At 45.7% G+C, this 61,864-nt stretch overlaps 1 protein-coding gene across 2 annotated transcripts; it reads left to right on the forward strand.

Annotated features, from left to right (window-relative positions):
• Window positions 1–6,029: 6,029 nt before the first annotated feature.
• Window positions 6,030–52,149, forward strand: SMAP2 (small ArfGAP2). 2 transcript variants are annotated; one of them, XM_084816029.1, is made up of 10 exons: window positions 6,030–7,400; window positions 34,505–34,638; window positions 36,273–36,358; window positions 38,137–38,215; window positions 39,838–39,918; window positions 41,431–41,509; window positions 45,077–45,171; window positions 47,384–47,549; window positions 48,616–48,935; window positions 50,963–52,149. In XM_084816029.1, exons 1-10 carry the CDS (start codon window positions 7,298–7,300, stop codon window positions 51,086–51,088), a joined length of 1,269 nt encoding a protein of 422 aa, XP_084672155.1. In that variant the 5' UTR covers window positions 6,030–7,297; the 3' UTR covers window positions 51,089–52,149. The 2 variants fall into 2 exon arrangements, with proteins under 2 accessions (XP_084672155.1, XP_084672156.1); XM_084816030.1 differs by lacking the exon at window positions 6,030–7,400 and adding an exon at window positions 19,376–19,485.
• The last annotated feature ends 9,715 nt before the right edge of the window (window positions 52,150–61,864 follow it).

Genomic DNA, 61,864 nt, shown 5'->3' on the forward strand with positions numbered 1-61,864 from the left:
CCCTAACCAACCTCCCTTTATTCCCTCCCTTTCTTGTACACACACGTGCACTTGAAAGAGATATCTGCTCCCCCACTCCCCCAGCCTTCAGATTAGCAACTCACAGGATTCTCTCCAGAAAGCAAATTGCTATCGAGTCTGTGATATGGATATACGCAGAGCCACAAAAAAAATTCAGAGATAGGCATGGAACAGGGGTGAGCAACAAGCAGGCTGCACCCATATGAGAAATAAAGCTGCACCTTCCCTTTACGACAAGGCACGGGGAGGAGGGGAGTGTGCATCTTGTTTTAATGCAGAATTGCGCTCCCCAGGGCTGCAATTCGACAGTAGTGATGGGTGGGGGTACAGCGCCTGGTGGGTTCTGGGATGGAAATTGGCCCCTGGACTCTCTGAAGTTGCCTACCCCTGCCCTAGAGTGAGGCAATCACTTCAAGCAAGAGATTTTGGATGCTGTGGAGAGTTGTGATTACACAGAAAAAAGGGCTCCTGGAGCAGTTAGAAATAATCAATAAAATAAGACAGCCCCAGCCCGCATGCTTACAGTAGTAGTCTAACCACTACACTGCACTACCTCTGAACAGCCACTGCAACAGAAATGCTCTACAGTGCAATATGCAGCGCAATCCAGCTGGGCTATGTGTAGCCCAGAAAAACTGGGCTACACATAGAGCTGTGCCTGTGGGTGGCTTCTTTTAAAGTGGCAGTTGCATACCCTCCAATGCTTGAGAGATGAAAATAGGGTCCATCTTGTTCAAATCCCTTTTCTCATAGTATTGCCAAAGTGCCCCCACCCTCCCCAATCACTACACAGAGCTCGAAGCTCTACTTTGCTTGTTGCGTGCTGGATTCATCAGTCTGCAACATCCTGTTTTGCACTATTTAAAAACTAAGAGGGAGTTTGACCCTTTCGTTATTGACAGACTTTGGGTTAAAGAAAACAAACAAAGACTGAATTGTCCTATAATATGTTTTTGGCAATTCAGAATATACCTCAGCTGCTGCAGCATGTGAAACAGCCCACTGGGTACTGCTTGATATCTCGGTGTCCCTTCAAGTATCAACCTCTGCAACTTCCACGTGCACTCAGATCAAGATGTGTTCTCCTGCCCAACCCTGAGAGATTTTACTCCCTGAGATCTGGAGGAGGGAAATAAAAGCAAATGCATGGACAAAATATGGACACTGCATTGCCAGGAACAGTTACTAGAAAGCAGAGACTGTCCGCAGCAACATCTGGAGCATTTTCCCCTCTGTTTGGGTGCCCTTGCAAGATTGCAGAAATGGGAGGCCCCTTTTTGAGGGACATTAGATGTTTTGTGAAAAGGAACTCCATGTTTCCACTTCGCTCTGGTAGGGCAGGATATACGCTTAAATAAAAGAAGGCCTCATACATACGCCAGCCATCTTCCATCCCATCAGCCCAGAGGGTAGTGTTCAGACCTACCCTTCACCCACCTGCACTGCCCGCTCTTCCAGCTCTCTAGCCCGGATCACAGTTCACTGATAGGCTTTGGAGTCCAAGCAAGCAAGTCCTCTTTGAATCCTCTTAAGACATATCTTGAAAGAATAATCCAGTTAAAGCCATGCCTTTCCTTTGGTGAAAACCAGGCAACAGCAATCACCGGGAGAAAGTGGCATAGATCCAGCTTCTTTTAAAGGCTGAGCTATTTAAAGAAAGATTAGAATCCAGGGATGGAAAGAGATCTAAGAGACTCCAGGGATAGAAAGAGATCTAAGAGACTCCAGGGATAGAAAGAGATCTAGCCACAGAACAATCAAGGTATTTTGTCAGTGCTTTTGATTTATGTCAGAAAGCCTTCCAAAGGTTTAAGAAAGACAGTAACAACCGGCAGATCCAGATGTGACAAAGTCAATGGGGCTGCCACTACAAACAACAACCCTGCATTGAGGGCCTCCCAGTCCATTTCTTTGTTGCAACGTCTAGCAACGGAAACATGCAACGTGACGTCATCATGTGTTTTCCCACCTTTGATCCACATCGTGAACTGCCATGGATTAGGGGGTGGGGGTGGAAAAGAAAACATACAGCATGATTTCATGTCATTCATTTCTGTACTACACAGGATGGGAGGGGGGATTTCATCACAGGGCAGCAGCTCACATTCTTTGTCATATTTAGTTCCAATCCATGGGCAAACAACTTGTCCTGGATCTGGTCAATATGCATAGTGGGTAGTCAAAACACACCTGCCCCCACCTGTGATGTCCATGCAGGGAGTATAGCATGTTAATATGTCTGCAGACAAAATCAAAAAGAAATGGTGGTTCAGCTATTAAATAAGGATGGCAAAATGCTAACAGATGACAAAGAAAAGGCAGAAGTGTTCAATTCCTACTTTGGCTCAGTCTTCTCCCAAAAGAGGGTCTATGAACCCCCTGGCAAAGGCAAAGTACAGGCTGAAGGGGCAAGATTGCAGCTTGAGATCGATAGGCATATGGTCAAGGAACACCTAATTACTTTGAATGAGTTCAAATCTCCAGGGCCAGATGAACTGCATCCCAGAGGAATAAAGGAATTGGCAGAAGAACTCTCAGAACCACTGTCTATTCTCTTTGAGAAATCCTGGAGGGCAGGTGAAGTGCCAGATGACTGGAGGAGGGCTAATGTTGTCCCTATCTTTAAAAAGGGTAAAAAGGAGGAACCTGGGAACTACAGACCAGTCAGTCTGACATCAATCCCTGGGAAAATTCTGGAGCAGATGATAAAGCAATCCACCTGGAAGCACCTTGAAAACAATGCAGTGATTACTCGAAGCCAACGTGGATTTGTCAAGAACAAATCCTGCCAGACGAATATGATCTCATCTTTTGATCAAGGGAGGTTACCCTGGTGGACTGTGGGCTTACTGTGGACATCATATACCTCAACGTCAGCAAAGCTTTTGACAAAGTGCCGCATGATATCCCGATGAGCAAACTGGCTCAAAGTGGACTAGATGAAACAACTCTCAGGTGGATCCACAGTTGGCTACAGAATTGGACTCAAAGCGTGCTGATCAATGGGATCTTCTCAAACTGGGGAGAGGTAACGAGCAGGGTACTGCAGGGCTCAGTCCTGGGCCCAGTGCTCTTCAACATTTTTATTAATGATTTGGAGGAGGAGGTACAGGGAATGATGATCAGATTTGCAGATGACACAAAATTGGGCAGGATAGCTAATACCTTGGAAGACAGAAACAAAATTCAAAGTGATCTGGACAGACTGGAGCGCTGGGCAGAAAATAACCGAATGAAATTTAATAGGGATACATGCCAAGTTCTGCATCTCGGAAAAAGAAACCAAATGCACAGTTACAAGATGGGGGATACTTGACTCAACAACACTACAAGCGAGAAGGATCTCGGAGTTGTTGTAGATCACAAGCTGAATATGAGCCAACAATGTGATGTGGCTGCAAAAAAGGCAAATGCTCTCTTGGGCTGCATTCATAGAAGCATAGCTTCCAAATCCCAGGACGTACTAGTTCCCCTCTACTCAGCACTGGTTAGGCCTCATCTGGAGAACCGTGTCCAGTTCTGGGCACCACACTTTACGAAGGATGCAGACAAGCTGGAGAGGGTTCAGAGGAGGGCAACAAAGATGATCAGGGGACTGGAAACAAAGCCCTATGAAGAAAGACTGAAAGAACTGGGCATGCTTAGCTTTGAGAAGAGAAGACTGAGGGGAGTAGGATAGCACTCTTCAAGTACTTGAAAGGTTGTCACAGAGAGGGAGGCCAGGATCTCTTCTCAATCATCCCAGAATGCAGGACACGGAATAATGGCTCAAGTGACAGGAAGCCAGATTCCGGCTGAACATCAGGAGAAACTTCCTGACTGTTAGTACAATACGACAATGGAACCAATTCCCTAGGGAGGCGGTGGGCTCTCCCACACTGGAGGCATTCAAGATGAGGCTGGACAGCCATCTGTCAGGGATGCTGTGACTTGGATTCCTGCATTGAGCAGGGGGTTGGACTCGATGGCCTTGTAGGCCCCTTCCAACCTTACTATTCTATGATTGTATGATTCTATGATGTGTGTAGAATGTGTAGTTTTAATGCTTTTTAACTAATATTGATGTTCTTTTCATTGTTTCAAGGTTTTATTGATTACATTGTTGTATACTAACTCAATGGCTTTTTAGCATATAAGGCATTATATAAATGTTAATAATAATGATTAAAAAATAAGCCCAGACTGCACAGATAAAATCAAAGAATCAACAATGTGATCCAGGGGCGGTTTCTTACTACAAGCAAGGGGCAGTTTTCTTAATAAGTGGTTCTCCACAATGTGATCCAGAATGTGATCCACAATGTGATTGTTTTCCACAAGGTAATCCAGGGGCGGTTTTCTTACTACAAGCAGGGGGTGGTTTTCTTCCACACACCCCAACTCTCTCCTGTGCCCAGACCCCCACAATCATATACAAATTTCTTGCACAGTACTCACTGTATCTCATCTATTCCAGTGTGCATTTCTTGTCCTATGTGTTTCTTTCTGTTGCTTGCCTAGTTCCCTCCACAACATGTGCACCACAAAATAAAACAAAACAAATAGACTCAGAGGCAGGAAGGGGTTCATGAAGTTCACTTTGCCTTTGCCCCCCTTTTCACAGGGCTTGGTTGCATTCAGACAAGCACAACACAGCGTTTTGTTTAATAGAGGGGCATTTCTTACTGATGCCCTCAACCAATAGTATTCCTTGCTTTTTCCAAAACTATTGTCAGCAGCTTAGTGGGCTCCATCCCTCTCAGTTGCTCTCCTATTGAGACCAGAACACAACCATTTAAGACTGGAAGGGAGCAAGCAGCAGCAGGTACTTTATTTATTTATTGCATTTCTATACTGCCCAATAGCCACAGTTCTCTGGGCAGTTTACAAAAGATTACACCCTTAAAAATACGATATTGTTCAACTGTTTTCTAGCCCTCAGGTGAGAGGTAGAGATCGTGTCGAAGGTGTGAGTTAGCATGTTGTGTGAACCCAGTCACATTGCCCTGGTTCACACAATCGTGGCAGCTGAAACGAGCCACTTGTGGCTTGTTGCAGCTGCCATGTGTGTGCTGGCCGGATTTGCCTAATTGCCCACATTGGGACAGTGTGAGATTTGGGACAGATAAAAATAAATCTTCACACAGCACGTAAGTCAAACTGTGGAATTCGCTATCACAAGACCAAGTGATGGCCACCAGTTTGGATGGCTTTAATAGGGGGTTAAACAAATTCCTGGAGAAGGCAATCAATGGCTACTAGTCCTGACCTGATGGCTATATGCTACATCCAGTATCCGGCTGGATGCCTGTGGACACTTATGCCTATATATATATATATATACACAGGACACCTATGCCTGTGGATGCTGGGGAGCAAGGGTGGGAGGGTGCTGTTATGCTTGTGTCCTGCTTGTGGGTTCCTGGTCAACAGCTGGTTGGCCACTGCCCGAACAGAATGCTGGTCTAGATGGACCCTTGGTCCGAACCAGCATGGCTCTTCTTATGTTCTTATTTTTCTTTCTCCAAGATCGTGCAAACCCACCCACTGTGACTTCACCATCGAGTCATTTAAAAAAAAACAAACCTCATCCCCCATCCCCCCACCCCACGTTTTTTTTTTTTGTAACGTCTTGTTTGACGAAGAGACCTGGAGTTTTCGAAAGCTTGCGTACTTCTGGTGATCTTTAGGTTGGCCCAATAAAGCTGTTATACTAATATGGATTTTGGATTTCCCCCCTTCTTCTGGTTGACGCCTTCTCCCGCAGCGCACACGCACGCACACCCCATTCATCATCCCCTTCGGCTCTCCCCCTCATTCATCCGTTCGCTCGCTCATTCATCCGCCCGCCCATCCATCCATCCATCCATTCAGCCCCCGCCCCGCCCCTGCTCCTCCTCCTCCCCCTCCTCCTCCCCGCCTTTGATTGGCTCCCCTCGCGGCGAAAGCCTTTACAGCCGCAGCCTCCTCCACCTCCTCGAATCAACGGAGGCGGAGCGGTTAAAAAAAAACAACGCCGCACGCAGCAAGCCCAAGAAGCGGGTGGGGGCGTGGCTTTCCTGACAGCCCCGCCTCCCTCCCTCCAGGAGCCGGAAATAGCCCGCGGTTGCGCGCGCGCCCCCAGGCAGCCGCAGGAGACGCAGTCAGTCGCTGCCTGGAGACGCGGGCGGGCACGCGCACGCAGGCTCGCACGCTCTTCCCTCCCTCCCGCCCTCCTTCGCCCCCTGCCCGCCGCCTCAGGGAGCTGGAGCCCTCCTGCCTCCCCGCTTTCTCCCCCACTCTCCCTTAGAGGGGCAGGAGGGCTTTCTGTGTGTGTCTGTGTCGTGGGGTGGGGGGGGGAGGCAGCTTTTGAGGAGGGGGCGGCCACTGCCTTAGAAGTAGTAGTTAGGGGTGGGGGGCTGCTGTAGTGCTGGCGCTTTAGGGGAAGCATTTCAGCGGCAGGGACCTTTTTTCCTTCCTCCCAAGGGGAGGCTCTGGCTTCCAGGAAGGAAGCCCCTCTCCCCAGTCGCGGTGGGGGTGTGGGTGGGGTCACCCAGAGTGAGGGGATCCTGGAGGGGTAGGGTCCCTCTTCCTGAGCCTGTGTGTTAGGGAAGGCGATTCCTTTTAAGAGGAGGGGGTGCTGGGCCTTGTTGAGTGTGCTCGACTAGTTTGGGGTGACTGAGGACCACCACCCTGGTTGGGCTTGCTTTGTCTCCGGGCGTTCTCTGCCTGGAGGTGCTTGGTTTCCTCTAGAGACCTGGGTTTTGGAGCGCCTGGTTCTGGGGTACCCACAGGGTGGGGGAGCCCGGGCGCTCACGAATTGTAGGCTGAGGTGGCGGTGGAGTTGGCAGCTTGGAGAAGCTCATGGTTTTGTTTTGGTGGGGAAGGGGTAGTCTGAGCTAGCCGGAGCCTTCGGAGGGGGTGCTGTAACTGGAAAGGCGCTGCAGAGAGGCTTGGGGAGCAACCCTTCCGTAGTGTTTTGTATGTGAGTGTGTTTCCGGGGTATGACTTCAAGGGGAGGGTCTGTGGAGGTGTTAAAAACTGTGTGACCGTTGGGGTGGGGGTTGCCTCGCCCGATGTTGCAAAAGGCCGCTTTGGCAAGGAGGAAGAGAGGAAGCATTGTTGGGAGCTAAGAGGCGGTTATCTCTCTCTAGGGCAGGGTCTTGGTTATGTCGAGGACTGTAAACTAAACTTTGGGGTGGGGTGCACTTTTTATCAGAAGGGAAAGCCCCTGCTATAGAGAACTAGGGAAGGAAAGGGCATCTCTCCCTTAAACAAAACCTTCTTTACACTCCTACGAAGCCATCTCTTACCCGCAATGACAGGCAAATCGGTCCGGGATGTGGACAGGTATCAGGCTGTCCTTGCCAATCTGCTGCTAGAAGAGGAGAACAAATACTGTGCAGACTGTCAGGCTAAAGGTAATATGCGGTACCTGTGAATGTATTGTGGGTTTGGAAGGGAAACGATGCTCTGAATTTAGTCGTCCTACAGAAGGAGGTGGAGTGGTGAAAGGGTAGAAAGACGTGATACGATTCTGCTACTGCTGGCTGGATGATGCTTATGTCCTAGTGGCTGATTCTTGCTTGTGGTAATAAATAATACAGATATACACACACATGTAAGCTTTTTTAAATTACTAAAACATGTTGCCTCAGGCAGCAATTGCTGTGAATTTCAGATTGTCTTCATTAACTGTGTGTGGTACAGGATGCAGCTGCATGTACTGCAGGTTTCTTTGTCAGAATATATATATGTGTGGTTGTGCCTCTTGAGTTGGGGAAGGGATGAAAAGCAAACAGGTGTCAAAATGCTCCCTCATACTGGATAAATAAATTGGGGTGGGGGAAGGAATGTTGCTGACTCGTTGGTATTTTTGTAGGGAGGGAGGAAACCCACACATAATTAAGGGGGTGCAATATGCAGTTTGTTACGTAATGGCATCAACTGGGCAAATTGACAACACAGACTGTATTATAAGTGCTGTAGCTAGAGAAGGCGGGTTAGGAATTAATTCTGTTCTCATGCTGATAAGGACAGTTCTTATGGCAAGGCAGCTTCAGAAGAGAGAAGCGAAAGGTGAACTTCTGTGTGTGTGTGTGTGTGTGTGTGTGTGTGTAATTCACAAAAATGTGAGACATGGGGAATGTATGCCATCTGGAGCCTAGCTCTGTGTTGTCCAAGGCTCTTGCTAAACATCTTCCAGCTTTCTGGAAGTGTTCCAGCTTTCTGTTCTTAAATTCCACACGTTTCTAGCTCTCATGGTTGCAGAGAAGTTTGAGAACTTCATATCTAGAAGAATAACAAACAAGGATATTGGTAAAGCAGCCCCAGCTTTTTCCCCTTCTAGATGCCTGTGGTTTCCAAGGTCTATATGCAGAGTTCTGAAGAAGGCTGACTCAAAATATCCCCCAAACTGTTTTTGAAAGACTCATTGGAAGGATTTCGTTCATGAGCTGGCTGATTGCCATATTGGGTTGAGAAGATGTTTCCCTATCGCAGTCAAACTAGCTTGAAAAATTGAGCTTTTTTGGCCTTCTCTGGCATATCTTGGCCTGTTTGCTTGAACTATCTGGCCGTGTTCACCCTGCTGGCACCAGCTCCCTGCTTGTGGGTCAGCAGGTTTGGTCAGAAGGGAGATGAGCTGCCCATAAGGCAGGACTTGGTGGCCTCCTGGTTGCTTTCTTGAATTGAAGGCTCTCAAGCTCAAGGGTAGATAGAAGAATATAGAATTACAGTGGAGGAGCCTATAAATTTAGAAGTATATCCAACAAACTACTTAGGAGACTGCAGGCATCTTGAAAATGCAATGCAAAATTTGTAAAAGGCTAGCTGTATTCCAGATTACTGTGTATGATTTTAAACAGGCGATGTTTTGACTTAAGCCAGTCCCATCCATGCTTCCAGCAGGAAGATCCATGCATTTTGGAAGTCTGGGGTAGTTTTCCTGGAAAGCAAGAACTCCTGGTGGATCTTTGCTGTGTGAGGCGATGATGTGTGTTTGGCCCTTTTCTATGTATGTGCATCACCTTGGACTTCAAAACCTCTAGGCCAGAATCCAAACAACCCAGCAGAGAGGTGTAGGGGGGGGGGGGGGTGTTGGCATGTGTTTCTCAAACAGTGGCCTTCCATACCACCGTTTCTGAAACTCAGCCCAAGGCTGGCTGGGTGCGGGGTCAATGGAGAGAGACATTTCCCTATGCTACGCGCAGTACTGTAGGTGAGCAGAGATGGTCTTGCAGTCTTACCTTGATGCCGCCTTAAGATAAGCTTGCAGAACATACAAACTCTAGTACATCCCCTCCATTCCCGCTGTAGTAGTATTTCATGCCTGAAAGGGAACAGAAGAACCAAGTTCCCACTTCATTCTTTCCTGGCCCCTTGGATGCAATTCTTGTTTGATGTAACTATTGAGCCTGCCTGTCATGTCACCACATTTATTTATTTATTTTTTATTAGCAATATTTATATACTGGTTCTCATTTGAAACAAATCCCAAGGTGGTTTGCAAAATAATAGAAAACAAAATAAACAGATATAACACACAGTGAATGGCAGGATCCCATGTTCTTATGTTTGCTTTAAGCCCTGCCTGGGCCTTCATAATCATTTAATGTAGGATACATCTTTTAACAACCTGGCCAGACACTCATTTGTGGAGGCTCAAGCAGTTTTGCAAGTAAGCTCAGAAAAGCTTCTAGCCCACAAAAATATTTAGCGGCCTATCTGCACACACATAGCTATGATGGTCATTCGTTAGCCTTGAGCAAAAAATAACCACCCACTGGTTTCCCTGATCACCTGGAGATTTATTTGTACTGGACAGGTAGTTCTTTACAAGCCTGAATTAAAAGCACAAGGGGGTACAAGGCAGCTTACAACATAGGTTAATATCATAATTAAATATAACTATACATTAAATATAACAATTAAATAAAAATATTAGCCAGCATAGAACAGAACCTCTGCAGATGACCAGAGTGAGAGATGGTGTTCCTTGAGGTATCCTGGTCCCAGAGAATTTAGAGCTTTAAAAATCAAAAACATAATGTTAAAAAATGGTATTTTTTGTTACATTGCACCCTGCTTTTCAACCAAAATTAGCTCCCCAAATGGCTTACAATTAAACTAAAGAGGGACCTTGCAACAGGGATATGCGTGGAGTGTCTTGGTCTCCGGCAGTTCATGAATAAGTTCAGGTTCTGTGTTCTCCGCTCCAGAGGGAGGGACAGAAGTTGTTGCAGATGGACTTAAGGGCTTGGCAAGGGTAAATGTGCCAGCCCACAGAAGCAGCCCTTCAGATGATCTGCAGTTGTGCCTGGAAGCTAGTGGAGCTGTTTCAAAATCTGAGTCGTATGCTCTGAGTGGTCTGCTGCATTAAACATCCTTACGGCTGTGTTCTGGTTTCTGATTGCTCTTCAAAGGCAGCCCTGAGCAGTCTACTCTAATGAGGGACAGCTTCCAACATTTCAGTACATATATCTGGGCAAAGTATAGATATTGGCCTACGTTCTTGATTGAGTAGGACGGGAGTGGTGCAGTTACTCTGGATTAATGTGGAACACCAGGTTGCATAACCCTGCATAGAGATGTGAGTTCTAGGATGACTAAAACAGTGGGACTCCAGAGCAGTTGTTGGTACATGGTACAACTATTGGTGGGGGATGTAATAGAGGTCTATGCAGTCATGTAGACAGAATAAATGAGGAGAACACACACACATCTCTCTCTCTCTTTATCTCATGCATGGGCACGCCCACGCACGCACACACAGGTAATTTGGTCAGTGAAATAGACAGTAGGCTCAAGAAGGCTGACAAAGGAGCACATAATTAAAATATGGAATTCATTGCCACGAGACGTGGAGATGGCCCTTGGCTTCAATGGCTTAAAAAAAAAAACAGCTTCAGAGGCAGTGTATCTCTGAATATCAGGTATGCTTGAGGTGAGCAACTGGCTGTGATTTCCATCTTGCTCTGCTTGTGATCTTCACACAGGGATCTTTGCTGTTCATTGTTGGAGGTAGTGCTGGCCTGGACTAGACATGACCTGGGTTCTGATCCAGCATGCACTCTGTGTGTGTTTCTGTTGTGGCAGATCTGTCCTCATCTTTACAGGTTCTGTAGTAACTGGACAATTGCTTGTTTTTTTTTCCAGTCCCATCTGGAGTGCCATCTGTGACAAATCTGTCCTCGCCCAGGGATTCTGTGAGATAGAATTCTCTGGCTCAGGACAGATTGGTCGCAGTGTTTAGCTTTTATTTTATGTGTGATGTGCATAGGAGTTCTTATGTCACCCCATTACAGTAAGGCAGTCTCGGCCAACCTGGCACCATCCAGATGTGTTGGACTGCAACTCCCATCATTCCATGGCTATGCTGGCTGGGGATGATGGGTGTTGAAGTCCAACGCATCTGGACGGTGCTAGGTTGTGGGAGGTCACCTTTTCCTTTTGGAGAAAGGCAATGCTGCCAAAGAGAAACTACAGAAACTAGAATTATTGAAGACTTTCTTATGGTTTTTTGATGGCCTGTCTGCAGTACAGCCCCACCTTCCCCTTTCTGAGTGTCTTTACTTCATCTGCATGTCTTCCTGTGTGCTTGTAGCCCGTGACTCCAGCAGCCTACACTAGCCTCTCTACGGCATTGAGCATTGGATGATATTTCTGTGGCAGTTCCCTGAGAAAACAAGGCTGTTCCTTTTGACACTTGGCTAGAATCTCTTTCTAAAAGTCCCAAAAGTCTCTTTTTAATACCCACTCCCTGCCCTGCCAATGTGAATTTTTGAGTAGCCTATAAAGCAGCAAGCTGTCTTTGATGTTGTGATTAATGTAAAATTGAAGGATGCCATTAAAATGAAGCATGTGTCATGCAATCAACAGTTAAAATCCAAACCACCAAAGTATCCAGAAGAATGCACAACTGAGAGTAATATAATAATATTTAAAAGGCAGGAGTAAAAAAAGAAATATGGGCAAGAAGACTAAAGGGTGAAGAGTGGAGGTAGGGAGAGAGCAGGTTTGGTGTGAGGGGAAAGTATTGTGGTTGATACCCTGATAGAGCAGTGTGATTTGGGACCCCTGGTGTTCCTGATTTCATAGGTTGGCTTAGCAGCAGCTGCAAATCCTTCATGTTCAAGGCAGTAATAGTGGACACTTGTTCCTTATTATGAGTTGTGTCCATTATGACAGTGGAGGCTAATGGCTCTGATGTCAGTGGGACTGTGAATCCACTCTGGGTTTCAGTCAGAACTCTAAAGGAGCTATCCAAGGTGCTTTTGTCACCTTGGATAGCTCCTTTAGAGTTCTGACTGAAACCCAGAGTGGATTCACCGTCCCACCGACATCAGAGCCACCAGTGTCCACTATATTATGGAATCCATTCGCAAGTTTATTTGCTTTTTTGCAGAGTAATGATGAGGTCAAAGAGGCTTACCCAATACCTCATGTGGACTGAGTGTGTGACCTCAAATGCTCTCCAGAATCCTCTGCAATGTTCAGGGATGTCTTTGCAGACACACTTGTGCAGAAAAATAGGAAACCTTTGGGTTGAAAAAGTAATAGACATATTAGAGGAGTTTAAAATTTGCATGTGTGGGAAAGACATCTGCATTTTAACCATCCAACTCCAAGTGGTGGGGTTGCAAACTTTACAAGCAGATTTATTGCCCAAAGTGCAGAACCTCAAACTGGGAAATATAAGTGCAGGTCTCCTGTAACAGTAGGGTGGGTAGAGCCTTAGGGAGGAGAGATACATAGGAAAGGAGGCAGCTTGCACTAATCTGAGACAGACTGAGCTATCCTTGGAGTTGTGTGTGTTTGCTTCAGTGCAACAGTCTCCTGAACCTTGTTATGGTGTTGAAATGACTCCAGGCCAGATCATTGAGTGTGGAGACTGCAGATGTGCATGGCAATGTACTTGCTTGAATTAAATTTCCCTTGGGATGATTTTGGGGATGGGGTTTTCCTAATGCTCAGTGCTGGTTTGTGTGCCATATTTGGTTCCAAGAAGGATTTCTCCCTCAGACCAGATTAGCTATCGAGCCTCATTTGGGAATTGGGGCGGGGGGGAATAGGGGTGGCAACGTGCCTTTCCTTGCCATGTTCTTTTAGCTTTCTTGCTTGAGTAATCTGAGTGTATCTTTTTTTTTCCCCCTCTCTGCAGGATAGTACTGTATTATTACTAAAGGAGGAGTATAGAATGAGGCCTGTTCATCCTGATCAGGGTGGAGTAAATGTTTGTGATCTAGTTAGCTGTTAGCCCTAGAACCTATCCTAGCAGGCTATTAGCTAGGGTAGCTGAATGGAGCTTCCACATTTAGACGCCATGTACTTCTGAGCACCAGATGCTGTTGGCAGGCAAGAGAAAGTACCTCTTCTCATCATGCCCTCCTTGTAAGCCGTTTATTTTTAGTAGTATTTATATTCAGCTTCTCATTGGAAACAAATCCCAAACCAGTTCACGAAAACACACACGCACACACACGTATCATGAGGATGTTACAAAGACAGCTCATGGCTGGGGGAAAGCCAAAGTAAACAGATACATTTCCAATAAATGCCTAAAACACATCAGGGTTGAGGCCTGACACATCTCAGAGGGGAGATCATTCCACAGGATCGGCCCCACTATGGAGAAGGCCCGTCTCCGTGTCACCACCAAATGGAAATCTGTAAGAACATAAGAAGAGCCATGCTGGATCAGACCAAGGGTCCATCTAGTCCAGCATTCTGTTCACACAGTGGCCAACCAGCTGCCCATGGGAAACCCACAAGCAGGACATGAGTGCAACAGCACCCTCCTGCCCATGTTCCCCAACAACTGGTGTACATAGGCATACTGCCACTGATACTAGAGGTAGCAGATAGCCATCAAAACTAGTAGCTATTGATAGCCTTCTCCAGGAATTTCCCTAGCCCCCTTTTAAAGCCATCCAAATTGGTGGCCATCACTACATCTTGTGGTAGTGAATTCCATAGTTTAACTATGTGCTGTGTGAAGACTTGGATTCCTGCACTGAGCAGAGGGTTGGACTCAGTGGCCTTGTAGGCCCCTTCCAACCCTACTATTCTATGATTCTATAAGAAATACTTCCTTTTATCTGTCCTGAATTTCCTACCAACCACCTTCATGGGAGGACCCCATTAGATTCTTGTATTATGAGAGGGAGAAAAATGTCTCCCTATCCACATTCTTTACACCATGCATGATTTTGTCCACCTCTATTGTGTCTCCCCTCAGTCGCCTTTTCTTCAAGCTGAACAATCCCAGCTGTTGTAACCTTACCTCATAGGGGAGGTGCCCCAGCCCCTTGATCATTTTAGTTGCCCTAAAGCCTTAGCACAAGCAATAGGGGCCCCCTGAAGAGTTTAGCACTCTGGGAGATAGTTATAGGGGGAGATGTTCCTTGAGGTAACCTGGTCCTGAGTTGTATAGGGCTTTGTATATTAATACCAACACCTTAAACCTTGCTCAGTATCAAGCTGGCAGGCAATGTAAATGCATAAGCACAGACATAATACATGCTTGGTAAGGGACCGCAGTCAGTAACCTGGCCATTACATTCTGCACTAGCTGCAGCTTCCGAACCATCCTTAAGGGCAGCCCCACACAGAGCACATTACAATAACCCAGTCTCAAGGTTGCTAGTGCGTGGATCACAGCAGCCAGGCTATCCCTGCCCCTGTCCAGATGTAGTTGGTATACCAGCCTAAGCTTGCAGTAGGTGCTCCTACCACAGAGATCACTTGGGCCTCCAATGACAGTGATGGATCCAGGAGCACCTCCAAACTGCGAACCTGTTCTTTCAGGGTGAGCATCCCCTGTCCAGAGCTGGCAATTCCTGGACCTGGGAACCTCAGTACAGTGCCTACGTCTCATTGGGATTCCAGGTCAGTTTAATTTTTCCAGAGGCATCTAGCTGTTGGACTAGATGATTCTTTGGCTGATCTACCAAGGAAGGTTTTTTTTTATATTCTCATTGCTTGAGGTTCTTTATGTTCTCATTGCTGGAGGAACATACATAGTAGCAATGCGTTGCCTGTGAAATTCAGGATCCTTCTCCTTGTCTTTAATATAACACATCTTTCCTGCTGCTTAGACTTGGGTTTTTGAGTGACAGTTTAGAACCTCTTGGCAAGGATTGAGGTGGCAGATTGGAGCAAAGGCATAGTGTTGCCAGCTCCTGGCTGGAGACTGTGGTTGTGAAGAACATAAGAACCATGCTGGGTCAAACCAAAGGCCTATCCAGTCCAGCAAACTAGCTGCTTCTTGGGAGCTCACAAGCAGGACTGAGCACAATAGCACTTCCTTGGTCGTACTGCCCAGCAACTGGCATAAAGAGGCACATGGCCTCTGATCCTGGAGGTAATATATAGCCCTCTTGACATGTAGCCATTGAAGCCCCACTGTCCTGACCACCTGAATTCTTATCCATCTGCTCATAAGAAGAGCCATGCTGGGTCAGACCAAAGCCTATCTTAGCTTTCCTCAAGCTGGTGCTCTCTAGATGCTTCAGCTCCCTTCTTCCCCAATCAGCATGGTCAGTGGTCAGGAATGCTGGGAGTTGTAGTCCAAAACATCTGGAGGACACTCCCATCTCTTTCCACTGTGAGATCTGGGGTAGCTACAGTATCTTGTGCCTTCTCCCCTTTTGCATACAAATTGTCGCTGTGCCCCCTTAATTTCATAACCATGGCTAAGGGTTAAGTCTGCAGCAGCCTTAATCATGGCTAAATGTTGTGAAGAGCTGCTCCTTTTCAGCATGCACCTCATGGCTGAGGGAACTGCACTGGCTGCCTATTTGCTACCGGGCCGGGTTTAAGGTTTTGGTACTAGTGTATAAAGCCTTAAACAACTTGGGACCAGGATGCCCGAAAGAGCGCCTTCGCCCTTACCAACCTGCCCAGTTACTGAGGTCCTCAGAGAGCATGCTCCTGGTAGTTCTGCATGGACCTATGGCCCAATTGGAGTCCACCTGAAGAAGAGCTTTCAGTGTGGTGGGCCCCTTTCTGTGGAACTCCCTGCCACTGGAGGTCAGGCTGGCACCAACGGTGTGTTGTTTCTGACACCTCCTGAAAACATCTTTATTTCAGGAAGCCTTCCTTGACTGACTAGCCACAGTTTTATTGGTATTCTGTTTTTTAAAATAATATTTTTAAAAATATTTTGTTTATCTTACCGTTTTAAGTTCTGTTCGCTATTCCAGAATCTGTCTAGATGTGGAGTGGTATTTAAGTGTTGTAAATAAATAATAATAAATAAATGCTAACTAGATTTTCCTATCTACAATTTGCAAATCTGCTTTGACCCTGGTTAAGGTGGGAATCCCAGCTAGTGCTAACCATGCTCAAGTTTGGTTACCCTCAACTAGGGGTGTACGAACCCCACCTTCCTGGCTCTGCTGGGGGTCCACGGGGGGGGGAGGTGATCCAATCCTCCCCCCCGGAATCCTCCCGAGCCGCCTCCGCTCCGCGGCAAGTCCACAGAGCTGCTGGCCATGGCCGGTCTTCAGATGCAAGTGGCGTCCGGTGTAGCGGACACCATTTGCATCCCTTTGCCTTACCGTGATAGGCTATGTAAAGATTTACATAGCCTATCACGGTAAGGCAAAGGGACGCAAATGGCATAGAAGGCACCATTTGCGTCCCTGCTCTTTACCGTGGTAGACTACGTAAAGATTTACGTAGCCTATAACGGTAAGGCAAAGGGACGCAAATGGCGTCTGCTATGCCGGACGCCATTTGCATCCGAAGACCACCGTGGATGGACCCACCCGGACGCGGCAGTGCCAGGTAGGATCTGGCCAGGTCGGACTTCGCGGGGTGGGGTGGTCCGTTCCGCCACGGACTGGGGGGCAGATTCTAAGAATCCAGCCCCCCCCCCCCCCCCGGAGTCCATGGTGGAATTCTCCATCATCTCTACCCTCAACCCTGGTAAAAGCCAGGGGAAATTAATTCTGGAGAGGGGAAGAGACTCTTAAGCATGATTAAGAGATTTGGTAGTTATATCTACACTGGGCCTAGGTTTCTGAGAGGCATATTTCCAGTTCCTGGTTCATGTTTTGGCAACTGTAGTGAAGGTTATGGAACTTGGGGTATCGTCTGCTGTGCTCTTGTAGAAAGGCAGACATAGTTCTTGTGTTGTGTATGCCATTTCCAAGCAGATCTGACTTGAAAAAGGGGACCTAGTGCAGACTGGGGAAGCAGCTTCGGGGGGGGGGGGTGTATTTTGCTTCACCCTGAGATTCCTTCTAGCTGGTGCATTGGGCTCCAGAAATGCTGCCGCAGCAGCCTTAAGATAGGGAAAGGTATGTTGTCGAATTGGGATGTCGGTGAAGGAGGCACGTAAGCTGCAGTGCTGAGAAATGCATGAAGGTTCACATACAGTAACAAAGATTAATCAGGGCATAACATGACTGAATCCTGATTGCAGGGAGTGCATTTGTGTGAACACACAAGCTAGTTCTTTCGGCCTTCTCTAATTACATGCCTTTGAGCAACAACACGCACACCCTGCCCCGCCTTTGTGCAATAACTCAAGTCTGCGTGGACAGTCTTTCTGTGGAGCTGCTACGACTGCTGTGCTCTGACATTTAATGCCAAGTGTGCTAGATGCTGTGTATCTGTGTAACTGTGTATCAGTTATGACACAGCCCTTGCCTGTGAGGAATATTGTCTATGTGGAAGGAGGAAGGCAGAGATGAGAAATGATCAGATTGTAGACAGGCTTATTTAGAAGCAAGTCCTGTTCTAAAATTGATGCACGTAGTTCCTAAAATTGAGGCATGTAGTTCTGAGTTGCAGCCCAATCCACTTATTTCTAAGTCAGTTGTCTAAATAGATGACTTAAACAGGACTGCATACTGTGTCTTCTGGAATGTAACAGTTTTCAGAATGCAGTAAGGAAGTGATGATCCTTTTGCGACCAACAATGGTGTGTTTAATCTGACTGAAACTTGAAACAGTGCTACTAGAAACAAAGAAAGAGATCCATGGGCAGCTTGTTCCATTCAAGGTGGGAGAGGGTTGGGGGGACAAGGGGCAGATAGAGGATGTAAGGGCAGAGGCTGTTCAGCTTTTTCAGACTACAAGCATAGCTCCCACCTCCAACCAAGCCTGCTTCCCGTGTGTAGCTTGGAGGCTTGTCTTCCCCAAAATATCCTGTTGCGCTAACATCCTGTGACTACATAGCAAAGTGTTGAAATTGTTTGTCCTTTGTTCCAAGTGCCTGATGGTACAGCTGAGTCAGGCTACCTCAGTGCAGTTTGCGAAGGAGCATGTGTCTGTTGAAATTATTTCTTTTTATTGGGGCTGGAAAAAATATTTCATATGGTCCCTACCCACAAAGGTTAAGTGTTATAATAACACAAAATGAAATTGCTTAAACGCAGAGCTGGCTGCATATGCAGTTTTGCAACTGTTTAGAATAAAGTGCAGAATGTGGTATTGGGTGCACAGTTCAATTTTCTGTGAATCTCCAGAGTTTTTTAGTTTTTTAAGCAAGATTCTAGCCCTTATGGCTGAGTATGTGAGAAAGTATACAAGCATTGCTGGTGAAATCTCCGAAGACAGAGTAGCAGCTGAATATAACCTTCCAGTGATTGGTACCTAGCCTTCAGTGACCTCCCTCCCAATCAGCAGGAGCAAGGCAAATCATGCAAATTAGCTTAATTTACATAATTTATACAGGTTGCAGAATTTGTGTTAGAGTTCTGGTTCTTTTTAAGCAGGATGGTATACGCTTTGCACGAACTATTAAAACACCCCCCACAACTGACTATTAAGAGAAACCTCATTTTGCCACTCGTGGTTAGGTCTGCTCTTCCTCCAATGTGTGTCCATTTAGGTGGCCATCTTAACCCAGCTAGGATGCCTTACCAAATGTTTGGTCTCCAGAGCCCCTGTCTATCTCTACGCATTCATAATTGACTTTGTCCCAGCATTCTTCTCTGTTGCTCATGGGGATGATCAGCACTCCGCTCTCCTGACTGCCAACTTTCCTTGTGATATTTCACATGAATGTGAAGCGGATTTGGGTGTCCTCTGAAGCAGCTGCATTTCTCAGAATGGCTAGTTTGTTTACATTGTTCACATGCAAATATAGAAAAATGGAGGCTGGGACTTGGGTACCAGTGGCCACCACAAGTAGTATATATGCAGACAAGGAGATTGCCTTTAGACAGGTTGTTGAAGGGCCAACCTGCCTTATTATTTTTATTTATTAACTCCGCTTCAGATTATGGATGCCAAGAATGGTTTGTGAAACTGACATGGGTGTTCATAAGCATGTCTCTCTCTCTAGTCTCTGAATCTTTGTGCAGATGTACTGTATCTGATTCTTCCCCTTTCCCAAACTCTTCCTCTCTACTTCCAGATCCACACCCTATCTTTCCCACAGGTTCCTGTGGATCCAGAACCACTGGTGACGAGAGCTGCAGGTTCTTCCCAAAGTGAAGCCCTCGCCAGCTGATTATTGCAACTTCTGCTGTATCTGCTCAACAGTTTAAGGTTGCCCCCATAACTCCTTCGGTTTGTCTTTTCCACCCTCCCCTGCCTCCTCCTTGCCCCAGTGTGTTGTGGTAACTTCTCCTCAAGTCCCTCTCTGAAAACCAACCCTCTGGTAGCACATTGACACGTAGATGTAAAGACCTTACCCTTGTGATGACGCAGAGTTCTTGGCATTTAACCATAGCGTTTACTCATCTCTTTGATACTGAATACTTCCCATGAGCGAAGCTAGAAGAATATTTTAAATTCCAGGGCACAAACACTTCCCGCCCTCCCCCCATGAGTTGGCACCAAGTGTCTAGGTTCTGGCCCTGCACAGACCTAAATAAATATTTCAGAACTATTGGGTGCCAGCTTCAGATTTCGAGGTACCTGATAGGTTTCCAGCCCCACCTTCGATGCCTCTGATGCAATCACTTAACGTATGTGGCTACCTAACCAAGGCCATTGTACAAAGGCAGAAAGGATGTTTGTTTGCATAAGCTCTTGCCTAAGACTTTCTCCTAAAAGCATGGTTGGAGGGCAGATGTTCCATGCTTCTGACTTGGAATTGCCTTCTGAAGTTTCAGCTAGCTGCTTAGCTCATTAAGGCTTCATTATATACATAACTGCTCTTGGAATGTTCAGGCTAGAATCTTACAGTTTCTATTTTCTATTTTCGTTTTGTTTTTGTTTTAGTTATGCTGTGCAGCTTCACTACTTTGCAGTGTCAGAGGTGGAAGGCAATGCTGATGATTTAAGAGGCAGACTGTGTAAAGTTTCTTTCAAAGGGGGCTTGGCATGCAGTTGAGCCCAGTACTATAGCCATTGACTCTTCTTTTTTTGAAGGGTTGACATTTTAAGGGAGATGTACAGCTTTGTACAGAAGCCCACAAAATGTACTAGCCCTCTTGCCCACATGTTACAAGAGAAGAAAATTCACTAAACTTCCTTACCATGTTGGCTGGAAGGGATTCTTACTCTCCCGAAGCAAGTGGCTATCACAGGCATTAATTTGGCACAGAGGGATAACATCAACCTTATTTCTCCAAACTGCCAGAAACTAGGGAATGGCTCGTGTTTTTAGGTTGCAGTAAGCTTTCCTTTAAAATGGGTACAAAGCTGCGCACAGCCAGGGAAAGGGGTGATGGATTGGGTGCTCTTCATCAGACTACTATGCCCTAATCTAGAGCAGTGATTCTTCAGATGAGCAAATGGTTTTCTTTTGTGGTAAAGAACAAGTTACTTCCAGATGATGGGTTGAGACCTGTCAGTCAGTGCCAGCTGCAGGATTTGGTGGGCAAGGCACCCTCAGTGGCTTCTGTTAACCTGCTCTTCATCCGCCCGCAATCCTGTGGGTGGGTATGAGGAACAGGGCCTTTTTTGTTGTGAGCATGAGGTCCTAGAATGACCTTTGTGGGGAAACTTGCGTGGTCCCTTTATTGTTTGCTGTTTGGTGGGCAGCCGAGACATGCCTTTTCTTTGGGAACTTTTGGGTATTCCTTTATTACATTTATATCCCACCTTTTTTCCTCCAAGGAACCCAAGTTGGCTTACATAATCCTTCTCCATTTTATCTTCACAACATCCTTGTGAGGTAGATTAGGTTGAAAGTTAGTAACCAGCCCAAAGTCATACGGTGAGCTTCATGACCGAATAGTGACTAGAACCCAAGTTTTCCCAGTCCAACACTCTAACCACTATACCACATTGGCTCTCAAAGTCCGGACTTTTTAAGATGGCATCTGTTGTCTGCTGTTTCAAATGATGATGTATTTATCTTTGCTATTGGATATAAACATTTTATTTTTTTCTTTTATTGTATATATAATGTAATAACCTGGTTCTCGCATAATGCTAACCCATGGTTAACCCATGGTTTGTTGCCCTACCTAGGATTTGCCTGGCAGACAATTGAACAGACCATGGTTTATTTTCTCAGTCCCTGGCTTGTTTCCCTCTTCCTTCACCCTGTTTCACCCTATATTCACCCCCCTATTTCCCAAGTACCATTGCAGCACTGTAGTATTGACATGTAAAGTGGCTGGGTTTCTTTTTACCGCTCTTGCCTGCCGCCTGCATAACCTAGCGAAACAACCCATGAACAATCCACCATTCTGAGTTCATACGTAACAACAACCCATGGTTTAAACAACCCAACAACAAACCATGGGTACTCTTCCTGGGTTGTTCAGTTATCAAACCATGGTTTGCTAGCACAGCTGGGTTCGCACATCAGAACAACTCAGAATTCAACAACCCTATGGATTAAATAAACCATGGGTTAAGTTTATTTATTCATTTATTATTACATTTATATCCCACCTTTTTTTTCTCTTGCAAGGAACTGAAGGAGGCTTACTTGGTCCTCCTCCTCTCCATATTATCCCCACAACAACCCTGTGAGGTAGGTTAGGCTGAGAGTCAGTGACTGGCTCAAAGCCTTCCAGCGAGCTTTATGGCCGAATGAGGACTAAAACCTGGATCTCCCAAATCCCAGCCCAGCACTCTAACCACTACACCACACTGGCTCTTGAACCAGTTTATGTGTGAATGAAGTCAATATCTGCAAGAAATTTCTGTCCAGCGGGATAAAATTACAATAGCTATTCCAATTAATATGTAGTTATCTATTGATGAAGCAAAACTGGAATGTCACTGTCAGTTTATCCATTTCTGTGATCTCAAGAGCTTGGATCAGCCACCTATTTACGGATAGTATTATAGCAATCTTCTAATATCTGGTCAAGACAATGTTAACAACCAGCAGTTAAAGACTTCACTGAGGATCTTCACGCAGCAATCTGCTGGGGATGTTCTAGCTCTGGATTTGTTCCACTGAGCAGAGGGTTGAACTAGATGACTTGCAAAGCCCCCTCCAGCTCTGATTCTAGATTCATAATGAGAATTCCTATGGCAGCTTGGAAAGTGGAGAATATGGATTTCCTGAGCTGCTTTAAAATTAATGTTTAATCTTATAATTGTTTTAGCCAATTATATGTTTTTTCTTGTCGATAATTGCCACTTTGATAGAAAGGCAGACTATGGATGCACGGAATGAAATAAGCAAACCTGGAAGAAATGGGGTGTGCTAACTCAGTATAAGGCAGGGGTGGACAACTTGAGGCCTTTAAGATAGTTTAGCCTACAAGGCAGGAATGGGCATGTTGTGGCCCTCCAGAAGTTTTGGCCTATATCTCCCATCAAACCTCACCATTGGCTATGCTGAGTAGAGTTGATGGTTGTTCTAGGCCAAAACATCTGGAGAGGGCCACAAGTTGACCACCCCTGCTATAAGGTCTTCCCTCTACCTTTGTGGGTACTTCATGCAAAGTGACTAAGGCTGCAATCCGGTGCATGTTTAGACAGAAAGAAGGCCTACAACTCCCCAAAAAGTTGTAGGCCTTGTTTCTGTCTAAACATGCACAGGATTGAACCTTAAAGCAGTTTTTAAGATTGGGCAGCATGTCTACTATGCACAGAATGGCTTAGCAACAATGATAGAAGTCAGCTGAATCCAAACACTGATTCCCCATGTTTTCTTACGTTGGTCGCAAGCCATTTGATGTCTCAGTCTTTGCATCTACAAAATGGAGGCTGGCCCTTAAGCTACCTTGTTATGAACAATGAAATTGCACATACATTTTTCTGAGTTCCTGGCATAGGCACCTGCGCTCTATTGTGAAACTGGAGCCTCTTCATTCATGATTTGTGTGTGTGACAGACAGCTTCTTTCTGTAGGAAATTGAACTTTTCAATTTAAATTTTAAAAGAATGCATTGGCTGGTTGCTATAGTGACTGCTTTATGAAATGCTTTTGAGAGATGTCAGAACGCCTTCATAAAACCCACATGCTGGTCTAAAGTGTGAATACCACTTGCACTTGAAACAGAACCTGCTTGGAGTTTCGCAGAGACTTACTGTGGCTGGGTATCGATGAAAGCAAAGATGGATTTCCATAAATGTGGCTTTGGGCAACATACAACCTGAGAGCAAACTCTTCTTTGACCAATGAAATAAAGTAAAATAAATTTAAGTAGCTGTGATAGCAGCTTACAGCTAGAGCACAAGCTCAGATGTAGGTATTGCATTTTCATGCTTCCTTTCATCAGTAGACTCAGGGTGATGGGCATGGTTCTCCCAGTACCAATTTTATCCTCAGAGCAAGCCTGTGAAGTAGGTTAGCTTGAGAGAAAGTTGTTCTGGCCTCAATAAACATAGGGCTCTGTGCTTATCCAGGCAGATAAACTCACATCCAATCCACTTCCATATAGCTCAGATCCTCATCTTTATTGCAACACAACTAAACTGTAAATGACCAATAAATGCAGGATCAATACTTAGTAAAAGGAGGATGTATAGCAGTTCAAATGAAAGAAAAGGTATGGATGAGATGGGTGGATGAGGTGAAAAAACAATACAAGCCTTTAGGCTGTAACCCAGAACAGTAACAGAGAACCAAGCCAGAGGGAAGTTTCTTCCCATAGCTAGGAAGAGCTGGCGCCAACTGGATTAGAAGTTCTTCCTGGGGACAGCTAATCAATGCACATGACAACAAGGCCTGATCAGTCAGTCGCCAATAGATCTATATAGGGAAAACAAGGGCGTTACAAATGCAGAACCTGGGGCAACATCACAAATAGCATAACGCCCAAGTTCACCCATTCAGTGTCACAACCAAGTGGAAATCTGAACCTGGATCTTCCTGGTCCTATAGAATACTTGATGAGTGACATTTTTGTACTACATATAAAAGTATAAGATGGTGTTCTTTAAATGTGTGTTCTTTGGGAGCTTGTCCAGAGTTCTTCAACAAGATTAGAAATAATCAAACCCTCAACCAAGTGTAGCTACTGGAGAGAGTTAGGAGTATTCTAGAGGTTATTCAGTAAAGGGCAATAGTGAGGCCTGGTTTGTGCCCTACATTAATTGTGCGCATGCTCTTGAAAATGTTCCAAAGTCCTTTGCAATACTCATGGGGGTGGCTGATATCACAGGGGTTCCTTGTTTGGGTGGATTGATGGGGAAAGGGATCCCTGGGGGAGAGAGAATTTGAAAACCTCTAAGAGAGCAATCCTTTTGTCCCAGGGTGAGCGTCCCAGGACCGCAAGATGGCTCAGAAAACCCCTTCCTAGGTTGGAGACAGTGCTCCAACCTTGGAAGGCGGAGATCCAACCCCTGCCCCCTCTCATTTGGCGTGGAGAGAACCATGCCAGCTGCCTCTCCGAGGTCGGAAAATCAACTTTGGAGAGGGAGAAAGGGGGGTGTTCCAGTGGTTGGGGAAGGGAGGAGTCCAGGATATCACTTATCGTTAGCCTCCGCCAGCCTCCTCCCCCTCCAAAGTGCCCTCACTAGTTCAGCTGAAAAGCCCATCTAGTGAAAATACAGGGGATCGAAGTACGGGGAGGCAAATATCGCCTCTGTTGCTCTTCCTGTCCTGATGGTTTCAGACCGGCAGGGCATGGGAATCTCAGAAGCCTCCAAGTTCTGGAGCTTCTGAGCAGTGAGAGCGCAGCCCATAGGATTGCGCTCTAATACATACAGTATTAGTTTTCAGACTTGCTATCTAAAGTGATCATAGAATCATAGAATAGTAGAGTTGGAAGGGGCCTACAAGGCCATCAAGTCCGACCCCCTGCTCAATGCCGGAATCCAAGTCAGAGCATCCCTGACAGATGGCTGTCCAGCCTCGTCTTGAACGCCTCCAGTGTGGGAGAGCCCACTACCTCCCTAGGGAATTGGTTCCATTGTCGTATTGCTCTAACAGCCAGGAAGTTTCTCCTGATGTTCAGCCGGAATCTGGCTTCCTGTCACTTGAGCCCATTATTCCGTGTCCTGCATTCTGGGATGATAGAGAAGAGATCCTGGCCTCCCTCTCTGTGACAACCTTTCAAGTACATGAAGAGTGCTATCATATCTCCCCTCAGTCTTCTCTTCTCAAGGCTAAACATGCCCAGTTCTTTCAATCTCTCTTCATAGGGCTTTGTTTCCAGTCCCCTGATCATCTTTGTTGCCCTCCTCTGAACCCTCTCCAGCTTGTCTGCATCCTTCTTAAAGTGTGGTGCCCAGAACTGGACACGGTACTCCAGATGAGGCCTAACCAGTTCTGACTAGAGGGGAACTAGTACTTCCTGGGATTTGGAAGTTATGCTTCTATTAATGCAGCCCAAAAGAGCATTTGCCTTTTTTGCAGCCACATCACATTGTTGGCTCATACTCATCTTGTGATCTACAACAATTCCAAGATCCTTCTCACTTTTAGTGTTGTTGAGCCACATATCCCCCATCTTGTAACTGTGCATTTGGTTTCTTTTTCCTAACAGAATTTCATTCTGTTCATTCATTCAGAATTTCCTAACAATTTCATTCTGTTTTCTGCCCAGCCTATCAAGATCACTTTGAATTTTGTTTCTGTCTTCCAAAGTATTAGCTATCCTGCCCAATTTTGTGTAATCTGCAAATTTTATCAGCATTCCCTGCACCACCTTCTCCAAGTCATTAATAAAAATGTTGAAGAGCACTGGGCCCAGGACTGAGCCCTGTGGTACCCCGCTCGTTACCTCTCCCCAGTTTGAGAAGATCCCATTGATAAGCACTCTTTGAGTCCGATTCTGTAGCCAACCGTGGATCCACCCTCTTTGAGCTAGTTTGCTCATCAGGATATCATGGGGCACTTTGTCATAAGCTTTGCTGAAGTCGAGGTATATGATGTCTACAGCATTCCCACAGTCCACTAGGGTAACCTCCCTTGATCAAAAGATGAGATCAGATTTGTCTGGCAGGATTTGTTCTTGACAAATCCACGTTGGCTTCGAGTAATCACTGCATGGTTTTCAAGGTGCTTCCAGGTGGATTGCTTTATCATCTGCTCCAGAATTTTCCCAGGGATTGATGTCAGACTGACTGGTCTGTAGTTCCCAGGTTCCTCCTTTTTACCCTTTTTGAAGATAGGAACAACATTAGCCCTCCTCCAGTCATCTGGCACTTCACCCGCCCTGCAGGATTTCTCAAAGAGAATAGACAGTGGTTCTGGGAGTTCTTCTGCCAGTTCCTTTATTCCTCTGGGATGCAGTTCACCTGGCCCTGGAGATTTGAACTCATTCAAAGTAATTAGGTGTTCCTTGACCATATGCCTATCGATCTCAAGCTGCAATCCTGCCCCTTCAGCCTGTACTTCACCTTTGCCAGGGGGGTCAGAGATCCTCTTTTGGAAAAAGACTGAGCCAAAGTAGGAATTGAGCACCTCTTCCTTTTCTTTGTCATCTGTTATCATTTTGCCATCCTTATTTAGTAGTTGAACCACCATTTCTTTCCTCTGTCTTTTACTATGCACATAGCTGAAGAAAGCCTTTCTGTTGCTTTTAGCAGCCCTTGCTAACCTCAGCTCGTTCTCAGCTTTAGCCTTCCTGACGCCATCCCTGCAATTCTGTGCTACCTGCCTGTACTCTTCCTTTGTTGCTTGGCCTTCTTTCCACTCTGATCACTTTCTATTATGAACTGGTCTGCTACAGAATCAAAACAGTTTGCTGAGGATTTTGAGATCTTAGGGCATGTACTTTTAGGGCATGTAGGGCACGTTTTACAGCATGTACTTCGTTTGCACAGTGTGCTGATAGGCCAGTTGAACCTCAAATAAAGAGCATGCTGCAGGGGAAGAAGCATTGTCCTTTTAAGACAGGGGTCGGCAACTTGTGCCACTCGAGATGCTTTGGCCTACAGCTAGCCCTAGCTAACAAAGCCAGTGGTGAGGGATGGTGGGAGTTGAAGGCTAAACCATCTGGAGGGCCACAGGTTTCCCACAACCTGTCTTAGAAGAACCCTGGGCCCCCGTGGAGCCATTTGAAAGTCACTGACCCTACACAGTGGTTTGAAAGCCATCCCTTCTTCCAACTGGACACTTGGCAGAAATTGTGGACTTTGCAAATCCAGTAACTCTATTGAATGTGTTAACGAGAATATCTTCTGTTTTTGGTGTTGGATACTATTATAGGGCATCATAGGTGAAAATTAGATGACTCCCTTCTCAGTTACTTGAAATTCAGAAATCCAGCTGTGGCACCTCTGCTCCTGATGTACTTTTAGAATAGTGATCTATAATTAATGGCAATTGCACAGTTAAAACGGCAAAGAAGCAAAAAGCCCTCTTTGCAGAATCCTTGTAAGGCTTCTCTTTCTGCAGTCAACGTGACTAGTACTTCACACTCTATGATGTTGTTGGGATTTGTCCCTCTAGAAGGTCTAACTGCAGTCTGGGCCTTTTTCCTCTCTGCTTGCACTAGAAAACATGATTGAGTTAATACTTCTGGGCTTTTGAGACTGAGAAGTTGTAGAGTTTTTTTCTGCAATGCTCCTGTTAATATCTGAATTGTTGCCTCTACTAATCTTCAACATATGACATGCATTTCATAGTTAAATGTGAATGTGTACAATTGAAACATGAAACTTTCACTCAGCACCTACGACGGTTCCTCAGAAAAACAAGTTTCATTCTTGGCCTTCTCATCTCTCTGAGACATCCTGCCACCTCTGCTTTCTATCATGCTGTAGGGTCTTGGCCAAAATGACCCCTTCAGGTTTATAGTTGATCCAAATGAGTTCAGATCCATCCAGTTTATCTGATGATTCTGGGGTCCAGCCTACAAAAGTTGATGCCACTTTTTTTTTGTTCATTAGATGCTGCTGGATTCATTGTGTTTGCCACAGTAGACTTATGACCGGTACCCCTCATTCTCTCAAAGTGTTCCGCAAGCGGCATAAGGCTTAGCTTGCTGGAACAGGCAGTGGTGTAGTCTTCTTCTGTCAGTGGTCTACAGCCTTTCCCCTACTCCCATCATTCCTGACAATTGCTGGCTGGGGCTGATGGGAGTTGAACTCCAACATTTGGAGGGCACTAGGTTGAAGAAGGTTGTCATGATGGTGACAGCTGTGTGGTGATTTCCCATGTCTGATCATCGGACAGTATACTTCTGACACAGAGGTTCTGTTTGGCTCTGTCGCTATGATGGGGTATAGAGCAGGAGTTTTGGGAACACTAAATACCAGTATGAGGTCACCAGGCAATTACAGTGTGTTTTCTTCTCCTGATCTAGCAAATTGTTCAGCTGAACATAGTATGATGGCAGTTGCTAGGTTATTCCTCCAAAAGAGTTGTGAGGGGTTGGTTTGGTCAGGAATTGGGGAGGTCTATCATTCCATCATTGTGTAAGGCTTCCCAGTGAGAACCTCTGTCTAAGCTTACCTGAAAGATAACTTGCCTCCTGCTACTAAAACTTCACCTGCACTGCACTACCAGGTGGACAGAAGGTAGATCTCCTGATGTTTGGACTCCAAAGCCCCTGTCATCATGGCCAATGGTCAGGAATGCTGGTAGCTGAAGTCCAAAACATCTGGTGATCTACTTTCTGCCCACCCTTGTGTTTAGGGCACATATTCAGTGTGTGATAGTAAGGCACAACAATGTATACTCTTTAAAACACTCTTCAGAATCTTCTCCAGTGCACAGGGTTTCTTTTGCAAATATACAGAGCTTCCTCAGCAGACCAATTGATGTCAAAAAGTTGCAAACCATTAAATTAACCTGACCCCTAACCATCCACCATGTGAGAATTTCTTCTTCATCTAGTCTGCAACCAAATGCAATTCCCACTTTTCCTGCTCAGTGCCCAATGTCTCTTACCAGTTAGAATGAAAGCTGGGATCTTTAAAAATGCTTAAGAGCTGTCTGGGCTCTTAAAAACCTATCTCATTAGTAGAATTTTTGCTGTCATGCAGATGAGGACTAGGGCTAGAACAGTGGCTTGCCAAAGGACGTCTAGCAAGTACCTGTTTTCCAGATACTTGATGAAAATGTCTGTTACTAGTCAGTATCTAATATCCGGGTACAGCAGAACTGAAACTTCTTGCTGTAGGGTTTTCTCACTGATGGAGTCAGAGGTTTTGAAGGGAAGAGGTTATCTCAAGTCTTTCTACCTCCTGTTTTTAGAGAAGCATGTCAATAACTTCCTGATGTTGGTTTTGCTTTTGGAACTTCGTGACTTCTCAAGGCACAGGAACTTTGCATAAGAGAGTCCAAAGCATATTTAGTTCTCCATTAGCAGTGAAAGCTAGAGTTGTTTTTTCTTATTAAAGCAGTCTTCTGAGGGCAACAGGGGCTTCCCCATAACCATGACTTGGGTTTTGTTGGGAAGTCCTAGTGTGTTCCCAGACAGAGTACTCCTAGTGCTGCCTTGTGAAGTTATTCCATCTTTAATAGTTTTTTTTTTCTGGTAAGAAAGACAAAAGAAATGTTGGGGAAACACAGGAAAGCTACAAATTGAAGATAATGGCTGGACCCCCTGTAAAATTTTGTGCAATTGCTTAATAAAAGCCTTGTCTGAAAAGCATCCCAAGAGATCAAGCCATGATCTAACACAGACTTAAGCATGCTTTCGGGTGCAATCCTTTTGAGGTAGTCTGCAGCCTCCAAAGTTGGAGGCTGCCGAGTATCCAGTGCAGGGCAGCCGGAGCACCTCTGTGGTCCTCACTTGCGTGCTTTGACCACCCTGCATTTTAGGCTAGATGGGCAATTTTGCCTGACTAGCTCTGGCTTTGGGGAGGGGGGAGGGAAGGAGTCTGGGACACACACTGGAAGCTGTGTAAAGTGGCATTTGTAGTCCCCTCCCTGCCCCCAGGACTGCCCTCTTTCCCTGTCTCCATGCTCCATTTCCAAGCGCAGAGACATAGCTGGTGTGGAGAGAACCCCATTGGCTATGATGGGGCAGGGAATGTGGTTTCTGGGCTCCGAGGTCAGAGCCCTGGTTCCAATCTCAGATCCCAGAAAGCAAATTATCTTATGGCAGTCTTGACAGCATCCAGTGGCCATAGGATTGCTCCCTTACTTTGTGTTGAACTGTTAATTCTGCAACTTGCTTAGCCCAGGGGTGAGCAGAAGGAAGATCAGGATCTATTTGTAAACTGCCCGGAGAGCTTTGGCGATGAGGCAGTATACAAATGTTTAATAATAATAATAATAATAATAATAATAATAATAATAATAATAGATGTCTGGGTGATTTGCAGTAGATAGAATGGCAAGGATTTCTGGCTCCCAATGGTCTAAAAGGCTCCCCCCACCCGCAACCTTAGGTTGCTTAAAAAGTATGTGGTGGGGGAGAGCCAGGAGTGGATTTGGGGGTGAAAGGACTTGTGAGCTTAGTTCTGGTACTGATTCCTGGGATTAACATGTTCTCAGAGGCACCCTGTTCATTCATTCTTAGTGTATATCTACCCACCTGAGCCACTGTTTTGCAGTTGGCTTTCTTCGGTGGACCTTGGGGTTCTCCTAAAAAGCAAAGTACATGCTGCAGTCCTGAAGTCCTCCCATTCCTGGCTTAATTTTGTTGCATTCATATCCTTACTGGCAGGTATCCTTTCCCAACAAGAGGAGATGCATATACTTTTTTCATAATATACAAACAATAACTAATTATTGTACTGTCTACCTCCCCCCGCCCCCAGACACACACACCCCGGATGGATCCAATCTGCATGTATTTTAATGCTGCTCACCATCCTGAAATGTTTGCAGTTCAGCTGCTGCTGCTTTTGTGCATGTTTAAGTCACTTTTGCAGTGGAGTTGCCAGGTGGCTGCTTGTGTTCTGCCAGTCACTGATGTTTTATTTATATGGCAGTTTTCCTCCTTCTCCAGCACAGTGAAGCCTACATACATGTATCATTCTTCATTCTGTTCAGGCTTCAGATCCTTCTTGCTTCTGTTGGATTAATTTTTGGTGGAGTAGTGGAGATGCATTGCCACATCGGTGGCGTGTGTCTGATAAATGTAGTGTTTCTGCCACGCTTTTACTAATCATTTACAGTGTTTCACGTTCTCTTGGTAATACGTTCAACAGCCTTGTAAAGTGGGCCAGTATTCCATCCTACAGATGGGGGCAGGGGAGGGTAGCTAAAGGTCTTTGCTGTTCTCCCCTCCCAGTGATTTCATGGCTGAAATTAGATTTAAATTGAGGAATTCCTGGTTCACACCTCATTCTTTGTGGCAGATCATCAGCTGGTATTGTCAGGTTTGGCCTAGATGTAGATGCAGAACGACTTTCCTCCCCAGCGTACATACATCTCAGCATTTCTCATTGGGTGATTGAATACCAGTTGCTTGGCCAGTATGAAGCTGCTTTTCCATCTACAAGGGCAAAGACACAGGGAGCTTATATATTTCCTCTGTGAAGAGAAAAAACAGCTTGGGGCATGATTTTGAGTGGCAATGGGAAAAGGTTAAGCAATTGGTCCTCTTCAGTTCCTCCAAGTGAAACTGGCACCTGCCTCCTGGGTGCTTTTCAAATTTTGTTTTTAAGAAGGGAGACAGCCCTGTATATATCCTCTGGTCATTGTGTCCTTCAGCCTCGAACCTCCTTTAAAATGGAGATCTTAACGAGGTTCTGGGATGGTCAAGAAAAATGTCTGTAACACATTGCCCAGAGGGTGGCAGGGCAGAATGCATGCCAAGATTCTCTCAAGAATTTCGGCACTGTCCCTGCAAATGCCCAGGTCCTGAATTTGATACTGGCACTTAAGATTATGAAATAACTGAAGTGGTTTGCATAATAAATATGTCATATGAATTCTGATTTAACGTCCTCAATGAAATTAATGCATATAAGTGGTGGAAGGGAAAATTGAAGTCCTGGAGAGGCACCTGAAATTCTTAACCACTCTGACCTGTGCCTCGATAGTTGGTGGGAGTCAGGCTTCCAATGGAGTTCCAGCATCTGCAGCTCATACCAGAGACTAAAACAGTGTGCGAATCACTTGATGCGAATGCGCAAGGTGATGCTCCATCAGGGCTTTATCTAGATTGCTAATCCATTTCAACCCTGTAAATGCTAAATATAACAGGGACTTTAGATCTAACCCTAAGTGATTCCTGGTTATCCAGCAGGGCTAAAATCAAGCTTCCAATTTATGGCTACTTGGGTTCTCTTTTTCTCATTCAAACCCATGGCTTCTCTGAATTGTCAGGGTTTGTGTGGGATTTGTGTGGGGTGGGGTATGATTTGTGGTTTTGTCCTGGGTCATTTATACTCTGCTTCCCTGGAAGTGGGCTGGAGTTATCAGAACACTCCAACAGGATAGAATCACAAACAAGGCAGAAATCCAACAGGTGCAGGAGACATTTATTAACTTAGATGTGTATTTCTTTGGGTTGCAGTTACATTCAACTATATTAAGTACTAGTGTACTGCTCAGAGTGCTTCAAATATAATTTTGTAATCCTGAATGCAGCCTTACAAAGTAGGTCAGCATTCTCCCCCACATTTCATTTGGGGGGCGGGTGTTAGGCAAGGCTGACAGTGTGGCTTTCTTAAGGCCACCTATTGTGTTTGTGGGAGAGGCAAAACTTGAACCAGATGAGATCTGACAATCTCCCTATTTGGGACTGGATAGGGATTTCTTTCCCACCCCAAAGTAAGTCTAGCCTGTGATCCTTTGGCTTGCAGTTGTATGCCAAGCTAAGGAGCTGATGTCCTGCCTTGCAGCACAAGGGAACAGGGTGCAGGGTAAACTTGACCTGCATAGCGTCCCTCCAGTACTATGCACCTGGCTGAAATGAACTTGGCAAAAGCAGTAGTGACAGTGGGGAGATCCTACCACACCTTAGGAGCACCTTTGACGTCTCCTTGCTGCCATATTCCTGATGGCGGGGAGAGGAGACTTTATGGTGGATCTGATCCTGTAAATAAGTTGGTTTTGGAGAAGAATGGGAAACTTGGGCTAAGGTTTGGGAACTCCATTGAAGCTACTAGGATTGGCTCTCATGCCTTGCGAAGCCTGTTGCCTATCAGCACCTGTTTTAGCTTTAGACTTGGCAGGGGTGTCTGCACCTCACAGGTGGCACATGGAGTGGACTTGTACAATTTGGGGAGACTTGGGAGATATGTTTTGCTTCCAGTTCAGGCTGTGACTGTCACCTTTATCTGGGCCTGGGAAGGGATTTCTTTCCCCCACCCCCGGGTCAATCGGCTCATGACCTTAGTGATAGTCTGGATCACTAACTCAGGCTACCCAAATTTAGAGGTACCCTTCTGGCAGGGTGCCCACCTTGACAGTTGGGCACAGCTGCTCTAACCACTACTACACTGGCTCTCTGGTTGAAGACCTGTGATTTCCAGGCCTTTAAGGGCCTGACAATGCAGAACAGCGTAGGCGAGAAACAGATTCCATCTCACACTGCCGGCTGATCATTCTGTTTTCAAGGGCATGCGAGCAAAGTGAACGGCACCTTGTGGCCTTGTGTAGTAATTCCTCTCCTGCTCTGCAGTGCTGTTCCTGGCTGCCTTGCGTTGGGAAGAGTCGTGCTTAGCTTTACAATGAATAAAACGGGCTTCTTTCTTTCCCTCTACCCACAAACCCCAGATTTGCAGCGAGATTTTCCTTGTGTGTGAAGAGCATTCCCCCACCTGCAGTCTGAAGTGGGGCACCCTGCTTGACCTCATTCTCCTGCATGTGTCTATTTAGGCCTAAGTGCAAAAGGGAGCAGTGTGTGCTTGGCATCAGATGTTTTCACCTTGAGGTTGTGCATATTTGCAAGAGTCCTTCAGATACAGATAAATTTTATAGTCTTGCTTTTACCAAAGAATAGCGTTCCTTCTAAACGGGTGCTCCAGATTAGTCAATGTGGGTGGGGTGGAGTGAGGATTACTGGTGGACAGGTTTTAAACCTATTGAAAGAAAGAAAGAAAGAAAGAAAGAAAGAAAGAAAGAAAGAAAGTCTTCCTGCCTACATTCCTGTTCTCTCCACCCCCTCCAGTTTTGTACCTGTTCAAGAACAAGAAGCATGGGTAGATAGTTTCCCAATCCCTTGTCTTCCAGCATTGTTGTGACTTTTGGTTTCCTGAAAATGAATGTTTTAAAGCCAGTCTGCATCATAGATGGAAAGACTTCAGCCTTTACTCAGCTTGCGGCAGCATCTCGGGCCAGAGATCATTCAAGATAGCTAGCCTGATGCGCAAAAGCATGTCTGTGACCACTTCCCTTGCACTTTTACAGGGCCAAGATGGGCCTCCTGGAATGTTGGTGTGTTCATCTGCATCCGCTGTGCCGGAATCCACAGGAATCTGGGTGTCCACATTTCCCGCGTAAAATCTGTTAACCTGGACCAGTGGACACAAGAGCAGATACAGGTTCGTAATGAGGGGGGCTGCTTTGTCTGCAGCTTGGGTCAAAGGCTGGCTCTCTCATAGGTTTCTTTAGGGGCAGGGTCATTCAGCTTCTCCCCTGCAATTCTGTCCCTCCCTTTATATTAAGGAGGGAAATCTGGAGCCTAGTTTTCTCAAACAGAAGATGAGGAGGCAAACCAGTATCTGGACTGATCGAATCCTCCTCCGGACCACCCACAATCCCTGCAATTAAAAAAAAACATGTGCTGGAGAGAAGGGTTCTAGTTCATCTTTCTCCTGATATGCTGGTTTTCTATGTGCAGGGCAGGGGGTGCCTTTGTAATTTCCCTCCACCACCACACACACCCCTCTAATATCTGAACTAGTGTAGTCGACATAGAGATCTAGCATTTTATCTTTGGCTTCGCATCCCACCTTATGCCCAGAGTTCAGTGTAGCTTATTTTATATTACTGCTTTTACTTAATTAAAAATAAGTGCTCTCCTTCCCACCCACTGTCGCACCCACCCAGTTAATATGCAGCATCTCCTTTCTTGAACCCTATGTGAGATTTTTCCCTCTGTCCTGCAAGTCTTACTCAGCTGTTACTGATGATCAAAATTGACTTCTCCTGAAGCATGTAGGTGGTTTGTCAGCAGTCCGTGACATTGCACAAGCTCAGGGAGTGGCTAAGGTGGGCTCATTGGGAACACATTCTTTAGCCTGAACAAGAATGAATGGAGCTTGCATGCAGCTTCATCCTAGATATGTTCTGTAGTTCACTGCCCTCTTGTTGTCGATATGCCCCAGATCTGTAACAATGTGTTTTACAAAGCAGGTGATGCTTGCTGCAGAATGCAGACGTCTCAGGCTTGCACACTCTGTAAAAAGCAAAAAGACAGCATTGGGCCCAAGCAAATTGCCCATCCTGAATCAAACCATCAGTGCTTCATCATAATGTCATACTCAGGATGCAGCTGTACTTCTTTTGCATTTCAAGCGAGGGTTCACTGGATGGGAATGAACTGCAGTTTCAGAATACCTGAAGGACTGCAAATGTATTCCTGATGGTGTTCTCTGTTGCTTACCTTGATTAATAGAAACTGGACTAGTATAAGTGTGTTGCAAGGCTTGCAGAGCTAAAGGGAAGTTGAGCTGCAGAAAACTAGAGCAGGCAGTCGTGAAAACAAGATAGAACTAATATTTTGAGCAAGATGCAGACACTTTTAAAATAAATGAGGCCTTCACTTTGGAAGGAGAGAAGTGCTACAATAAATCTGTCATTTTATAAAGTAAAACGTAGTGTCCCTTGTTGAAAGAACATAAGCTGTGGGAAGCTGCTCTTTCTAGCAGTTGCAAATGCAGACTTTTCTGCTGATCTGCCAGCAACCGAGGATACAAATTAACTGCTAAGTCACGGTTACCACTGACTATGCAGATGGGTGTCCAAGCACTTATTTAGAACTTCTTTGGCAGGCTTTGAGATTCCAATTCTTCCCTTTCTCCTAAGCATAGAGCACGCCCTCTTTTGCTCCTCCAGACCAGATTTGTAAAGACTGTTATGCTCTGAGGTTAATCAGACCAAAATGAAATGATTGCAAGAATATCCCACCTGGCACCCGATGTGATACCATTGAGGGTTCTTGCTTCTATTCCAGTGCATGCAGGAGATGGGAAATGGCAAAGCAAATCGCCTATATGAAGCTTACCTTCCGGAGAACTTCAGGAGACCTCAGATGGACCAGTATCCTTCCTCTGCCTCTTTTCTGCAAGAGACTATGGAGGCTTTTCATATTGATGCTACACCTTTGTTGTGGGAAGGCCTTCCAGCTAATCTCTGCATGAGTGCTCTCAAAGGGATCAGAATGGAGTGTGTGACCTTTTTCAGAATCTTTATGATGGTTTGTTTGGAAAATGAGGCCTCAGAAGATCAAACTGGTGGAGGAGTTACTGGTCACAACAAAGCAGGCAGTTGTAAATCCACAGAGGTGGGGGTGACTGGATGTAGTTTTTCTCATGTTATAACCAAGGCACTTGAATTTTGCACTAGTAGAACAGATGGTGAAACTTCAATGTTGGTGCTCCTCCTTCTCAGTGCTGTGACCGTGTCTCAGGCCTGTCTGCACTGAAATCCTAGGCAGGCTTACTTGTATGTAAGTCCCATTGGCCATCGTGGAACTTATATTTGAGTAAACCTACACAGGGTCAGACCAACGTTTATGCCTCATGCATATCCCCACCTTTTCATCCTCATGTGCTGCTCCTCTTCCCTTAAATACCCCATGTCTTCCCCCCTCTATGCAATCACTAGCTTTGTTCCCTCACTCACTCCTCTGCGTTCTGCTATGGTGTTCCAGCCATACAGGGCAATCTCTTCTTTATTTTATTTATTATGTTTCTACACCAACTATTAGCTGAAGCTGTTCTCTTCTCCCCTTCCCCCATATCAAGCTACTTCCCTTCAGTGGTGCCGCCAGAGTAGGAACTTGGGGTAGAAGCCCAGGGCCCTACCTAGCAGGAGGACCCCAAATGCTGTAGGGCTGGCTTACCACATGTTGAAGTGAAGTAATACACATAACCATCTAACAAGAGCCCCACCCCACCCACCCTGGAGTGAGACCATTAAGTCCAGAGCCAAAAACGTAACAGCACCGCTGCTTCCCTTTCTTTTAAAACCCACTCCTTCAAAGCCTCTTCTGAGTGTCTGCAGCATGTAGGGACAGCTAGACTGGTGGGGATGAGGGAGAGGGCCTTCTCTGTGGTGGCCCCCACTCTGTGGAACTCCCTCCCTAGGGAACTCTGCCATGCCCCCTGTTTAATGAGCTTCCGCTGCAAATTGAAAACGTGATTGTTCAGGCAGGCATTTGGGGTGGGTTAGGGTATTTTTAGAAATATGATGTTTTTACTGTAGAATTTTATTGTTTTAAACTGTTCTATTATACACTCTGTACATCGCCCAGAGTGGCTGGGTGACCAGCCAGATGGGCGATTAAGAAATTTAATAAATAAACAAATAATACATCCAGCACAAATTGTGGTAGCAGCAGTGGCTTCACATTGAGCCTGGGCCAACCTGTGGCACTCTTGGAGGGCCTGACTGTGGCACAGAGCGGGGGTGGAGGACATGTAGCCCTCCAGATGTTGTTGGACAGTATGTTCCCCATCCCTGGCATAGACCGAGAGCCATGTTCTTAATGGCCTGGCCTTCAACCTGCTGTCTGGCAAGGAGATCGGAGACAAAACCGCCATGGAGCTGGATTGGTGCTCTTCGCGTGGGCTATACGTGTACTGTAGCACACATTAGAATGGCGCAATCACCTCCTCCTTTGGATTCATCCAGCCAGCATTGCTGTAGTGTCTTGATCCAAGATCTTTGCCCATCCTTTCTCTACCCTTGTAACAAGGGCCAAATTTGCTGTGGTCCAATTACTCCTCAGGCTGTAGTTTGCTGCTGCCGCCTGCCAGCATTATGCACAAACGGTCCACCCTTGGCTTCTTCATCCTTAACCTGCTTCCGTGCAGAGCGGTGGAGGGCTTTATCAGGGACAAATATGAAAAGAAGAAGTACATGGACAGAAGTCTCGACGTCAACATGCTGCGGGTTGGTCTTAAATGCGTGAGAATGTTTGCTGCTCTATGAATGTGTGGTCTCCGTTAAATGCACCTAGCTCAGTCCTGTCCATTCTGACCGGCAGCAGCTGTCTGAGGCAGCCTTCCCCAACCTGATGCAGTCCAGATTGTGTTCGACTACAACTCCCAGCATCCCCCAACCAGCTATGCATAGTCCAGTCTTTTCTGACTAGCAGCAACTGTCTAAGGCATATCTGGCTAGGGGATTCTGGGCACTGTAGTCCAACACATCTTAGGGCCAAGCGTATGGTGTGGTTCACATGTGGCTTGTTTTGGTCCAGGCTGAGTTCACAGGCCTTTCTTGCTGCTCAGTCAGCATTTATTCTGCCATCTCGATGGCCTTGTTAGGCCCCTTCCAACCCTACTATTCTATGACTATTCTATGATCATTGTGTTTGGCAACAGGTGTAGTAAGTGTGAGATGATGTATACCATGATGGAGTGATTGCAAGATGGCTTCACCAGGCCCAGATGTGTTCAGTCCACACACTAACCACATTCATTGATTATACGAATTGGCCTGTAGGATGCATGGCTTGAGGGTTGGCAAAAGGTGATGTTGGAAGTGACAGTGGAACCAGTGACCTAGAGAGGCGGTGGGCTCTCCCGCACTGGAAGCATTCAAGACGAGGCTGGACGGCTGTCTGTCAGGGATGCTGTGACTTGGATTCCTGCACTGAGCAGGGGGTTGGACTCGATGGCCCTGTAGGCCCCTTCCAACCCTACTATTCCATGATTCTATGAACACAACTGGAGGGTGCCAGGTTGGGTAAGGCTAGTCTAAGGCCTCAGGCATAAAGATGTCTTTCCCAGCTCTGCTACCAGAAAGAAAAGCCTGGGATTTAATCTGGGTCCATCCTTCATGTGAGCACTAGGCCTCCCTCCAAATTGTAATGCTCTAGCTTGGACTAATTCAGTACTGTAAAACAACCAGACCATTCATGGGTTGGGCTTTGGGAAGAATGTTCACCTCTGGGACTGCCCTTCAATGGCAGGAAAGACTAGAATTCCATCGCCCTGCCCTGCCCTGCCCACCCCACCCCCCAGCATCTGTACACCACCAGCATTTCAGCTGAGATTGTCTCTGCTGGAGGCTGCTATCTCAGTCAGTACACAGTCACCTACAGTCTGAACCTTTTGCATTTGCTCAGTAGCCAGGTGTGGTAGCTACGCTGCACTCAATTCTCTGGGAGCTGAATAGAATATACTCCAATTTATCTTCCAGCTCTGCATTAAACAGCTTGGGAACCAAGAATCATAGAACCATAGGGTTGGAAGGGGCCTACAAGACCATCGAGTCCAACCCCCTGCTCGATGCAAGAAGCCTGATTCCCAGGCGGTCTCCCATCCAAGTACTAACTAGGGCTGGCCCTGCTTAGCTTACAAGATCAGATGAGATCAGGTGCATCCAGCCCTTTGCTCATCATGCTTTGCTCCTGGTGGGGCTGGGGTGGTGCTTGGGGGGGGTGCCTTTCACTTACACATTCCCTGTGACTGCATGCTAATGGATGTTTGTGACTATCCTGGAGAGGAAATTGTTATGTTCAACTAGTTTCCTTGCCCTCTCACCACTTAGTTTTATTGTATGCACAGAGAGAAAAGGATGACAAATGGAAAAAGGAGGCAGCCTCTGAAAAAAAACTGGAACCAATTATTTTTGAGAAAGTGAAAATGGTAAGACAATCCTCCCGACTGCTGTTTGTGGCTTCTCCTAAACTTCTGATAGGTGGGTGTTGGCAGGGGAGTTGCATCAGGGTGATGGACAAATTAGGATTACATGCCCTTGTGTGTTTGTTTGTTGTTTTGTTTAGTTGGGACTGGGGTACCGGGGTAAATCCTATTTTATGTACACAGTGGCATGCATTTATTTAGATTTGTATCCAACCTTTCAACTGGAGCCTTCAGAGCAGCTCTTGGAACATTAATGAAACACAAAGGATACATTAAAAGCTATAAATTCGATACAAAAGAAGTCAAGCTGGAGCATGGTAGAGCCTGGTGTTGTCTTCACCCTCCTCCCTGCTGCTCCTGGATTCCTTCCCCTGTAGAATAGTTGGGTAAATGATAATTGGGCCAAATCGTCCAAGTTTACCAGCCTCTGTTCAAGCCATCTTTGTAGACTGGTCTTCAATTCAACTCAGTGAAGCCCATATCCTTGGTGAGCTGGCGGAACAACTGCCCCACTGGCACATGTAAAAACTACACTTCTGGATCAGTCTGTGATGGTCTGAGTGTAAGCCTTAGGAGTCCAATCCCTGCCCCAGACATCACTGGGGCGGCTCACTTAGAGCTGCTGCTGGACCATCCTGGGTGGGGCTGCATCGGCTTCCCTCACATGCGCTCCCTCTTGCTTAGCCAAGAAAAACAGCTCAGTATGTCATCGTGCATAGCCCAGTGGTGCTTGGAGCTGGCAAGCAGTGTTAGTGATGTGAAACCCCAAAGGCTCTTGCATCACAGGAGGGAGGAAAACCATGCAGCACCATTCAGATTCTAGCCTAGTCCTCTTCTCTAATGTGTTGGTTTTCTACATGCAGTGAGTTCTTATTAACACATGGGAGCATTTAATTATGTCCGGGGTCTCCAACATGGTGCCCACAGACACTGCTCTTGGCACCCATCAGGCTCCCTGCCTCTCCTGATTTTTTTTTTTTAGTTCAAAATAATGGTTTTGTGTCTTGGAACTCAAACCCAAAATCTGCCTTACGCTTAGGTTCTTGGGCAAGTTACTTTTCTTTTAGTCTCACCAGTTTGCCTTCTGGGAAATGAGTGTTTTGTGGGCCATGTCTTTCATAGCAGCCATTTTATGAATGGACATGCTCCACCCCATGACACTCAAAACTCCAAATGTGCCCAACCAGACCAAAAGGTTGGGAACTCCTGGATTATGTGTTCACACCCCCAAGTCTAAACCTGTGTAGTCTGGGAGTTCTGTACTGCATGACTGATAAATATTTGTAGTTTATCTTGGAGACAGCAGGGCCCAGCAGGCATGTTTAGCTCCCTAAATGACTGGATTGGGATCTAGAACATGATTGAGAATCCTTTACATATACGTGGGCATTTCTTGACAAACCAATTGACATGGAAAAAGTTTGCTAAGGGCAAGAAGCTGGGAAAACTCAGTTGATGCATTACAGCAACTTCAGGCCTTGCCTTTGATATTTTTGTGGCTTTTACTCCATTCAGCCTCAGAAGAAAGATGACTCTCAAACAAGGAAAAGCCCTTCCAGATCTTCTGAGCCTGTCATGGACTTGCTGGGGCTTGGTAAGAGTGTATTTCAAGGGGATCTTTCTGTCCAAATACTTCTAGTGTCTCTGTGTGTTCTGCACAAGACACTGTAAGTGCTGAGCAAATGTTACATAGCAGTAATAGGGTTCCTCTGTCCATTATTTGGGCAGATAACTACTTGCCCTATAGAAAAGGGAACAGAGGAGACCTTATATGATTTCACTGCCTGCTAGCACTTCATCTAAGTCAGTGGTTTTTGAAATGTATTCTCTTGAAGCATGGGCTTCCTCCAGGAGGAGAACAGCAATGGCAGGCAAGCGTTCCTTGAAAGACAGCTTGTGCCTCATACTACCAGCCTTCTCCTACCATGTGAGATGCAGGGAAGAGTGTGGTGTGCAGCATCATGCTCTCAAGCTTATCCAGGAGGACTGTGAGGCCTAACAGCACTCTTGCATGTGTCCCAGAATCGCTTGCAGTGCTCTAGATTTCCCTGGCAGACATACAGGGGTTTCTCAACTAGCCAGGTCACTGTGGAATGGCTTCCCTGGACACAGCAGTCTTGAAAATCACTGACATAGGTATTCAGCTCCTATTTCTGCACTAGGTTAGATGGTAGGGAAGCCAGACTGCCAGTGCAAGGCGCAGAACTTGTTCAGAAGGTGTTTTCCACAGTCGGTCCCACTGGATATCAAGTAACAATCCCAAAACAAACGTATTTGTAAAACTCTTACTGCTGCAAGTTGCAGAGCTCAGTTTTATAACCTAACCTGTTGTGATCACTCATGAAACTTAAAAGAATCAAGGCGTTACGTTCGGGAACGAAACCTGAAAATGTGTCTCGCTTCCCCTTTCAACAGGAAGTCACCATTCAGAGTTGTGTTTTGTCACATAAGCTGACCAATAACATCAAATAAACGCAAGCGTGTTCAAAAAAATGGCCAATTTGATCCAGACTAAAGACAATAGATCAAGTTACAGGAAGCCAGATTCCAGCTGAACATCAGGAAAAACTTCCTGACTGTTAGAGCAATACGACAATGGAACTGATGATCTAGGGAGGTGGTGGGCTCTCCCACACTGGAGGCATTCAAGACAAGGCTGGACAGCCATCTGTCAGGGATGCTCTGACCTGGATTCCTGCATTGAGCAGGGGGTTGGACTCGATGGCCTTGTAGGACACTTCCAACCCTATGATTCTATGATCAAGGGCTCAACTTGTGATTCACAGCTTTGCAATACTTCCATTTCTCTCCAAGACCTAATTCAGGCCTCTGTTACACTGGAGCAGGAATAGCCTATAGAGCAGGGGTGGGGAAACTGTGGCCCTTCAGATAGTGTTGGACTGCAGCTTCCATCAGCCCTAGCCAGCATAGTCAGTGGGGAGGGATGATGGGAGTTGCAGTCAAACAACACCTGCAAGGACACACTTTCTCCATCCCTGCTATGGAGGCTGTGGAAGATTCCAGAGCAGACACGTACTCAGTAGTGTACCTGAATAGAAAGGAGTGTTCAGGTTCCCTCAGGTGAGCACATTTCTGACAGGTTGGCTAATCTGCAGCATGGATACCAGAAGTGGCACAAGCAGGAGGATTCTGTGGCATGCCTGAACAGGATCAGGGGTGAGGGCACGGGATGATCTCTGAAGTGCTTCTGCCTGCCTGCCTGCCTGCCTGTCCCCCCCCCCGCTCAGTAGACTAGAGACAAAACCATTCCAAGGGACATGGGATTGTAGCATGTGCTAGAGTGGTACTAGAGTGGTACTTCAGACTTTACCAGTGGCCATCACTGATGTAGGAAATGCATTCCTGCATATCCTATGTGAACAGCACAAAACCATGTATGTTTAGTTTTGCAGTGCTTTGAGTTTTATCTTGTATTTTATGTCACTTTTTATTTTTGCAGTGTTATGTTCTATTTTGTATTTAAATACTTACATTTGTTGTAAACAGCCCAGAGAATTTTGTGATAGGGTAGCCTACAAATGTCTTAAACAAATGTACATAAATAAAACAGCAGCTACTGGAAGGCACATCTTCTCTTTATCTAGGAGCCATCACTTGGCACATGGCAAAAGGTCCCAGGTTCAGTCCTTGGTATCTCCTGTTAAAACAGGGATAGGGAACGTGTGGCCCTCTAGAAGTTGTTGGACTGCAACTCCCATCAGCCCCAGCCAGCATAATGGATGGAGATGATGGGAGTTCAGTCCAATAACATCTAGAAGGCCATACGTTCCCCATCCCTGTGTTAAAAGGGACTCCAGTAGAGTACCTGTTTCTGCCTGTGATCTGTGAGGCATCGCTTGGGCTGATTTGGTGTAGGGCAGCCTTGAGGATGAAAATTAGATACACATCCTGTTGTTTGTTCCCTTCTGCTCACACGGTTCTATCTGCCACTGACACTTAGAGCCGTGTGTGTGTGTGTTTTGATGCTTATCATATTTAAAGAACAGCAAAGCAAAACTGCAGGCCATGCTTGGATTTCTCGTTATCTGGGCTGCGGTGGTTCATCTCTCTGAACCAGTTCCTTAATGAGGTTAAGGAAGTAGCTGCAGATGTTGTTCTCTTGCATGCTGGCTCTCTCCTCCCCCACTCCCTTTCTCAGATTTGCAGCATGTACTTTGCCCTTGCAGATGAACTGCCCAAGAGTTGTTCCCTAGAGGAGCCGCAGAAGCAAATCCTTTGGGGTGTTTGAATGCTGTCTTTACTTTGTAGCACTAATTCCTAGGTTGAATCCCCTCTGAGCTGCAACCCAGCGCTACAGCAAGCATATAGTCTCTGCTGCAGCTGACAGATCAGTAAAATGCAAAACACAGCTGGGTTTAGACAACATTGTGGGCCGAAGTAGCATCCAGCGCAGGCCACTACGGGTTAGGACAGCCGCTGGTGACCAGTCTAGGGCAGAGCTTCAGCTGTTCCCTGGTTGAAACTGAAAATTCCAGGCTGTCTTTTTCAAGGGAGAAGGGGGACTGTGCTGGGGGGCACAAGTAACAGCAGGAATGTTCCGGGCAGTTTCCCCATTTATGCTGAAGCTGTGCTTGTGCCACAGTCCTGCTCAGAATATAATATCAGCTGCAAAACTCAACTTCTTAAGAATCTTTCCTTTCACACAGAAACTACAAGTACATTTCTAGCTCATTTCTAGTGCTTGTGGTACCAGGTTACCCTTTTAAGTATGTGTGCAGTGCCAGGTGAAATATCAGAAGCCGGAGGAGTGACTGAAAAAGAATTCCTGTGGTCGGGCTCATGGGACTTCAGTGCTTGGTATGACTCCTTGTCCTCCCCATGAGTAACACAGGCCAAATAGAGAACACCTCCTAATTTCCAGAATTTCTATACAGCTTGAAGGATTTGAGTTACCTTGGTGCAGAAATTCGGACTCTTAAGAGCAGAGTGCACACAGCCCTGTATGTTGCTTGGGGCCAAAAGGCACCAAAGAGGGGTGGTTCAACTAGAGATTTTGCTGCTGTCCAGATTTTGGCTGCAGGCCACCAGTTGATTTTTACTGGATTTAGACCGTCCAATATGATTTGGCTATTTAGGATCTGTTAGCTGCTCCTTGCTGCTGCTCCCCTAACATCGTCCCCCCCCCCGCCTTCTCTTCCAGATGTTCCTGTCTCAACTGCCCTCCCCAATGGCAGATCCAGTAGCTGCTTAGAGAAGGACTTGGACCTGTTCGACTCTATGGGCTCTGACAGGAAGGTGAGCAAAGTGCAATCATACATGTGCAGAAAAGGAAGATTCATGTTGATGGGTTTATGCATCAGGTCCAGGTTATCTGAAAGACTGTATTCTCCCCTATGAGCCTGCTCATGCCCTGAGATCATCAGGGGAGGCCCTTCTTGCAGTCCTGCCACCATCACAGGCTCACCTGATGGGAATGTGGGAGGAGGCCTTCTCGGTGGCTGCCCCAAGGCTCCGGAACTCCCTTCCCAGAGAGGCAAGAGTGACACCCGCCTTGGTATGTTCTCTCAGGCAGGCAAAAGCTTTTTTGTTCCGGCAGGCCTTTGGGGATAGAGAGTCTGGACCTGTGAGAATATGATGGACTGGTACTATTGTTTATATTGTTGCTGGTTTTTTTAAATAATAAAATTTTATACAATTTTAATATCATTGATTTAATTATATTTTAACTTTTGTACATTTCTATTTATATGTTTTAACTGTACAAGTTTTTAAAGTTGTAAAGCCGCCTTGAGTCCCAGTATTGGGGAAAAGGCAGGCTGATGATGATGATGATGATGATGGTGATGATGACAAGGATGATGATGATGACGATGATGGTGATGGTGATGATGATGATGACGATGATGGTGGTGATGATGGTGATGATGACGATGATGATGGTGATGATGATGGTGGTGATGATGATGGTGGTGATGATGGTGGTGATGATGACGATGATGATGACAATGATGATGATGATGATGGTGGTGATGATGATGATGATGACGACGATGATGATGACGATGATGGTGGTGATGATGGTGGTGATGACGATGATGATGACGATGACGACGATGATGACGATGATGACGATGTACACTTGCAGCCTGATCCTAATGTGTACACTCAGTAAGCCTCACTGATGTCAGTGGGGTTTGCTTGTTTCTATACTTATCTCCAAATCCAAATTCATTTATTACAGTCCATGACCAGGTTTAAAATACAAAACATACTCTCTATATACATAGAGATACACATACACACAGAGAGAGCAGTACACCATCAGTGCTAGACAAATCAAGAACATCTTGGCTGGGCTCCCAACTTAACTGCAACAGAAAATAACTTTACAACCTCTTCAGTAACAATGGGGAGGATGTTGACTAAACAATAATAGACATAGGGAGACCTCAGTCTGACTATCTCTGACTCAACATGGCAAAACATGTGGTCATCATTTCCATTAAAATCTGTTTCCTGTTCAGTACGGGAAGTAACCTTGAAGTTGCTTCATAGATGGTGTCTTACTCAGCTGAAATTGAGTTTTATGAACCCTTCTTTATCCCCTAATTGTTGGACATTACGCAGGTCCTTCTTTCACGTGGTGGCTTTGCCCCCATGTATCAGATTTCCGGTATCACATTTTTAATTAGATTTCTATTATTACTAAACTGCTAGTTCCCCAAACCCCAGTACTCCCACTCCTTTCCCAATTTATAGATACAAAATTATTACATAGGGAACTTAAAATTTTTCTTTTTAACAGCAGCTCAACTTACAATAGCGGGAGGGGGGGACATCTTCAGATTTTGCTTTAGAGATTTTGTGTAGTAGTGTATGGAAGTTTGCCCTGATGGAAAAGCTAACTCATAACTTAGGTATGGCAAAGGGGCATACTAATTGTGAGGCATATGCTGCTACTTGGCTTCCTTTTGTCACCCATGTATCTGAAATCTCTTAATAAAGACTAAAAAATAATATACATAAAGCACAAGGCAATTTAGATAATAAAGGCAAATCAGTTCTCTCCTAATATCCTGATATAAATTACAATGGTGTAAGACATACACTGCAGTCTCTAAAGTCTTCTGAGCCACCCGGTCACTAAGGTTGCAGTGAAAACCTGTTATTGACTCTCCTCTCTAACATGGCAGATGGGCTGTGCTTATCTGTCTGTGGTTGAAATCTCAGCCAAGTAGTCAGCAGGTAGCCCTCAGCAAACCTGCTCATTTTGGCCTCTGCTCCCAACTGCTATATGGGGGTGAGGCCCTGTCCTACATTGCAGAGCTGCTGTAAAGATTGTAAGTCAGTTTATACGCTACCTTGAATGCCTTTTGGTGGAAAATGAGATATAGCATCACGGATATTTATGTGAAACACTTTCAAGCATTTAAGAACAGTGCTGAATAAATTATTCCCCCACCCCATCACCACCTCCAGGAATAAACATGGTATATTCTCTCACCAGGTTGTTGGCTCAATGCCCACAGCTGGAAGTGCTGGATCTGTTCCTGAAAACCTGAATCTTTTCCCTGAGCCTGGAAGCAAGGGTGAAGAGGTGGGGAAGAAGCAACTCTCTAAGGATTCTATCCTCTCCTTGTATGGCTCCCAGACCCCACAAATACCTGCACAAGGTACTCAATGGGATGGGAAAGGGATAGGGAAAAGATCCAATGGTCAACGAAATCTCATGCTGCTTTTCATCCTTCCTCCACATCCCCCCCGCCCCCGCCAGCTTCTGAGATAGAGAAGTATTTGGGAATGTTTTTAACCAGTAGGGGATAAATTACATAATAAGCTAACTTGCTTTCTGGCTAAAAGACGTTTGTAATTAAAGTTGCATTGCTTGGAGCAGCTTCCAAACTTAGGAAATTGTGTGCATGTTCCAAATTAGTAGGTTGTCAATAAGACGTTTAAATTGCATAATTAAGGAAGTTTATGTATGCATCTTCCTGGTTGCATCAGTGTTCGCATCAGTGTTCTGATGCATTCTGTCAAGGTGCCGGGTGCTATGACAGGGAAGCAAACTGGCTGTCTCTCTGGATGATGGTGTGGATAGCATCCTGCTGCAGGTTTCTGTAATCCCGTTTTTATCCTGCCCTTCCTCCAAATAACTCGGTGTGGGTGGCATGTTTCCCCCTGCTGTTTTGTCCTTGCAACAATGTCCAAGGTAGATTAGGCTGACCATGATGAGCTTCATGGCTGAACAGGGATTTGAACCTGCGTCTCTCCAGTCCTAGTCTGACACTAACCACTATATCAGACTGGGTGCAAAGGGGCAGTTCTGCTCTTCTCTCCTCCACCCCCTTGCCCTCAGCTGCTTTGCTCTCCCTGCCCCCTGTCTCCGCCATTGCAAGCTATCACTCCAAACCCTCCCCAGCACCCACCTGGGTTGCAGTCAGGAATGTGGGAAGTGCGTCGCCCAGCTCTGTCCCTCGTCACCAGGTTAGATCCTAGTTGTGGGGGCAGGGGGAGAGAAGAAGTAATTGCCTCTTTCCCTCCCCCCTTCCAATTCTCAGCCTTGTTCCTTGGTTATATTCAGTGTGACACACGGAATTGGCTTTAATGGCTAGTTTGAAAAGCTGCCACCTTGGGGGTGTTGAGCAGAAAGGCCAAATAAAGACAGAGAAAGTGAAATAACCCAGATCACTTCTGTGCCTCCCTTCAGCACTAATCCCTCTCTAAAACTCCCTCCTCTAGGAGCTGTGTTCATAGCCTCAGCCCAGATGGGGTACCCTGCAGCGTACCCCAGTTTCCCTGGCATGGCACCACCCAGTGGCATGATGGGTGGCATGATGGCACCACCGGTTGGGGTGATGGCACAGCCAGGAGCAGCTGGCATGGTGACACCCATGGCAGTCCCAGCAGGTTACGTAGGAGGCATGCAGACAGCCGTCATCGGGGTACCCAATGGAATGATGGCAGCACAGCAGACCGGTTATGTGGCTGGAATGGCCCCCGTCCCTCCGCCTCCGTTTGGCGTGCAACCAGCTCAGCAGCTGCAGTGGAATATTGCTCAGGTATGAGGGGGCATGGGGGGAGGGTGCGGGCAAGCGTTGCTCCTGTATCCCAATAACACATTGCTAATGACACTTGAAACTCACGTGGGTGTGAGACAAAGCTCTCTTGCAGCCTTTGGAGAGAGACTCTCCAGCCCAGTGTGCACGTCATGGGAAGCCACCGTGGGCGAATCTTCCCATGGAGCTGCTTCTTACGGTGGCAGTGGCCACCATTTTGAATATTGGGGCATGGCGGACCTTCTTGTTATGCATGAACCTGGCAAGGGTGGGTTGTTGGGGTGGTGGACGAGCCACCCGCAACCCTAAAACAGTCCATGGGTTCTGGGTGGTTTGTCAGCCACCTCAGCAACTCACCCTTGCTGGGTTTGCATGTAACAAAAAAACGTGGCGGTGGGGGCTTGCATCGGTAACTTGGTGCCCACAGGCACAGCAACTCACGGTACTCGTAAGCCATGGTGGGCAGTGGTGATCATGTGAACCAGGTCTCTCTTTTTATAGAAAATGTAGAAGTTTACAATTTCTAATGTGTCCCTTTCCCAAAGAGTTGAAACTGGTAATCCTGATAACTGGAAGGAAAAACAGGAGAGCAAAGACCAGTGGAAAGAACTAAAATAGGCAGCAAGCTTTAGTCAGTAAATTTAGTTGACAAAGGGAAGCACGCTCCAGTCCCATCTATCAGCCAGGTGATGAAGGGCTGGTGTGTCTGTGTTTGTATAAATAAAATTAGTGTGTGTGTATTATTAGAATCTATTGTAAGCCACCTTGCGGATCATCTCTCATAAATCTAAATAAATAAAATTGCCCCCACTGATAGATCTATATTCTCAATGTGCAGGCTGCTTTCTGTGGCACAAGCTCTCAAAATGTCTTAAATAAATGGGTGAATCAATAGGAACTGCACATTTTAAGAAAATATATGGGGGGGGTGTGTCTCTTTGTTCTTAGGTTCAATTGTAAGATGAAATTAAAAATGAAATATTAAGAACAGATGGCCTTTCCTTTTCTCCCATTCAAAAGACACCTATATAGAGGTTTGGGTAATGTGCAGACATACCTAATTTTAACTGGTTCATATCTATGGAGAGCATGTAGTTCTGGGGTGGCCACCCAAACTGCCTGTGCAGTACTGTCAAGTAGAATATCTCCCAAGTTCAGTTTTTGCCTCAAAAGCAGTACATGGGGGCAGGCAGGGTGAAATCCCCTGATAAAAATGGTTTTGCTACAGCCTTTTGCAACTACCATTCCCTCCTCCCTCTTCTGCTGCTTTAGTGGCCATTTCTTTCCTCCTTGAGTGAAATCAGCCATCTTGGGAATCACGTACTATCACAACTGTGTGTGTTAATGCGGCTAAGAGCAAATGAAGCACATTAGGATAAGGTCAGTGTTTCCTGTAGTGATTACATGGGTGATATGGGTTAATCAGGACTCACTTTAAGAACCTTTTCATGACCACCACCACCACCCCGGTTGTGGGAGGTTGTTTTTTTTTGGGGGGGGGTACATTTTTACAAAACTTTTCATGGGCTCAGCATCACATGGCTCAAGAAAATGTGTTCTTGGAAGTTGCGACAGGACGTAAGCGAAGAGACAACTGCCACCTTGGATTCAAACAGGTAACATCAGGTTCTCTTAGTGCAGCCTTCCTCAATCTGGTGGCCTCCAGAGGTATCGGAGGGCAATTCCCATTATCCCCAGGCAGCCGTGCTGTGTTTAGCTCATGTTAGTTTCCAACATATAACGGGCAAGTATTTCTGAAATGAGGCATTTTTCCTAAGGATTGTGATATCCCTGTCAAATTTAAGAAATTGTGGTATCTCAAAGTGTCTGGCTGAGCACCGTCATGGTCACGCGTAGTTACGTATTGAATGCAGCTGCTGGCAAACCCAGAAAGCGAGAGCACTAAAGGTGTAATGGGGGTGTGGGCGGGGGATAGAAACTATTGATATCCGCTTCATAGCAGGGCAACTTGAGAAATGCATGTAGGACACCTGGCATCTTGACCAATTTCTTGCCTTCTCCCTCATTAGATGACACAGCAGATGGCTGGGATGAACTTCTATGGCACGAATGGGATGATAGGATATGGACAGTCAATGGGCAGAGGAGGGACTCAAGGAACCAACCAAACCCTCAGTTCCCAGGTGTGGAAATAGTGTGCTTGGATTTGGACCATTTCCTCCTTTTTTGCTTCTCTTCTCATTTGTTTGTTTTTGTTCCTGTATTAAAAGTTGCTCCCTGAGGTTAAGGTTTTAATTTCCTTTCTGGTGGTCCCGACCGGACCTTCCTTGTGTGGAACGGAGACCCCCTCTGCCACTTTCCCACCCCACATCCAAGGCACCAATACAGTTGGAGTCTTTGCCATCTTGGCTCACTAAAATATGCACGCTGGGGGGTGGGGCAGGGAGAATGTAAGGTGGGAGGTGGGCTTTCTGGCGGGATTTAGCCATAACAAGTAGGCTTGCCCTGGGACTTTGGAAAGCGTAGCCATGATGGCTGAGGTAACTCTGACTTCACATCTTTAGCCATGGCTAGACCTGAAGGAACTCTTGATATATATTTTTTTTAGCAATTGTACAGAAAATACTTAAAAGATGAGTTCTCATCTGACATTAGCTAGGTTTTCTTTCCTCCCTTCCCCCTCTTCTCCTTTTTTCTACTCACACATTCCATTTTTTTCTGTGGAGGTTTCCAGAATTAGTTCCATCTTTCATGAAATCTTCCCCTAGAGCTGGTGGGATTCCCACAAGGCTCTGGAGCACAAATTGCTCTATTCTAGAATTGCGGGGAGGTGGAGATTCCACCTTGTAGGAGCAACTGCTGCTTCTGTCTAACCTGTGGTGTTGACCTATTTAAACAAGCCTGCCTCCCCTCCCCTTCCCCCCCCCACCTTTTCTTTCTTTCACATTTGACTGACCTGTTGTTCAGGGGCCAAGATTCTGTGGCAAGTTTCCCCTTGCACTTTTTTGCACTTTTTTCTGTGTACTCCCCACACGCACACACACTTGCCAGTATGAAGGTTTTCGTGGCCGAGTACAAATCACGGGACCGGCACAGCCTGGCTCTCCTTTCTCCCTCCGCCACGTCACAGGGGACAAATATCCCACCTGCAGTTTTTGAAAGACTTTGTCAGCATACATAAAAGCCAGGCATCTACTGTCTTCTTCAACTTGTGTATATGTAAATTCCTTAATAAAAATATTGCAGTGAAACATTACCTTGCTTCTCTGTTAAATCATTGTGTTAGAGTGTGTGCATGTGTGACCCAAATGTATGAAGTGTTTATGCTGAATGACTTTACATTGTCTCTGCTAAGCAGCAGCTGTGGCAACTATCTGGTGCTTTGCATGGAGCATTACATATATGATTCTCCACCTACTGGGTAGAAGTCATGGAGTGGGGGTGCTTGGTACTGTAAGCTCCTGGGTCTTCCAGAACCGGTCTGTTCCCTTGAGGTCGTGGTGGCTGATCTAGAGAAGCAGAGCTATGTAGATTAGATCTCCAGTGGTGTGGTAGACTCTAATCCTATCCCCCATGCTAACAGCCCCTTTGCTATTGTGGAGAATGAGGGTCTCAGGCAGGAAGGCACCCTACCGAAGAAAAGGGAGACGTATAGATATGCGATATTTCTCAGTGATGAACTGGCATGCTGTTGTGCATCCAGGGAGTAGGAGGTCCTGGTAATGAGACATTTAATAATGAAGCATATAGAGGCATGCTGTGACTACGTGGTGACTTGCTTGCAACCTTTACACAAGGCAGACGTCATATATTTAGACAGGCTGAATAGTACAGGAGAAGAATCTATGGCCATGATACACACCACCTTTGGAAAATATACTTGTGAAGTCCTGGAAACCAAATTTAGATTGCAACCTACTTACTTACTTACTTACTTATTTATTGCATTTATACCCCACCTTTTTTCCTCTTGCAAGGAACCCAAGGCAGCTTGCATGATCCTCCTCCTCTCCATTTTATCCTCATAACAACAACCCTGTGAGGTGGGTTGGGCTGAGAGCGTGTGACTGGCCCAAAGTCACCCAGTGAGCTTCCATGGCCGAGTGGGGACTAGAACCTGGATCTCCCAGCTCCTAGTCCAATACTCTTGCCACTACACCACACTGGCTCTCTTACGAGCCTTCTCTTAAGAGAAGATGTTAATCTTAAGATGTTGAAGTCCAGGACTTCAAAGGTACCATTTTCAGAAAAAGCTGGTTGCTCCATGTGCAGGGTCAGACAGGCACAGCTGTGGAATCACCACGAGGCTGCTGTTCAGAGAAAGGAATTAGATTTGATTAACACTTGGGGACAAACTGAGCCTGTCAGGAGATGGGTTCACTAGAATTGCATGGAGGTGTTTAATATCCTAAAGACTGCAGGACATATTTTTAACTGACTGTGAAGTGGGGGGGGGGAGTAGACACCTTTGGAACACCTGGCTTGGATGGTCAGGCACTCTCACGGAGATCTATCCAACCTCAGAAGCCTCCTCCCAACCCCCATGGAAACCTCTGCATCCTTCACCTCTCCAGTGTTAGAGTTCTGGCAGGAGAGGTAAATAGGGGGCTAGGGGTGGTGTGGGTGGATTGGAAGAGGTTTTGGATCTGCAGGATCCAAAGTCCTCCCTGGCCCCAAATATGCCCACAATATGGGGAAAATATTAATGGCAGCCTTGGAGCTGGCATGCCTTCCATTGTTTGCAATGGGAGGGAAATAGGTCATTTAAAAACAACAGGAAGGAAGAGAAGAGAATGTTGCTCCTCACATAGACACAGATTTAGAAAACATAATTTACAGTACTATCTCACCATGGTGCAGGAAACTGACCAGGTGTTCTGGGCAGGTTCACACGATTGCCACAGCCCCCTGGCAGGGGGTTGCCATGGTTAGTTGCATCGTCGGAACCCTGAGGACATAGTTTGTTTGAAGGTTAAACAAAACAACCAGAACCGTGCCACTCAGGTTCTGGTGATACAGCTTACCATGGCAACCCCCTGCTGGGGGCTGAATATTCAACATGGATGCCCACACGTGCCATAAGCCACTATGGCTTAAATAAACCATGATGGGTTGCAGTGATCATCTGAACCGAGTCTCTGTGAATGTCTGTTCAGCCTGCTGTGCAGGTGCTAAATGCTGATGGGCAACAGTTCTTATGGTTCTTTAAGCTGGAATTGGACAGGGCAGCCCTGCAAATAGGAGATGCCTTGAAATAGAGGGCAGTCCTCTGGCATCCTTTCAAACAGAGGACAATCCCTGTGTCCTCTTTACAAAAAGGAAACATGGTCAGACTATCTAGAACTTCCAATTGAACATTTAAGTCACTGCATCCGGATGGCATACACCCAATTTCTCAAAGAGCTCAAATATGAAGATGTTGATAATCTTACAACAATTGTCAGTGTCTCTAAATTCAGCCTTCTTTGCATAGATGAAGTTGGCCAATTTAAAACCAATTTTTTTCAAAGAGCTCTATGGAAATTACAGCCCTGTTAGTCTAAAGTTTCTCACAGGTAATAATGGAAAGCATGGTTAAAATTTGAATGATAAAATTAAAGAACAAGCCTTGCTGAGGCCATATCAACATGCCTTCTGCAAAGGAAAGTCCTGCCTCACCAATCCTTTGGAGTTCTTTCAGAGTGTCAGCAAGGATGCAGATGGGGTGATCTGGTAGACATTCAATCCTTGGACTTCCCAAAAGCTTTTGACAAAATCCCTCACCAAAACCACCTAAGTAAATCTAGCACTCATGGGATAAGAGGTTGGGTCCTTTAATGGATTGATAAGTGGTGAAAGGAAGCAAGGAATAGAAGTAAGCAGGCAGTTTTTATAATGAAGGGAAGCAAGAAATGGTTCCTCTAAGGGTCTGCATTAGGATGTGCTACCTGACTTACATCAAATGATCTGGAGTTTGGGGTATGCAGTGACGTAGCCAGGTTTGGCACCAAAGTATTAAGGATAGTAAAAACTTGATCAGGTTGTGAAGAACTCCGAAAGGATCTCCCCAACTGGGTGAATGGGATTGACTGATAGTATTGTTTAAATTATTTTCTGAGGTTTTTGTAATGGTTAACCAGTAAGAATGAGACGGACTTGAGCTGGGTGAATGGGCAACCAAGGGCCAATGTTTTTTCATGTAAGTAAGGAAACGTGACGCACATTTGGAGAGAGGTGGACTTGACACATATGCTGCTGGGATCTGAACTGGCTGTTCTTACCCAGGAAAAGGATCTTGGGGTTGTGGTGAATAGTTCGCTGAAAAATATCAATTCAGTATGGCAAATTCTATGAACAGGAGTTGAAAATAAAATGTAATGCCGTTAGGAGCACAGGAAGCTGCCTTGCCAGTGGTCCATGCAGCTCAATACTGTCTGCACTGACAGGCAGTGGCTCTCCAGGTTGTCAAACAAAAGTCTTTCCCAGCCTTACCTGGAGATGCCCGGGATTGAACCTGGGATCTTCTGTATGCAATGCATCTACCCGACCACTGAGCCACAGCCCCTGCCTGTAACGTCTATATAAATCTATGCTGCAGGTCCATTTAGAATGTTGTTGTTGTTGCTCAGTTGTTCAGTCGTGTCCGACTCTTCGTGACCCCATGGACCATAGGACGCCAGGCCTTCCTGTCCTCCACTCTCTCCTGAAGCGTGCTCAAGTCCATATTCATTGCATCGGTGATGCTATCTAGCCATCTCATCCTCTGCCGTCCCCTTCTCCTTTTGCCTTCGGTCTTTCCTAGCATCAGGGTCTTTTCCAGTGACTTTTCTCTTCACATTTGTTGTTCAGTCGTTCAGTTGTGTCCGACTCTTCGTGACCCCATGGCCCATAGCACGCCAGGCCTTCCTGTCCTCCGCTCTCTCCCGGAGTGTGCTCAAGTCCATATCCATTGCATACGTGATGCTATCTAGCCATCTCATCCTCTGCCGTCCCCTTCTCCTTTTGCCTTCAATCTTTCCCAGCATCAGGGTCTTTTCCAGTGACTTTTCTGTTCGCATTAGGTGGCCAAAATATTGGAGCTTCAGCTTCAGTATCTGTCCTTCCAATGAGCAGTCAGGGTTGATTTCCTTCAGGATGGGCCGATTTGACCTCCTTGCAGTCCAGGGGACTCGTAAGAGTCTTCCCCAGCACCACAGTTCGAAAGCATCGATTCTTCGGCGCTCAGCCTTCCTTATAGTCCAGCTCTCACAGCCATACGTTGCTACTGGGAAAACCATAGCTTTGATTATACGGACCTTTGTATTACTATGCATCATTTCAGATAATGAGATGTGTGGTAAGTGGTTTATACACTTATGTACAGTGTGAAGAAAGTAGCTAGAGACCCCCTCTCATACTATAATGTGAAACTGCTGGCAGTAGATTCAAAATGGACAAAAGAAAGTACTTCTCTGCACAGCACAGCGTTTATGGAATTCTTTGCCGCAAATTGTAGTGGTAGTCACTGGCTTAGATAAATTTTTGGGAGGGGAGAAGTCTGTCAATGCTGTGATGGGCAGTGTAATATTGATTCTGGAAGCAAACGGAGCTGATCCAGTGGTACAAACAACCAAACAGTTTGCCTGGGGCAGCAGCAATCTTTTCCGGGGCACTTAGCAATGCAAAGTTTGACATGAGTGTTCTATCCTATAATTCTCTGGCATTGAAAAGGATACAAAATACCTTAGGCTGGCCCTTGAAATTGGCTAGCCTTGACTACCGGATGTTGCTGGAAGACCAGGATACCTCCATTATTGTGCTTTCCCTGAATCTCTGGTCATAGTTGAAGGGCAGAATGCTGGTCTCCTAAAGCACACTGACCTTTTTCATGTCTACCAACTAACCAGCCATTTTAAAACAGCAGAGATCTGCTTCTAATCACTTACTAGCCTTTCTGAATTTCATCCTGTCCAAGTTGTACTGCAGTGGACCAACTCTTTTCCTAACAGATGCGTTATCCATCTACTAACTTGTCCCAGACCTCCTTAGCTTCATAGACCAAGGTTCAGCCGAAACATTTCTGAGAACAATAATACTCTTACTTAAGCTATAATTATTATTATTACCTTAAATTGAGGCTGTGTTGTATTTACAGGAACACCAAAAAAAAAACACAATGTGTTACCAGGTGCAAAACGCAGCTTCCTGAGAATCTCAGTTGTTTAAAAATGAACACAAGTTTCTACCTCTTGTGACTGCAGGGTTTGCTTGCAAGGGTGTGGTCTGCGCTTCCTGACATTGCAGATGCCAGAAAAGTTGCAGAATAAGTTTTGGGTGGTTAAGGGTGGGCCTTGAGTGTCCTGCGTGGATTCCTGTTGTTCCCTGTATTAAAAGCAATTATGCAAACTAGAAGGCAGTTTCTGGAGGTGGAGAATTTGGATTGTCTGGATGCACGCTTTCTCTCTCTTTAATGTGGGGTACACACATTCCTGCTTAAATTTATCCACAAGAATTAAGGTTCTCTCTCCTATCAAAGTCAAGTTTTAATTTATTCAACAACAACAAAAACAGCTACAATACATGTTTGTGTGTGCATGTGTATGCATGAGACACATCTGGTTAAAAGCTGGAGGCGTTATTGAAGACACTTTTCCAACACAATTTGCAATCAAAACAGTTTTCAAAACTGGCTTTAATTGTCTTTACTTGCTGCCCAAATACTGTACATGCAGTTAACAAGCCAAATGAAGAAACATTAACATCTTTTTTTGTTGGGGTTTTTTTTTTGGAAAATCCATCTCGTCTCCTTTGGAAAGAGGAAAAATCTTGTCAAGAATATTTTACAAAATTGAGCGTGCACCCTCAAAGCTGTCAGTCCTGCTGCATATAAACCCACAGAAAAATACAAGAGTTTTACATTTAGGAAAGACCACATCACATAGAAAACATTACAGAGCACAGGTATAAAATTGCCATTTTGTGTGTGTTTGTTTTTCTTGGTCCATTAGTAACCATTCTCTCCACTGCCCATCACAAAAGCCCTGCCCCTTTTTGTGCTCAATGTGACCCAGGGATTTTGAATTCTTAATTTGATCCCCATTTGTGGGGGGTTTTCTTGTATTCAAATGTTGGGGTCCATCTGTCATTTAAAGCAAAGGCCATTTCACAATTTTTGATGGCAGCCAAGCACGATAGATTTGAAGACAGGTTGATAGCAGCATTGGCTGACTTGGAAAATTTTGGCTTTCTTCTTTTTAAAGACAAACAAACAAACCTGATTTAGAAGCCTTGTCTGTCCTATTGTCAAGACCACTATAACCATCTGGCTACCTCTCTACCGTATTCTATCTCTACAAGAGATTTGCAATGACTGCTGTATATAAGCTCCTTTTTTGCTGTGGGCATATCCCTCTCCTTGCAACATTCATCATTCACATCAAGCTTCTAGTCCCTTAACTTGTTCTTCATCTCGCTGACCTTGCGTATGGGCCTATTTGTATCCTACCAAGGTGGCATGGGAACGACTTCTGCATGACAGGATCCCATGCAGCTCTGTTAACAAAAGGAACTACAGGGATCAGGTGACTGATGTATTAACTCTCCAATTACTGGGGCTGCCCTTGAAGACAGCCTGGAAAATTCAGCTAGTGCAGAATGCTGCTGCCTGACTATTTACTTTGAGAATCTGTATTGGCTTCCAATCTGTTCTCAAGTTCTGTTCAAGGTGCTGGTTTTGACCTAAAAAGCCATAAATGGTATGGGTCCTTATTGTCTCAGGGAAATCTCCTTCCATGTGACATATCTTCATTCCATATCTTATCCAGAGACCAGGCTGGCCTCCATGATTTACAGGGCCTTTTCTGTTTTAGCCCTGACCCTTTGGAATGCCCTCTGGTGAAGGCCCATGTGGTTCCCCCTCTGTCATCCTTCTAGAAGCTTCCTTTTCAGTTCCGCCATCAGAAGCTGGTTTTGCTAAGATGCTGTTCTCTACTGTTTTATTGGTTTTGCTTTTCTTGCATTTTGTTTGTTTTTAATTATTGTGTGATTTTTGTAGCCAGGGTGCTTCCAGATGAGATTTTTATGCCCTGCCTCATTCGGTGAATCCAGCAAACGATTGTTCACTGGATTGGTCCAAATGATCTCATTGTTCCCATCAGATGCTGACTGGGGAATGCTGGGAGCTGTAGGACTTTTCTATCTAAACATGCATAGAATTGTGCCTTTGAAGACTGAAGTGATTCTGGCCTGAAGGCCCGGTTCCTTCCTTCATGTAGCAGCAGTAAGTCTCATTTAGAGCAATGGCAGTGAACTGCGTTTCTGAATCAGGCTTGAAGCATTTATCTGACCCTTCATTGTTTCGATGGTTTTTATTGTTGTTTTATTGGATTTCTTTAAAATTTGGTTTTATGAATTTATTGTTAGCTGCCTTGAGCACTATCGTTTTAGCAGGAAAGCTGGATATAAAATACTATAATTGATTGATTGATTGAGTAATAAATAAATAAATAACTCTCGGGCCTGATCAGGACTCCAGTTCCAGAACAGCTCCAGGCCAAACAGGATATAGAGGTAGATTTGCCTCCCGTTTGCAATGACAGTCTCTGGGAATTCCCACGGTATCACAGTGAGCCGTGTGCTGCTTTGTTAGAGATTTTGGGGGGTAGGGTAGGAAGAACAAATTGATGGGGAGGTGAAAGATTCTCAGTTACCAACTGTTAACAACATGAAAAGATAATAAGCCCTTTTTTAAAGAAGAAGACGAAAACCAACAAGGCCACCGATGTCCAAAGTGCTAACAGTCCAGAGGTGTTTGCTACCAGGCGAAAGCCGGGCGCTCCATCCTGGAGGAGGCTATTGCACCCGCAACCCGAGGAGAACAAGGCGTCACCTCTGGCTTCAGGAAAGCATTGCTTTGAGGTCCTCCTTGCTACGAATATTGGACTACAATCCTCCATTCCAGCAAGGGCTTGGGATGTTCAGTCACTGACAAACACCGTTCTCCTCTATTCCCCTGCCCTGCCCACCCTCCCACAGACCAGGGATTAAGAAACAACACCATCGCAATTAAAACACTTCTCTCCTTTGCCACCAGCCCTCAACAGTTCTGAGACTTTCCTTCAAAAAGTAAATCTATAGATAGGCGGTGGTTTCTACAAGGCCTCCTTTTCAATGGTGACTTCAGTGTGGATTCTGATGAGCATGATGTCACATGAGCTCTTCCCAGGATGTCTTTCCCCATCACATTTTGAATGACACCTATCTTGTTTTTGTATTTATTTATTTATTTCCATTTTTAATCTCACCTTTCCTTTAAGGAGCTCAGGCCAGCATGCATGGTCCCCTGCTGCCACCCCTACCTTCAAGCACCATCAAGCTGGAGAAGCCGTGTGTGTGTATGTGTGTGTGTGTGTGAGAGAGAGAGAGAGAGAGCGACGGTGGGTACGGAGTGGACTGTTACATTATGAGGTCCCTTCCCACTGAAATGTCCCAGCCAGCCCCCAGAAAGTTTGACACTGGAAGGAACACATCACCCGCCCACCCTACTTTGAGCTTTTCTACACAAGGCTGTTAATCAGCTGTTAATCCACTGTATCTACTTTCACTTTTGGCACAGAACTGAGATTCGAGCACTGTACAAGCAGTGTTTCCTTTCCTGCTTTTCTGCTATTTAACCTCTAGGTGGCACTGCGATATAGCAGAATAGCACGAATACACAAGAGGAAATTGTGCTTTCTTTTGCTTTCACAATTAAATGCCGCATTTTCCCTGCTCTAAAAAAAACTTGCTGAAAGTGCTGGCTAGATACAGAAGCAAAACTGGAGGGTCACAACATCATCTAAAGAACCCATAAACAACTGTGTGCAGGGAACGACACACAATAAATGCCTCATGTAGAAAAGCCCATTGTTCCTCCTGGTGCATTTTACCAGTGGTGTATAGGATTCCCCCCACCCCAAAAGAGGCTCCCATCCCATTGAGGTAATGTATCAATTCAGCCTGAGGAATACATTTTCACATGAAATGCAGGTACAGAATCAATCTTCAGGCAAGAGAAGCCAGAGAAAAACACATACAGTACTAGTTCTAGCTGAATTGTAATGGTTCAAGGTGCTGGCTGTGGAATTATGGGAGGTGTAGTCCAAACACATCAGGAGGACACCAGGTGAGGGAAGACTGACTTAGTGTCTGGCTTCTATATATTTTATTTGAAAGTGCTCTTAAATGGTCTGATATTGTTTTAGTTCTGATTTTATTATCTTTCTGCAGATTTGTTTCTTTAAAGCTGCCTTGGAAAGATTTATTTTTAAAGGTGAGATATAAATGATTACACTAAATAAATACAGGATACTGGGCACGTTCTCAAGAGATCCAAAGCCTAATCTAATGAGGGGCAAGGCAAACAAGGGAAGAGATGTGCCAATAGAGGCTCTCACCACTGTGTCTCGCCTTCTCCTGTTGCCTTTATTTGAAAAACACATAAAACAAGTCGCAACATATTAATAATAAAACCATGAGGTATACAACCAGCAACTTGTGCTTCATTGGGGCAATTAGTCTTGCACCATTAATTAACAGCACAGGGTCAGGAAAGTTGCTGTTCTCCATGACATTTCTGTTTCCAGAGGAAATACTTCAGCAAGATATGCCAAAAGAGTCCCCACACACACTTCCTTTGTTTTAAGCATAGATCCCAATTTTTCTTCCACGTTCATGCATTCCCCATACCTTAGGTTCATATACACTGCAAATTAACGACCAGATTCATCACCCACCAGCTACACTTTCTCCACACAAACCCACCTGTCCTTGGTGATAAGCTGACAAAGGTTTGCGTACAATCCTATTAATTGGATACGACTGGGGATACTCCAGCTCCTTCCCTGTTGTGTCTTGGTGTCCAATGAAAGGAGTTTCCATCAACCCATGGCATGAATCAAGGGACATTCTTAGTTTGCATCTGTTTTCTCCAGTATCATTGGCACCAGAATGGACTATGTGTCCCTGCAAAGCCA

The sequence above is a fragment of the Heloderma suspectum genome, chromosome 10 (genome assembly GCF_057233095.1).
Source record: "Heloderma suspectum isolate Gila_16-S chromosome 10, 16-S_ref, whole genome shotgun sequence".
Taxonomy (NCBI): Eukaryota; Metazoa; Chordata; class Lepidosauria; order Squamata; family Helodermatidae; genus Heloderma; species Heloderma suspectum.

Coding starts and splice junctions, on each gene's coding strand:
- SMAP2 (XM_084816029.1), top strand. CDS start 7,298: ATGACAGGCAAATCGGTCCGGGATGTGGACAGGTATCAGGCTGTCCTT. Junction 36,359..38,136: donor AGGAGACCTCAGATGGACCA/GTATCCTTCCTC, acceptor GCTTCCGTGCAG/AGCGGTGGAGGGCTTTATCA. Junction 47,550..48,615: donor CCCACAAATACCTGCACAAG/GTACTCAATGGG, acceptor TCCCTCCTCTAG/GAGCTGTGTTCATAGCCTCA.